The 51,642-nt window shown below is 48.0% G+C and overlaps 1 protein-coding gene across 1 annotated transcript; it reads left to right on the top strand.

The window, feature by feature from the left end:
* The first annotated feature begins 12,142 nt into the window (after positions 1-12,142).
* Positions 12,143-49,880, top strand: LOC140203765 (sphingolipid delta(4)-desaturase/C4-monooxygenase DES2-like). The gene is made up of 3 exons (XM_072269826.1): positions 12,143-12,318; positions 45,731-46,473; positions 49,653-49,880. The coding sequence occupies exons 1-3, from the start codon at positions 12,237-12,239 to the stop codon at positions 49,794-49,796; spliced, it is 969 nt and encodes a 322-aa protein (XP_072125927.1). The 5' UTR covers positions 12,143-12,236; the 3' UTR covers positions 49,797-49,880.
* Positions 49,881-51,642: the final 1,762 nt, after the last annotated feature.

The following is a 51,642-nucleotide window of genomic DNA, read 5'->3' as shown; positions in this document are numbered from 1 at the left end:
AGTGTGACAGTGTTACAGTGTGACAGTGTTACAGTGTGTCAGAACAGATGCATGAAGGCAAATTATTGTCAGTTTCCCTCTCCACGAACCCCATATGATCACATTGCTGACTGCCTCCCACAATGCCTCTGTACTTGTGTGCACTCGCTTGACCAATGTGCTGAATGCCATCGAAAGTAAAAACTCCTTTCAATGTCCCAGTCTGTGAAAGTTGCCAACAAAATATCCTCTTCTTCCTCTTTGGGATTTTGCTCTTGAACAACCTTAGCCACCATGGTTCACTTTTAAAATTAGCGGAAAACTGGAGTCTCTGTTACCCAGACCTGCTGGACTGGCCCGGATTCACCAGAAGCTGGAGACTGCTGTGTGAGACTCAGCTGACATACAAGAGGAGCACTTTCCTTTCAATAGCTGATTACTGAAATGTATTGGACTCTGGGGAGAGTGTAATTAGTTGGGTGTGACAGCGAGCGTGAGCTAATGCTTCAAGGAATAGCAACAATCAGAGGCAGGAGCTGCATATGTGGTGTCATTCCAGAATAGATAGTGGTTGAATGCGAAATATACCTCCCATTCTCCCAGCACATTTCACCTACACCTGATGGTCAGGTTTATGCAGTATATTGGTTTCAAGAAAATTTGCTGAAAATGCTGGGATGTTTCAGGTAATCAGGCTCCTGAACCAGTGTGGATAACTTCACTCACCCCAACTCCGAACTGATTCAACACATCAGGCTCCTGAACCAGTGTGGATAACTTCACTCACCTCAACTCTGAACTGATTCAACACATCAGACTCCTGAACCAGTGTGGATAACTTCACTCACCCCAACTCCGAACTGATTCAACACATCAGGCTCCTGAACCAGTGTGGATAACTTCACTCACCTCAACTCTGAACTGATTCAACACATCAGACTCCTGAACCAGTGTGGATAACTTCACTCACCCCAACTCTGAACTGATTCAACACATCAGACTCCCGGACCAGTGTGGATAACTTCACTCACCCCAACTCCGAACTGATTCAACACATCAGGCTCCTGAACCAGTGTGGATAACTTCACTCACCCCAACTCTGAACTGATTCCACACATCAGACTCCTGGACCAGTGTGGATAACTTCACTCACCCCAACTCCGAACTGATTCCACACATCAGACTCCCGGACCAGTGTGGATAACTTCACTCACCCCAACTCCGAACTGATTCAACACATCAGGCTCCTGAACCAGTGTGGATAACTTCACTCACCCCAACTCTGAACTGATTCCACACATCAGACTCCTGGACCAGTGTGGATAACTTCACTCACCCCAACTCTGAACTGATTCAACACATCAGACTCCTGAACCAGTGTGGATAACTTCACTCACCCCAACTCTGAACTGATTCCACAACCTACAGACTCACTTTCAAGTACTCGACAACTCATGTTCTCAGTATTATTTATTTACTTGTTAAGTTTTCATTTGGACTGTATGTGTTATTTTGGACACTGGTGTTTATAAGTCTTTGAGTGTAGCTTTTCATTGAATCTATTGTATCTCTCTAATCAACTGTGGATGCTTGCAAGAAAATGAATCTCAGGGTAGTATATGGTGACATATATGTGCTTGCATAATAAAGTTACTTGGAACTTTAACTTTGCACCATCCCGGAAATGTGAGTTCTGCTACAATAACAAGGTTGGGGGCCAGAAACCCCATCCCATAAAACCCCAGAAATATTGAAACACCAGCATAAGCTCCAAAGTCCGCCCTGGGAGAGGAAGGATCTTCGAAGATAGGCTACACCTGAGACGGTTTGAAAGACTGGCCCAGGATGGAGGACACTTTCGAGCTGCTGTCCGCGTCCCATGCCCAGTTCGGGTGATGGGCTTTGGTAAGTAAGTACAATAACAAGGAAGTGTTCTGCAACTTGATCCTGGCGTCCCCGTCTCACCGTGTTGCTCAGTGCAGCCAACTGGAACGTATTTCGATTTCCAGTTTCGTTTCCTCTGTGACATATCGGGTCCACAAGACCCTAAGTCCAAAGGACATAGGAGCAGAATGGGGCTATTTGGCCCATCGAGTCTGCTGTCCCATTCCATCATGATCTATTATTATCCCTCTCAACCCCATTCTCCTGCCATCTCCCATTAACCTTTGACAATAACAAAGATCAGAGAGGATGACGAGATGGCCTACAGGGACGAGGTCCAGCACCTGGCCATGTGGTGTGCCGACAACAACCTGGCCCTTAACACCCAGAAGACCAAGGAGATCATTGTGGACTTCAGGCATGCTAGGAGTCACACTCACATCCCTATCTACATCAACAGAGCTGTAGTGGAGCGTGTATCAAGCTTCAAATTCCTTGGTGTCCACATTTCTGAGGATCTCACCTGGTCCCTGAACTCCTCCATCCTGATCAAAAAGGCACAACAGCGCCTTTATTTCCTGAGGAGCATGAAGAAAGCTCGCCTCTGTCCCAGGATACTGATGGACTTTTACCGCTGTACCATTGAGAGCATACTCACCAACTGCATCTCAGTGTGGTGTGGCAATTGTCCCGTATCAGACCGCAAAGCACTCCAGCATGTGGTGAAAACTGCCCAGCGGATTATCGGCACCCAATTGCCCACCATTGAGAACATCTACCATAAACGCTGCCTGGGCAGGGTGAAAAGCATTATCAGGGATGCATCTCACCCTAACCATGGACTTTTAACTCTCCTCCCATCCGGTAGGTGCTACAGGAGCCTCCGCTCCCGCACCAGCAGGCACAGGAAGAGCTTCTTCCCTGAGGCTGTGACACTGCTGAACCTCACATCACAGCACTAAGCAGTATTGCACCCATATTGTACTGTCTCAGTACTTTTATATTTGTGTGCTGTAGCACTTACTTTTTATTTGCAGTTATTTTGTAAATATACTTCATACTTTATACTTTATTGTTGCCAAACAATTGATACTAGAACGTACAATCATCACAGCGATACTTGATTCTGCACTTCCCGCTCCCTGAATTACAAATCGATAGTAAATATCAAAAATGTAAATTATAAATCATAAATAGAAAATAGAAAAATGGGAAGTAAGGTAGTGCAAAAAACCCGAGAGGCAGGTCCAGATATTTGGAGGGTACGGCCCAGATCCGGGTCAGGATCTGTTCAGCAGTCTTATCACAGTTGGAAAGAAGCTGTTCCCAAATCTGGCCGTACGAGTCTTCAATCTCTTGAGTCTTCTCCCGGAGGGAAGAGGGACGAAAAGTCTGTTGGCCGGGTGGGATGTGTCCTTGATTATCTTGGCAGCACTGCTCCGACAGCGTGCGGTGTAAAGTGAGTCCACGGACAGAAGATTGGTTTGTGTGATGTGCTGCGCCGTGTTCACGATCTTCTGCAGCTTCTTCCGGTCTTGGACAGGACAACTTCCATACCAGGGTGTGATGCACCCTAGAAGAAGAAGAAATAACACTATTCTTTGCATTTCTGATCAGATGCTAATTGCATTTCATTGGCTTTGTATCTGTACTCAGCACAATGACAATAAAGTTGAATCTAATCTAATCTAATCAAGAACCTATCAACCTCTGCTTTAAATATACCCAATGACTTGGCCTCCGCAGCTGTCTGTGGCAATGAATTCCACAGATTCACCCTCTGGCTAAAGAAATTCCCCATTCACCTTTATGTTATCCAACATTCCCGCACCTTAATTTGATTCCATTGCCACTGAACTGTGCTGGGGGTGGGGTATTTACAGCGGTCAGGTAATGTGGGATGTGGGGGCAACCTGGGCCACCCAGGGGCAACCCATATGGTAGAAGCTCCAATGTTACCCTCTGCGCCACACCCTGTTCCCACAGCTACCGTCCAGCAGCAAGTACAGAACCCAAAAATGGGAGATTATGCAGATGCTGGAAGTCTTAAGCAACACACACACACACACACACACACACACACACAAAATGCTGGAGGAACTCAGCAGATCAGGCAGCATCAATGGAGGGGAATAAACAGTCAATGTTTTGGGTCTCAGAATAAGAAGGTGGGGGGTGGAACCAGGTGAGGGAGAAGGTAAGTGAGTCGAGGAGGAGGGATGAAGTAAGAAGCTGGGAGGTGATAGGTGGAAAAGTAAAAAGGGCTGAAGAAGGAGGAATCCGATAGGAGAGGAAAGTGGGCCATGGGAGAAAGGGAGGAAGGAGAGTAACCAGAGGGAGTTGATAGGCGGGTGAGGAGATGAGAAGGGGTGAGGGGGGAACCAGAATAGGGAATGGAGTAAGAGAGAAGGCTGGGGGGTCAGAAATTACCAGAACTTGGCGAACTCGATGTTGGTGCCATCAAGTTGTAGATAATGTGAACAAAATAAAAAGTGTTGCTCCTCCTCTCACTGGAGCTTGAGTCTGGCATCGTCGTGGCTGTAGAGGAGGCCATGGACAATGGGAGGAATTTCTTGGATGTAGAGAGGATGCAGAAAAGATTCACCAACAGGTTGCCTGGTTTAGAAAGTATTAGCTATAGGTTGGGCAGACTTGAATTAGTATTCTCTGGAGCTAATTCGGAAAATGTGTAGCTTGGGTGGTTGCTGTTTGGGTTGAGTAGTTCTCCAAACTTGGTAATTAACTTGGAAACACTTCATCACCATGTGAGGAGACATCATCAGCACACAATGATCATGTTTCCTCATATGGTGACGAAACATTTGCAAGTAATTTGCCGAGATCGGAGAACAACTCAACCTAATCATTCTCTGGAGCACTGGAGACTGAGGGAAAGACCTAACAGAAAGATATATATTTGCATATCAAAATTAACATTAATCATAATAAAATACATTTACAAGAATAAAACGCATGATACGTTTTCATTCTTATTGCCAGAAGGTGTGGATATGGGCCAAGTGCGGAAGGAAAGATAGACACTGAAGTGGGTCGACACTTCACTGACTTTAGTGAGAACTTTTGCAGAAGTTAAAGGACATGAACAACAATAAGGACTAGAACGACAGGAGCATTAACTAAAACTCCCAAACTGAAAGATAACGCCAACACTGTGGCTGGAAGCAATAAATGAACACTGCTCCTTTACGTTGTCTATTGAAACGGTGGTTTTCTTTCCCAGACAAGGACAAGGGGGGCAGGGAGGGTAAATGTTGCTGTGCTTTTGATCAGGTCTCAACAAGGCTAGAATGAAGAGAAGGGAGTTAAACACTGCTGTAATGAAACAGTAATTAGCTGGAACGTGCATAATCACGCATGCGATTTTATTTATTCACTTACGGGATGTAGGCGTCACCAGCTAAGCCAGCATTTATTGCCCATCACTAGTTGCCCTTGTGAAGGTGGTGATGAGCTGCCTTCTTGAACTGCTGCAGTCCCTGAGGTGTAGGTACACCCACCGTGCTGTTAGGGAGGGAGTTCCATGATTTTGACCCAGCAACAATGAAGGAACGGTGATATGTTTCCAACTCAGGATGGTGAGTGACTTGGAGGGGGATTTCCAAGTGGTGGGGTTCCCAGGTATCTGCTGTTCTCGTCCTTCTAGATGGTAGTGGTCGTGGGTCTGGAAGGTGCTGCCTTAGGAACGTTGGCATGTCATTGCAGTGCATCTTGTCGATAGTACACACTGATGCAACTGTTTGTCGATGGTGGAGGGAGATTGGATGCTTGTGGAAGGGGTACCAACCAAATGGTGGACAGGCTTTGGGGTGTCAGGAGGTGAGTTACATGCTGCAGGATTCCTAGCCTTTGACCTGCTCTGGTAGCTACGGTGTTTATATGGCTAGACCAGTTCGGTTTCCCGTCAATGGTAAACCCCAGGATGTTGATAGCAGGGGATTCAGTGATGTTGATGCCACTGAATGTTAAGGGACGATGGTTAGAGCCTCTCTTGTTGGAGATGGTCATTGCCTGGCACTTGTGTGGCTCGAATATTACTTGCCACTTGTCAGCCCAAGCCTGGATATTGTCCAGGTCCTGCTGCATTTGGGTATGAACTGCTTCACTATCTGAGGAGTCATGAATGGTGCAGAACATTGTGCAGTCATCTGCGAACATCCCCACTTCTGACCTTATGATGGAAGGAAGATCATTGATGAAGCAGCTGAAGATGGTTGCTCCTAGGACACTTCCCTGAGGAACTCTGCAGTGATGTCCTGAGGATGAGATGATGGACCTCCAACCACCACAACCATCTTCCTTTGTGTCGGGTATGATTCCAACCAGCAGAGGGTTTACCCCCTAATTCCCGTTGACTCCATTTTAGCGAGGGCACCTTGATGCCACACTCGGTCAAATTCTGCCTTGACGTCACTCTCACCTCACCCCTGGTACTTAGCTCTTTGGTCCATGTTGGATCAAGGAGGTGATGAGGTCAGGAGCTGAGAGGCCTTGACGGAACCCAAACTGGGCATCCGTAAGCAGGTTATTGCCGAGTAGGTGCTGCAAGATAGCACCGTTGGTGACCCCTCCATTACTTTGCTGATGATTGAGAGTTGGCTGATAGGGCGGTAATTGGCTGCGTTGGACTTGTCCTGTTTCTTGTGTACAGGACACAGTATCTGGGCAATTTTCCACAGTGCCGGGTAGATGCTGGTGTTGTAGCTGTACTGGAACTGCTTGGCTAGTGGTGTGGCAAGTTCTGGAGCACAGGTCTTCAGGAATGTTGTGGGAGTTTGCCTGGGCCCATACCCCTCGCAGTATCCAGTGTTTTCAGCCATTTCTAGATATCACATGGAGTGAATCGGATTGGCTGCATACTGATATCTGGGGTGCCGGGGACGTCTGGAGGAGGCCGAGCTGGATCATCTACTCCGCACTTCTGACTGGAGATTGTTGCAAATAAGCCTCATCTTTTGCACAGGTGTGCTGGGCTCCTCTGTCATTGAGGATGGGGATATTTGTGAAGCCTCCTCCTCCAGTGAGTTGTTTGTTTGTTCACCTCCATTCACAGCTGGATGTGGCAGGGCTACAGAGCTTGGATCCGATCCGTTGGTTGTGGGACCACTTCTATCTGTCTATTACTTCCTGCTTATGGTGTCTGGCATGAGAGTAGTCCTGTATTGTGGCTTAACCAGGGTGACGCCTCCTATTGAGTTATGGCTGGTGTTGTTCTCAGCATGCCCTCTTGCACCTTTCATTGAACCAGGGTTGATCCCCTGACCTGGTAGTAATGTTAGAGGGGAGAGACATGCCGGGCTATGAGGTTACAGATTGTAGTTGGGTGCCTCATCGATGCCCAGTCTTGGGCTGCTAGGTCTGTTCGAAGTCTATCCCACTTAGCACGGTGGTAGTGTCGCACAACGTGGCGGAGGGTTCCTTCAATGTGGAGACTGAATGTAGTCTCCACAAATACTGTGCGGTGGTCACTTCTGCCTATGCTGCCATGGACAGATGCCTCCGCGGCAGGCAGGTCGGTGAGAATGAGGTCGTGTGTTTTTCCCTCTTGTTGGTTCCCTCACCACCTGCTGTAGTCCCAGTCTCGTAGCCATGTCCAGTAGGTCCTGACCAGCTCAGTCTGTGGTGGTACATTGAAGTCCCCCACCCAGAGTAGATTGGCAAACCTGTCTGGCAGCCCACCTATGTGGACTGATAGACCCCACAGCAGAGTCTGTGGTTGTGACACTTGTATTCATAGTCAATGCATTAAATGCAGCCAATCTCTAGACGGATTGTAGGTTAAATTTAAAATGCAGCCCTGTTGAATAGTTTCCTGGAGCTGCAGACACCAGTTATTTGAAAACCAGACCATGCTGATTAACGCAGACACGAGGAAATCTGCAGATGCCGGAAATTCAAGCAACACACACAAAAGAATGCTGGTGGAATGCAGCAGGCCAGGCAGCATCTATAGGAAGATGTTTCGGGCGGGGTGGCCTGAACCATCGACTGTACCTCTTCCTATAGATGCTGCCTGGCCTGCTGCGTTCACCAGCATTTTTTGTGTGTGTTCCATGCTCATAATCCATTCATTTTGGATGTCTGGAGTGTGGGTGTGAAAGAGGATGTGTGTGAAAACTATATGTAACTCAGAGGAAGCATTGTAAATACATTGTAACTCTAGATTTGTCCTTTGATCTTTAGCATATCGAATGCCATGTAATATTGGGTCGGGAGGCCTCTTCCTGAGAGCGTCTCATTTTGTTCAATAAAACACTTCTGTATCCACTAGCTTCAGTGTCTCTCCGGTGACTTTGTTCACATTAAAACGCTACTACAATAATTTAGAGGCCTCCTCTCCTAACCCGGCCCCGCCCTGCCCAGTAGTACAGTGGCCGTTCTTCACTGAGCCTTTGTGGCGGCTGCACCAAGATTCGGTGCGTCTCTCAGCACGTCCTGCTGCAGCCTCGTGGAGCAAAAATTAAGCCTGAGGACTAAGGGTTAACAGAATCCTGGGATAACATGATAAGAGGCAGAATCTTACTTGTACTAACTGACAGTAGATCGAGCCATTAATGACGGACCGTGGACGGTGGAGAAGCGACGTGATTAACGGCTTGTCTTGCACCCTGATCGATGAGAGACGACTGTGCAGGTGCTAATCTTGTGTAAATCGCGAAAGCAGTCTCTCGAGACCTGCAGACCTGGTGTGATTAGATTTGCCGTTTAAGTTTGAACTGTACCCTTGCACTAGCGGAGTCGTTGCTACTTGGAAGAACGGGTCCCCATGATATTACGAAGTAAAGGCGGTGACTAATTTCCAGGTCTTTGCATACTTTGTGTTTGATCGGCACTGAATTCTCTAGCAGGCTGGAACGTGACAGTCGGCAGCATTCCTCCACCGACATCTCGAAGTGAGGGCAGACCAACAAGCAACACGCATCAAAGTTGCTAGTGAACACAGCAGGCCAGGCAGCATCTATAAGAAGAGGTACAGTCGAAGTTTCGGGCCGAGACCCTTCGTCAGGACTAACTGAAGGAAGAGCTAGTAAGAGATTTGAAAGTGGAAGGGGGAAGGGGGAGATCCAAAATGATAGGAGAAGACGGGAGGGGGAGGGATGGAGCCAAGAGCTCTCCCATCATTTTGGATCTCCCCCTCCCCCTTCCACTTTCAAATCTCTTACTAGCTCTTCCTTCAGTTAGTCCTGACAAAGGGTCTCGGCCTGAAACGTCAACTGCACCTCTTCCTAGAGATGCTGCCTGGCCTGCTGCGTTCACCAGCAACTTTGATGTGTGTTGCTTGAATTTCCAACATCTGCAGAATTCCTCGTGTTTGCGCAGACCAACAAGTGTTCAGGCAGGCCACTGAGATGATGCTCTCCCAACAGCAGTGGATGTCTGTGTGCGTGTGTGCGTGTGTGTGTGTGTCTGTGTAGGGTGTGTGAGTGTGTGTGTCTGTGTCTCTGTGTGTGTGTCTGTGTGTATGTGTGTGTGTGTGTGTGTGTGTGTGTGTGTGTGTGTATCTGTGTGTGTGTGTGTATGTGTTTGTGTGTCTCTGTGTGTGTGTCTGTGTGTATCTGTGTGTGTGTGTGTGTGTATCTGTGTGTCTGTGTCTCTGTGTGTGTGTCTGTGTGTATCTGTGTGTGTCTGTGTCTGTGTGTGTGTGTGTGTGTATCTGTGTGTGTGTGTGTGTGTGTGTGTGTGTGTGTGTGTGTGTGTGTATGTGTTTGTGTGTCTCTGTGTGTGTGTGTGTGTGTGTGTGTGTGTGTGTGTGTGTATCTGTGTGTCTGTGTCTCTGTGTGTGTTTCCTTGGGAACAGCCCGTAGCTCAGAGAGTCCTCTGTCACGGAGCAGCCCTGGATGAACCGTGACACAGGCCCTTGGGACTTTCTCCACTATCTCGTCAGAAACCCACGGCCCACCAAGAGGTGAACAAACTTCTCGTCCCCACTGCAATCATCGCAAAAGTTCAAAGGTTGAAAGTAAATTCATTATCAAAGTACGTTTATGTCCTATGTCACCTCGAGAGTCATCTTCTCACAGGCATTCACAGTTCGGGCGTACAGGAAGGATGTCACCGCGATGGCCCCTCTACCGCCAGCAGGTAAGGACTTGGCGTGTGTTGGTGAAATTGGACAGGCTGCGCAGTGAGCCAGCCTGCTGTGTCCATCAAGCCATTCTTCCTTAGGTTCTGCAGAACGTCCCACGGTGACCGCTCCTGATGGACTTGTGGTCCGAGGTGTTGGTCCGGGAGAACTTTTCCACAAGGAAAAGGCAGTGCAGCCGTGCCCAGCTGACTGGGACGGTGGGAGGCAACGGGGCCAGATACAGCCTCGGCACCTAGTGGTACCTGGTTCTCACGGGTAAGGGTTTGAGACAGCCACGCACCAAGGTGGTCATCAGGGCGAGAGCGACGCTGGGTTCGTTCTTGCCCCAGGGACTTGCGCATCCTGACCTCTCCATTCCGCTCCAACCGGGATCTCCACATAAGCCTGAAGGCTGCCCGGCTGATCCCCAAAGCTGGAGGAAGGGGACACGGGCCACGGGCCACACCTGCGCCAGGTACGACAGCCATAAGAGCATCTCACACCTGACGACCAGGATCTAACCAGTTGTCGAGAGGGAGCGTTCTCCCCCACAGTCCCAATTTCTGGTTTACCTTCCCAGTCCGCTCCAGACAACTCCTGACGCACGCCTCGGCCCCTCCGAACCAGATCCCCAGCACCTTCACGTGGTTGAACCTGACGGCGAAGAGGTCGTTCGGGCCATTCACTGAAGAGCGCGGCCTTGCTCATGGTCCGGTTAACCACGGCCCCTGCTGCCAACTCAAACTGGTCGCAGATGAGATGCCGATCAACCTAAGAACTGACTTCGGATCTGAGCAGAAGACGGTGATATCCCCATGTGCTGGGAGATGTTCACTTGGGTCTCTCCATTGAGAGGAATAGAGCGGAGATAGTAGGACAAAAATGTCAGGTATCGGAGGGCATAAGTTTGAAATAAGGGTGGCAAGATTAAAGGGATGCGCGCCGGGCAGGGGGTTCCCAACTTTCCTTATGCCACGGAGCACAGGGCAGGTGGACCCCCGGGTGGGAATATTGGGCTGGAGCTCAGCGGATCGGGCCAAACAGAAAGGTGGGTGGGGGAGGGGAAGGAGGATGGCTGGAAGGTGATGGGTGAAGTCAGGCGGGTGGGAGAGGCAGCAGGCTGAGGGTAGCAGACACCAACAGAATCAACAAACTCATTCGTAAGGCCAGTGATGTTGTGGGGATGGAACTGGACTCTCTCACGGTGGTGTCTGAAAAGAGGATGCTGTCCAAGTTGCATGCCATCTTGGACAATGTCTCCCACCCACTACATAATGTACTGGGTGGGCACAGGAGTACATTCAGTCAGAGACTCATTCCACCGAGATGCAACACAGAGCGTCATAGGAAGTCATTCCTGCCTGTGGCCATCAAACTTTACAACTCCTCCCTCGGAGGGTCAGACACCCTGAGCCGATAGGCTGGTCCTGGACCTACTTCATAATTTACTGGCATAATTTACATTTTACTATATAACTGTTATGGTTCTATTACTATTTATTATTTATGGTGCAACTGCAACGAAAACCAGTTTCCCCGGGGATCAATAAAGTATGACTATGACTATGACTATGACTATGAGGTCAAGAGCCGGAGGGGAAGGAGCCTGAGAGGAGAGGACAGTGAACCAGAGGAGAAGGGGAAGGAGGTGGGGCACGGGGGTGGGGGGAAGGTGTGAGGCAGGTGCGGAGAGGTAAAAGAGAGGGGGCCTCCTCCTTCCTTCCATTGTCCACTCTCCTCTCCTATCAGATTCCTTCCTCTCCCACCCTTGACCTTTCCCACCCACTTCACCCATCGCCTTCTAGCCATTCTCCTCCCCCCACCCCCTCACCTTTTTATTCTGGCATCTTCCCCACCCCACTTCTTTTCCACTGCTTTGGAAGGGTCCCGTCCCGCCCAATACTCTTTATTCCTCTCCATGGATGCTGCCTGGCACGGAGTTCCTCCAGCATTTTGTGTGTGTTGCTCTGGATTTCCAGCATCGGCAGACTTCTCGCGTACTTAGATTTGGTAGAAACGCACCCTCAAAAATTCGGCGACATTAACACTTGCAAACAGTTTCTCATCCGATTTTAATACGTTATTTCATTCAGGTTTTAAACAATTTCAAACCCGTGCAGACAGTAAGGTAGCGCCCTGTGAAACAGGGAGGAGTTTTAAGTCAGGGATGACGACTACAGTCAGGTAGCTCTATAAAATTACAGGAGGTGCCGTCCCTATCTCGCCATTAAGTGAAAGACGGCAACGGATATGAATTAAATTGCGCGACGCTCTGAGTTACACTGCTGAAATGGGTAATAAGGCGTTAAGTGCGGATTTTGAGTGGGTTTACACGGAGCAGCCGCACACGAATAGGAGGAAGGAAATTCTAGGTAACTTCCGCGGCGAAACTTTGTCAAACTTCACATTTCTCTTGCATAAATTCAACTTTGCTACGCTGTTTAACGTTCCTAGTGGTATATTATTTCCCAAGGTCTTTATCACGTGTTTGCAAATCTGAACTTTCCCCCCGCGCATATATAGTGCTGCTTGGGAACGTTTTGACTTTAAACATGTTCACTGGTTTGAAAATAAAACCGCGCATAGAACATACACAGGTTGTCCGGTCCTACGGAGGGTCAGAAAAGCGAGTCTGGAAAGGGCCAGCGGGTAACGTGCAATGTTACCCTGAGACGCTAGGGGGCGTGTGTTTAATCCGGAGATGCGGCGCTGGCGACTGGGTGTGTAAGCCCATGGTCAGCTGTCCAGTTAAAGGGGGGAGTGTAGGGAAATCTTCGCAAAAATGTCCCCACAATCAACGGACACACTGTCAAGGACTCTTGATATTTATTGTTTATTTATTATTATTGTTTATTCTGTTTGTATTTGCTGCCTTCTGCACGCTGGTTGGATGCCCAAGTTGGGTGAACTTTCGTTGATTCTGTTATGGTTGTTGTTCTATAACAGCATTCCCCTCCCTAGCAGATCTGCCTCCTCCATGGACTCTTTTAAATCCAGGCTCAAATCTTACTTTTATTCACTAGCGTTTGAATCCTCCTGATGTGGCTGATTTTTTGGCTTGTGCCTAGGCCCCTGTGTTGTTTATTTTTCGCCTATAAGCTGTTTGCCTTATTGGTTATGTCTGTGTTTCACGTATTTGTACGTATTTGTAATTTTAGCTGTTCTGCTCTGATCTGTACAGTACTTTGGTCAACGTGGGTTTTTTTTAAAACAAATGTGTGATATAAATAAATTTGACTTGACTTATTGATCATACTTCAAGAAACAGAATCTCAGGATTGTAAATGGTGACATATCCGTACTTTGATAATAAATTTACTTTGAACTTTGAACATTGAGAGACAATGGAGGCTTGTGTGAGAGGGAAGGTTTAGACTGATCTGGGAGTAGGGTAAAACCTCGGCCCGTCATCGACCTGTGCAATAATGTCCTGTCCTCTATGAAGCAATTCGCAGCAAGCGGATTGCAATGTAGAATATGCAGAGCACGTAAAGTTTCCCTTTATAAAGTCAGTTGTGTTTATTTCCGGGTGTGCCACAGAGACTGAGGGTGTGAAGTTCGGAAGAGTAATATCCCACGAAAAAGATACTTTATAAAATTTGCTTTATTTGACACATGTACATCGAATCATACAATAAAATGCACCATTTGCGTTAAATCGAATCGGCGAGGATTGTGTGGGGGGCAGCCCGCAAGTGTTGCCATGGTTTCGGTGCCAAGGTAGCATGGCCACAAGGCACTAACCCTAACCTCGCCCCTGGAATGTGGGAGGAAAGCGGAGCGCCCGGAGTAAACGGGGAGGATGAACAAGCTGCTTACTGGCAGCGGCGGGAATCGAACCCCGAATCGAGATCACCGGCACCGTAAAGTGACCGCGCTAATCGCCGCACTACCGTGTCACTCGGGGAGGTGAAACCGGTGTGTGCGTGTGAGAGTGTATGTGTGTGCGTGTGTCTGTGTCTGTGTGTGTCTTGTCTGTGTGTGTGTGTCTGTGTCTCTGTGTGTATGTGTGTCTGTGTGGGTGTGTGTGTGTCGGTGTCTCTGTGTCTGTGTGTGTGTGTGTGTCTTGTGTCTGTGTCTGTGTGGGTGTGTGTGTGTCTTGTCTCTGTGTGTTGGTGTCTCTGTGTCTGTGTGTCTGTGTCTTGTCTCTGCATCTGTGTGTCTGTGTCTCTGTGTGTGTGTCTGTGTCTTGTGTCTGTGTCTGTGTGTCTTGTGTGTGTGTGTGTGTGTGTGTGTGTGTGTGTGTGTGTGTGTGTGTGTGTGTGTGGTGAATGGGCAGAAAGTACCCCTTCCCTGTCAAACCTGGCTGGGAGGTGAAATGTTCCCCCCACCCTGGCCGAGGGAGTTGGTTTCTGCCCTGCAGCCCGGGCAGGCAGGAAGCTTGCTCCTGGCTCCTCCTATCCACACTTGACTTGAACGAACAGTTCAGTGCCACAGATCGCCAGTGTGGGCCATGTTCTCAGCTCTTGCCCGGATTCTGGGGAATCCCCCCAGGGGAAAGAACTGTGGCTGCATTCTCAACGTCAGGAACTCCAGGAAGAGGATTCTGCATAGATGTGTGATATGGAAATAGGCCTCAGCCTTCAGCCCAACTCAGCTATGCTGCTCAGGATATTTACTGAGATTCAGCACGGAGAGGGCCCTTCCGACCCTTCGAGGCACACTGCCCAGTAATCCCTCCATTTTAACCCTAACCTAATCACGGGACAGTTAACCTACCAACTGGAACGTCGCGGAACTGTGGGAGGAAACCAAAGCACCTGGGGGAGTCACAGGGAGAACGTACACAGTCCTTATAGACAGCGTGTCTGTCCAAGTTAGTTCCGTTTGTCTACAGTTGGCCCATATCCCTCTAAACCTTTCCGATCCACGCACCTCCCTAAATCTCTTTTAAATGTTGTAATTGTACCCACATCTGAAACCTCATATTGGGTGGCGGGGTGGAGACGCGTCTCTACCACAGGAGGTGTAAGGTGCTCCTTCCCTCCACTAGCCTGCAGGTCACCCTGGGGCAAGGTGTAACACCTGCTCAGCCCCCGATCAGGGTCACGTGAAGCCATGGGAGCAGGTGCTGGATGGTCGTGTGAGCAGCCGGTGCAGATCACAAGTCCTGGTTATGCGACCACTGACACCAGGCAGACAATCCCTGAAGAGTATCGATAATGGCTGGAGTCACCCGTCTTGTAAAGACACTGCCCAGAAGAAGACAATGGCAAACCACTTCTGTAGAAAAATTTGCCGAGCAATCAAAGATGATGATCACCCATGTCATATGACAGCACATTATTAATTATGTCATATGACAGCACATATTGATGATGTCATATGACACAACACATAATGATGATGACCACCTCCATATACCCACCCCACTCTGTGTGAACAACTTCTCTTTTAAATCTTTCCTCTTTCCCTCCTAGGGAAAAAGACTCTGACTGTCCATCTAATCTGTGCCCCTCATGGTTTTATAAACCCCTAGAAGGTCACCCCTCAGCCTTCTACAGTCCAGGGGAAAGAGTTCCCATCTCTCCAGTCTCTCCTTGTAACTCAATAGTCATAGTCATACTTTATTGATCCCGGGGGAAATTGGTTTTCATTACAGTTGCACCATAAATAATAAATAGTAATAGAACCATAAATAGTTAAATAGTAATATGTAAGTTATGCCAGTAAATTATGAAATAAGTCCAGGACCAGCCTATTGGCTCAGGGTGTCTGACCCTCCAAGGGAGGAGTTGTAAAGTTTGATGGCCACAGGCAGGAATGACTTCCTATGACGCTCTGTGTTGCATCTCGGTGGAATGAGTCTCTGGCTGAATGTACTCCTGTGCCCACCCAGTACATTATGTAGAGGATGGGAAACATTGACCGAGATGGCATGCAACTTAGACAGCATCCTCTTTTCAGACACCACCGTCAGAGAGTCCAGTTCCATCCCCACAACATCACTGGCCTTACAGATGAGTTTGTTGATTCTGTTGGTGTCTGCTACCTTCTGCTGCCCCAGAACACAACAGCAAACATGATCGCACTGGCCACCACAGACTCGTAGAACATCCTCAGCATTGTCCGGCAGATGTTAAAGGACCTGAGTCTCCTCAGGAAATAGAGACGGCTCTGACCCTTCTTGTAGACAGCCTCAGTGTTCTTTGACCAGTCCAGTTTATTGTCAATTCGTATCCCCAGGTATTTGTAATCCTCCACCATGTCCACACTGACCCCCTGGATGGAAACAGGGGTCACTGGTACCTTAGCTCTCCTCAGGTCTACCACCAGCTGCTTAGTCTTTTTCACATTAAGCTGCAGATAATTCTGCTCACACTATGTGACAAAGTTTCCTACCATAGCCCTGTACTCAGCCTCATCTCCCTTGCTGATGCATCCAACTATGGCAGAGTCATCCGAAAACTTCTGAAGATGACAAGACTCTGTGCAGTAGTTGAAGTCCGAGGTGTAAATGGTGAAGAGAAAGGGAGACAAGACAGTCCCCTGTGGAGCCCCAGTGCTGCTGATCACTCTGTCGGACACACAGCCTGGAGCCTGCAGCCTGGAAATATCCTTGTGAATCTTCCCTGCACCACTTCCAGCTTGCAATACTCTTCCTGCAGCTGGGAGAACAGAACAGTGCACAAACCTCGAAGTGTGTCCTCACCTTGTGGTAAACCATATATATATGTAGTAACTGGGTTACCTGTCTGGAGACGCCCCTCTGCTCTCTCCCACAGAGTCCTGAATAAAGGCGATTGGGCCTTGGCTCCTCCTCTCAGTCCAGGGGCAGACACTCAGCATGCTGGAGGTCACATTTTACTGCGAATAAAAGCCTTTCAGTATTCACTCTACTTCCAGTCTTTTGGAGTTATTGATGGTGCATCACACCTGAAACTTGCTGGAATTGGAATAGATTTCTGTGGCTCTCACTTTGACAAATCTTCATGGTTGCAATCAAAGGGACGATGTGATGTTTTTGCAGAGGCACAGAAGAGATTCACCAGATTGTCACTTGGACTTGAGAATGTTAGTTATGAGGGGAGATTGGACAAACTTGGATTAGTTTTCCCTGGATTATCAGAGGGTGAATTCAGACATGACAGAAGTATATAATATATACTCATTGAAACCAAATCAAATATTGAAAGGCCTAGAAAGAATGGATATGGAGAGGATGTTTCCAATGCAACACACGCAAAAGGGTGGAGGAACTCAGCAGGTCAGGCAGCATCTATGGAAATGCATAGGTATTTGACCTTTCGTCCAAGATCCTTCTTCAAGTCCTTTCTCAGGTCTCAGCCCAAAACTTCGACTGTCTATCCATTTCCACAGATGCAGCCTGACCTGCTGAGTTCCTCCAGCATTTTGTGTGTGTTGTTTCGTATTTCCAGTATCTGCAGATTTCCTCGTGTTTAGGACGTTTCCAGTAGTGGTTAAGTCTGACCGCTGTAACCACTCTCTCCAGTATTGGTTAAGGAGGGCATGGCCTCGGAATACAAAGACGCCCCTTTAGTCAGAGGTGAATCCGAGGAATTCATTGCCACAGACGGCTGAGGAGGTCAAGTCATCCGATATATTAAAGTGGAGGTTGATAGGTTCCTGATTAGTCAGTGGTTACGAGGAGATGGCAGGAGAGTGGGATTGAGAGGGATCAATCAGCCATGATGGAATGGCAGAGCAGATTCGATGGACCCAATGGCCTAATTCTGCTCCTGTGTCCTATGGCGATAAAACTATGAGGGGCTACATGGTACACAGCCAGAGACTTTTTCCCAGAACAGAAATATCAGATGCTAGAAGGCATAGGTTTGAGGTGGGAAAGAGAAAGACTGAAATGGGATTTGTATTCTTTCATGCAGAGAGTGTGGGTGACTGGGGAAGTGGTGAAAGCAGAAACAATAGCTATGCTTGAGAAGCATCGAGACTGACATATGAACCGGCAGGAAGCAAGGCCTTGGTGAGACCACACCTGGAGTATTGTGTGCAGTTTTGGTCCCCTAATCTGAGGAAAGACATCCTTGCCATAGAGGGAGTACAAAGAAGCTTCACCAGATTGATTCCTGGGATGGCAGGACTTTCGTATGATGAAAGACTGGATCAACTAGGCTTATACTCTCTGGAATTTAGAAGATTGAGGGGGGATCTTATTGAAACATGTAAAACCCTAAAGGGATTGGACAGGCTAGATGCAGGAAGATTGTTCCCGATGTTGGGGAAGTCCAGAACGAGGGGTCACAGTTTGAGGGTAGAGGGGAAGCCTTTTAGGACCGAGATTAGGAAAAACTTCTTCACACAGAGAGTGGTGAATCTGTGGAATTCTCTGCCACAGGAAACAGTTGAAGCCAGTTCATTGGCTATATTTAAGAGGGAGTTAGATATGATCCTTGTGGCTAAAGGGATCGGGGGTATGGAGAGAAGGCAGGTACAGGGTTCTGAGTTGGATGATCAGCCATGATCGTACTGAATGGCGGTGCAGACTCGAAGAGCCGAATGGTCTACTCCTGCACCTATTTTCTATGTTTCTATGAAACGGAGAGATACAGGCCATGTGCTGGCTGATGTCACTATGGACAACGCAGATGCTATGTGCTGAAGGACACTGCTGTGGTGCAGACACAAAATGCTGCACGGACACTTCATTAGTTTACTGGATGGCAATAATTGGTGTTTCGTTTGATAGTTAAGGATCAACTCCATGGGGAATTGAAGCTTTGAATCAGTTTCCAGTTGGTTAACGTTGTGACTGTACACCAAGTCACCGGAGGACGCACTCAGGACGCACATGGGCTGACAGCCACTGGAGTCACGAGAGAGAGAGAGAGAGAGAGACTCCCCAACCCAACATTACAGCACAGTTTACATGGTAAAGAACAAAGGTTATAGGGCAATTTCTATAGTTACAATGCTCTCCTAATGTTTCTTTTGAGTTGCATGTCATTTTCCAAATTCCTGGATCTTCCCACGAACACACCTACAATGAGTGCTAATTACTGTGGTCTCAGAGTGATGCAATGTGATGTTGATTGCATTCATGAACATGCAGTCATATCACTTCAATTGGGTGTTTCCTGGTTTGCAATTTATTCTAGATATATTCCTACAATGGGGTGTTAGCAACACTCACAACACGCTTGAGGAACTCAGCAGGTCAGGCAGCATCTGTGGAAAAGATCGGTTTTCGTTTCGGGACGGAACCCTTCGTCAGGACTGTAGGGGGAAGGGGCAGAGGCCCTATAAAGAAGGTGGGGGGAGGGTGGGAAGGAGAAGGCTGGTAGGTTCCAGGTGAAAAACCAGTAAGGGGAAAGATAAGGGGGTAGGGGAGAGGAAGCAGGGAGGTGATAGGCAGGAAAGGTGAAGAAGGAATAGGGGAAAACACAATGGGTAGTAGAAGGAGGCAGAACCATGAGGGAGGTGATAGGCAGCTGGGGGAGGGGGCAGAGTGACATAGGGATAGAGGAAGGGAGGGGGAGGGAATTACCAGAAGTTGGAGAATTCTATGTTCATACCAAAGGGCTGGAGACTACCTACACAGTATATGAGGTGTTGCTCCTCCAACCTGAGTTTAGCCTCATCATGGCAGTAGAGGAGGCCATGTATGGACATATCTGAATGGGAGTGGGAAGCAGAGTTGAAGTGGGTGGCTACTGGGAGATCTTGTCTGTTGTGGCGGACGGAGCGGAGGTGCTCGACAAAGCGGTCCCCCAATCTGTGTTGGGTTTCACCGATGTAGAGGAGGCTGCATCAGGAGAACCGGATGCAATAGATGACCCTAACAGACTCACAAGTGCCTCACTTGGAAGGACTGTTTGGGGCCCTGAATGGTGGCAAGAGATTGAAATAGATGTGTTAATTGCATTCATGCCTATGTAGGTATTTCAGGTCAATGAGGTGTTGATTGCATTAATGCACATGCAGACATCTCAGTCAGTTGGGTGTTTCCTGGTCTGCAAGGAACTTTAAAATGCAGCTTCAGTATAGAGTGGATGTGGAGAGGATGTTTCCTATGATGGGGGAGTCTAAAACCAGAGGACACACCTCAGAATAAAGGCGTGTCCTTTTCGAACAGGGATGTGGAGGAATTTCTTTAGCCAGAGAGTGGTGAATCTGTGGAATTCATTGCCACAGGCGGCAGTGGAGGACTAGTTGTTGGGTATATTTACGACAAAGGCTGATAGATTCTTGATCAGTCGGGGTTTGAAGGGATACGGGGAGAAGGCAGGAGTCTGGGGTTGACAGGGAAAATGGATCAGCCATGATGAAATGGCAGAGGAAAATCGATGGGCCAAAATGGCCTAATTCTGCTCCTATATTTTATGGTCTTAAGGCTTTGTGTCAATGACCAACATAGCCTGGGATTGCACTGGAAACAGCTGGCTAGTCTCGCCATGTTTCTGGTGCCAACATAGCGTGCCTACAACCCATTTACCTGATACACCGTAGGGCTTTGGACTGAGGAAGCCAGAACATCTGGAGGAAACCCACAGGGTCACGGGGCAAACACACAAACTCCCTGTAGACAGTGGTGGTAATTCAACCCCCATCACTGACGCTGTAAAACATGATGCTGGATGCCACGCCTCTCTGGAGGTAGCCTCGTGTTGAATCCAGGGCCACTTTAAGCTGCATCCTGGGGCCAGCACGTGAGTGTCATCACAAAGAGGGCAAGGCAGCATCTGTACTTTCCGACCTATGTTCGTGATGGTTTTATCCCCCCTTGTTCAATCCCTTCCGACCTATGTTCGTGACACTTCTCACGCTCTTAAACTTTTCGATGATTTTAAGTTCCCTGGCCCCCACCGCTTTATTTTCACCATGGATGTCCAGTCCTTATATACTTCCATCCCCCATCAGGAAGGTCTCAAAGCTCTACGCTTCTTTTTGGATTCCAGACCTAATCAGTTCCCCTCTACCACCACTCTGCTCCGTCTAGCGGAATTAGTCCTTACTCTTAATAATTTCTCCTTTGGCTCCTCCCACTTCCTCCAAACTAAAGGTGTAGCTATGGGCACCCGTATGGGTCCTAGCTATGCCTGCCTTTTTGTTGGCTTTGTGGAACAATCTATGTTCCATACCTATTCTGGTATCTGTCCCCCACTTTTCCTTCGCTACATCGACGACTGCATTGGCGCTGCTTCCTGCACGCATGCAGAACTCGTTGACTTTATTAACTTTGCCTCCAACTTTCACCCTGCCCTGAAGTTTACCTGGTCCATTTCCAACACCTCCCTCCCCTTTCTAGATCTTTCTGTCTCTGTCTCTGGAGACAGCTTATCCACTGATGTCTACTATAAGCCTACTGACTCTCACAGCTATCTGGACTATTCCTCACCCTGTCTCTTGCAAAAACGCCATCCCCTTCTCGCAATTCCTCCGTCTCCGCCGCATCTGCTCTCAGGATAGGGCTTTTCATTCTAGGACGAGGGAGATGTCTTCCTTTTTTAAAGAAAGGGGCTTCCCTTCCTTCACTATCAACTCTGCCCTTAAACGCATCTCCCCCATTTCACATACATCTGCTCTCACTCCATCCTCCCGCCACCCCACTAGGAATAGGGTTCCCCTGGTCCTCACCTACCACCCCACCAGTCTCCGGGTCCAACATATTATTCTCCGTAACTTCCGCCACCTTCAATGGGATCCCACCACTAAGCACATCTTTCCCTCCCCCCCCCCCCCGCATTCCGCAGGGATCGCTCCCTACGCAACTCCCTTGTCCATTTGTCGTCCCCCCCCTATCCCTCCCCACTGATCTCCCTCCTGGCACTTATCCTTGTAAGCGGAACAAGTGCTACACATGCCCTTACACTTCCTCCCTTACCACCATTCAGGGCCCCAAACAGTCCTTCCAGGTGAGGCAACACTTCACCTGTGAGTCGACTGGGGTGATATACTGCGTCCGGTGCTCCCGATGTGGCCTTTCATATATTGGCGAGACCCGACGCAGACTGGGAGACCGCTTTGCTGAACATCTATGCTCTGTCCGCCAGAGAAAGCAGGATCTCCCAGTGGCCACACATTTTAATTCCACATCCCATTCCCATTCTGACGTGTCTATCCACGGCCTCCTCTACTGTAAAGATGAAGCCACACTCAGGTTGGAGGAACAACACCTTATATTCCGTCTGGGTAGCCTCCAACCTGATGGCATGAACATCGACTTCTCTAACTTCCGCTAAGGCCCCACCTTCCCCTCGCACCCCATCTGTTACTTATTTTTATGCACACATTCTTTCTCTCACTCTCCTTTTTCTCCCTCTGTCCCTCTGAATATACCCCTTGCCCATCCTCTGGGTTCCCCCCCACCTTGTCTTCTTCCCGGACCTCCTGTCCCATGATCCTCTCGTATCCCCTTTTGCCAATCACCTGTCCAGCTCTTGGCTCCATCCCTCCCCCTCCTGTCTTCTCCTATCATTTTGGATCTCCCCCTCCCCCTCCCACTTTCAAATCCCTTACTCACTCTTCCTTCAGTTAGTCCTGACGAAGGGTCTCGGCCTGAAACATCGACTGCACCTCTTCCTAGAGATGCTGCCTGGCCTGCTGCGTTCACCAGCAACTTTGATGTGTGTTGCTTGAATTTCCAGCATCTGCAGAATTCCTGTTGTTTCTGTACTTTCTTAGAAGTTTGCATTTGTTTGGCACAAAACTTTGACAAATTTCTATAGATGCAGAGCGGAGAGTATCCTAACTGGTTGCATCACAGCCTGGCATGGAGCCGGCAATGCCCAGGAACGGAAAAGACTACAGAAAGTGGTGGACACAGCCCTGTCCATCACGGACAAAGTCCTCCCCACCACTGAGCACTTCTACACGGAGTGTTGTCACAGCAAAGCAGGATCCATCATCAGGGACCCCCACCGTCCAGGCCGTGCCCCTTCTCACTGCTGCCTCTGGGCAGGGGATACAAAAGGGAGAACGTGCAAACTCCACATAGAAAGAAGTATGAGGGAGGTTTAAAAATCCGAAGGGGTTTATGGAAGGAGTTCCCAGAACTTGGAGCACAAGGAGGAAGAGCCACTTTGAGGTGAGCAAGAGGACAAAAATGAAGCAAGTGCTCTGGTTTTTACTGTGATGGAGAACTGGCGGCTTGGTAGCATAACGCTTGACCGCATCAGCCATCGTAAGATCCGGGTTCGATTCCCACCGCTGTCTGTAAGGAGTTTGTACGTTCTCCCCATGACAGTGTGTGTTTCCTCCAGGTGCTCTGGTTTCCTCCCACAGTCCAAAGACGTGCGGGTTACGGTTAGTGAGCGGTGGGCGTGCTGTGTGTTGACAGCCGAAACATACTGATACTTGTGGCTGCCCCCCAGCACGTACGAACTGTGTTGGTTGTTGATACAAATGACACACTTCACTGCACAATCTGCGAGATGGAGGGAGTTTAGCAAGGCTGGATTAGAGCTAAGTAAATGGGGGCTTGTCACTATAAGGCAATACTATATGACTGAGGAAGTTCCAAAATTCCCTCCAGCAGATGCTTTAGCTAACCACGCTCTCCTGCACTAGCCAGAAGGCAGATTGTCTTGGGGAGGTGTGAAAACAGTGTTTTTAGGTTTTCGAGCTGGACATAGAGATTTACCTCCTGCTTTCCCAGTTCTGGGGTTTTGTTCTAACGAAGTCAAAACAATTGTCAAGGGGGTAGAGCTGATTGAGTATCATTCTGCTGTCCCCTGTGCTTCACAGACCAATGAATCCTAAGTATCATAGATCATTGCAGCACACACACACACAGTACATCTAGTCAATGCTGAACAGTTTCTCTGCGTAGTTCCACCTTGTCCACACCTGGACCAAAGCCTTTCATACCTCTGATGTCCCCCTATACTTTCCCCAAATTACCTTAAAATTTTCCCTCTCCTATGTGCTCTGTGATAAAGGCACGAGCTGTCCTCTCGATCTGTGCCTCTTATCGTCTTGTAGACCTCTGTCAGGTCATCTCTTATCCCCCTTTGCTCCAATGAGAAAAGCCCTAGCTCGCTCGACCTCCCCTCATAAGATGTTCTTTAAACCTTGTAAATCTCCCCTCTGCCTTTCTAAAGCTTCCACATTCTCCCTATAAGGAGGTGACCAGAACTGAACACGACACTCTAATCGGGGTTTCATAAAGTTGCAATGTTACCTCGCGGCTCCCGATCTCAATGCAGCGCTCCCCCCCCACCCCGAGGAATGAAGGTCAACACGCCCAATGACTTCTCAACCACCTTTCGCACAGCAACTTTGACCCGTAGAGGTGGAAGCCAGAATGTTCGAACTCCGCCTGAAGACAACGCCTGAAGTCAGAGTTGAACCCGGTTCTCTGGCATTGTGAGATGTGGACCTTCTGCAGCACGTGCTTCCCCAAACATCTTCCCGGTTGCTCTCCCCCAGGACGCCTTGTAGCCAGGGATCATTGCGATGTGGCCGGTGTTGCCTGTCTCCCGCCATCAACACAATTCAGTAGAACATTTCCTACAGTGTGAGGAGGCCGTTTGGCAAGTCACGTCCACACTAACCTTCAATGTTCAAAGTGAATTTATTATCAAAGTCCCACCACCCAGGACATGCTCTTGTCTCACTGCCACCATCAGGAAGAAGGTACAGGAGCCTCGAGACCCACACCACCAGGTTCAGGAACAGTTATTACCCCTCAACCATCAGACTCCTGAACCAGTGGAGATAACTTCACTCACCCCAACTCTGAACTGATTCAACACATCAGACTCCTGAACCAGTGTGGATAACTTCACTCACCCCAACTCTGATCTGATTCAACACATCAGGCTCCTGAACCAGAGTGACTAACTTCACTCACCCCAACTCTGAACTGTCCCACAACCTATGGACTCATTTTCAAGGTTTCTTCATCTGATGTTCTCAATATTTATTGCTATTTATTTATATTATTCTTTTTTTCTTTTTGTATTTGTGCAGATTGTTGTCTTTTGTGCATTAGTTGAACACCCAAATAGGTGCGGTCTTTCATTGATTCTGTTATGGTTTTTATACTGTAGGTTTATTGGGTATGCCCACAAGAAAATGAACCTCAGGGTTGTATATGGTGACATATATGTACTTTGGTAACAAATTTACTTTGAACTCTGAACTTTATACGATCTGTTTCCATACACTACCTTGGGGTTCATTTTTTGCAGGCATTCACAGTGGAACAAAGAAACACAACATGTGAAAAAAAAACTATACTGAACTGTGGCTGATAAACATCCAATGTGAAAAAGAGGACAAATGGTACAAATAATAAATTAAAATAAGTAATAAATAATTCTGAGAACATGAGTTGTCCAGTCCTTGAAAGTGAGTCCATAGATTGTTGGGAATCAGTTCAGAGTTGGGGTGAGTGACGTTATCCACACTGGTTCAGGAGTCTGATGTGTTGAATCAGTTCAGAGTCGGGGTGAGTGACGTTATCCACACTGGTTCAGGAGTCTGATGTGTGGAATCAGTTCAGAGTTGGGGTGAGTGAAGTTATCCACACTGGTTCAGGAGTCTGATGTGTGGAATCAGTTCAGAGTTGGGGTGAGTGAAGTTATCCACACTGGTTCAGGAGTCTGATGTGTGGAATCAGTTCAGAGTTGGGGTGAGTGAAGTTATCCACACTGGTTCAGGAGCCTGATGGTTGAGGGGTAATAACTGTTCCTGAACCTGGTGGTGTGGGACCTGATGGTCGAGGGGTAATAACTGTTCCTGAACCTGGTGGTGTGGGACCTGAGGCTCCTGTACCTCCTTCCCGATGACAGCTGCATGAAGGGAGCATAGCCTGGGTGGTGGGGGTCCTGATGAAAGATGCTGCTTTCTTATAGCAGTACTGCTTGTCAACTTGTTGTCAGTGTGCTGTTTTCATGTGGAATGACAAAAAAAGTGTGTTTTTAAAAAAAGGTTTCCTATCCCAAAACCCTCCCCACCTGCTCCTTACAAGCAGAGAAAGTATTTCCTCTCCAATGCCTGACCTGTGAATGCCCCCCTCTGCCACCACTCAACCCCCATTGCATTTCATATCTTGTCATCTTGCTGGATTAAAAAACTTTCTGTCCCAATTACAGTTTTAAAAACTTGGCAAAGGTGGCTTTCACCAGAAAGGGAAGTAAATTTGTGGCTGTTTTATAAAAGGATTCCTCACTGTGGGGAGGAACGAAGGCTGTGAGCTAATCTCTGTGGTATTTCATTACCGAGAAATCACAGCAAAAAGTCACCTGATTTGATCAGGTATTCAATGGGCGCGGTTACCAGGAAACTTGAATCTGGGGCTGAGAGAGGTTACGTAATAAAATCACATGGGAACCTCTCCCACCTCACCCCACTGAGCTTCTGATGGAACATTGCCCTGAAACGTTTCCTCTGTTTTTTCTTCACGCCCTGAAATGTTTCCTCTGTTTTTCCTTTACGTATTTGACTGACGGAGATAATTCTGAAGATGCGTAGCTCGGGTGGTTGACGGTTGGGTTGAGTTGTTCTCCGATCTTGGCAATTTACTTGCACGCGTTCCTCCCTACATCACAGTTTAATTTTCGTAATGTTGACCAGTCAGCCAATTGATGAATATGTAAAGGCCAAATGAACAGGGCACTGATGACGTCTCCTCATGTGGTGACAAGACGTTTGCAAATGGATTGCCGAGATCAGAGTATCTGGCTGAGTTTTCCACTATTTTCTGGTTTTACCTCATGGTCTTTCTCTTTAGAATTTGCTAACCTTCATTGGATGGGTTCCACGAGGTTCAAAGTTCAAAGTAAATTTATTATCAAAGCACATTATCATTTGAGTTAATTGATAGATTTCCTCCACGATCTAATTGTAAATTTTTGGTACTTTTTGTTTCTTGCTGGCGGTTTGATGTTTATCTTTAGAAGCTTTTTGTATGACGCATGGCTCCGGGGTTGAACACCTAATGGGGTTTTCCCCCCCTCACTTTTTCTTGCTTAGTAGGGTTTTTTTCCCCTTTTTCTTAATCACCAACATTTTTTCAATCTTATAATAATGATTTTTTTTCTTGAGACATTGTAAGTGTTGCTTACTTCGATGTACTCTTGTTAATTTTGGATAATAATAAAAGATTTGAAAAGAAAATAATTTATTGTCAAAGGACATATATGTTCCTGTATTATTAGGCCTCTGTTGGCCAGGGGCAACCATGGATGCTGTGTCTCAGGTGCCTACGTGATACTCAAGCCAGGGCAGTACGATATGGAGAGCAAGCTGTTGCCCATGTGGCAGGCTTCCCCCTCTCCACACAGCCGGTGAACCCGAAGGAACGGCAGAGACTGGCACCCAGTGGCATTGCAGGAGTTACCAATCAGCATTGAACTCTTTGTCTTGGGGACTCCAGCTCTGGATTTTTCCCTCGGAGTTTCTCCCGAAGCCTTCCCCGTGAGTGGGTACAGCCGCAAGGCAGTGGAGGTTCGAGATCAGAGTTTCTCTTCTCCTGAATGAGCTGCCAGCCACGGCTGATGAACCCCGTCTGCCAGAAGCGATTGGCTTTTAGGCACCTATGACACACCTTTGCCCCTTCTCCTCTCAGTAGAAACTGTTCCACTGGGCTTAGTAGCTAAGCCACACATGAAGGCCGGGAGCTGGACTTGGTTGTCAGAGGCTATTTGAGACGCATGCCATTGGGAGCATTTAATAGGCAGTGGGAGCATATCTCCCAACTACCACACCCGGCTATAACAATCTTAGGGAACATATATTATACTACCCTGAGATTCATTTTCTTGCAGGCATTCTCATTAGAACAAAGAATACAATAGAATCAATAAAAAACAATAGTCTATAAATGTCTCACATTCCCACTTCTGCCATTGGTCCCCCTATCGTCTGTTGTCATGGGGCCCATGACCTCACAGCCCATTGAGGAAACAAGCAGATCCTTTGCTTTCTAATTGGATGATCCATGTTTATTAATCCAACAGAATTTGTTTCTGTAATACCCTGGTTAAGATTTCGATGCTATAGGTATTTCATTTTAGCAGTTTTCTGCAAAAGGAGTGCGTGTTGCTGGTAGAATGTTTTGGTTTTGGCTAAAGATAAGAAGCCCTGCTGTCCAGCTTAGGAATGTGGTGTCGGCCAATCAGGGTGGCGCGATCTGGAGAAAGTTTTGGAGAGAGTGGGGCAGAGAGAGTTTTGTGACAGACAGCAGTCCTGTTTTGGGTCTTTTGGCAGGAACTGTGCAGCAGGGCAGAAGGAGACTGCCACTGGAAGGAGAGGCCCCATTGTAAGAAGTGCTTTGTGCAAATGAATGGCTCCTAGGTGGGGAAGAGAGAGAGAGATTTGAAAATGTGCATGTGTTTTCATGCAGAATAAGAGACACACCCCCTAATACCCAGTTTTGGAAGAGACAAGCTCTGGCGGTTATGCGCACATTGGATTGGTTTAACTTTTTCCTAAACAACTGTTTGATAAAGCTGAAATTGGTAAATATACTTCCGTTACAATTTTATGCTGGTGTACAAACTGTCATTTCTTGCCAGCCATTAATTGAGTATGGGCAGTATTTACACAGTGTTCGCTCAAATCAGTGTTTCTTTAATCGGAACTTCATGACGTTCCTGTTCAGTTGAACCCCAGATCATACCGGCCCTGGACGGACACTGCTTATGAAAGGTGGCCTCCCCACTGCTGAGTCATGTGGCTCTTCGCAGAGTTACCTACCGAGCCAAGTTTGCATACGAGCCTGGTGAGGGGTTTACATTTCCATTTCCTAATATTCTGATAACCAGTAAACACAAGAAGATCCAAAAGCTTGAAAAAACATGCTACCATTCTCAAGAACAGCTTCTATCCCGGTATTATCAGACTGTTGAAAGGACATTTTTATGTTAGATAGCGGACTCTTAATCTCCCAGTGTACCGTACCTCGTCGTGGCCCTTGTACTTTGTCTATCTGTGGTGCACTGGTTAGTGAAAGTAACTATTAGTTTAGGATGCTGGTGAACGTTGGCAGCTCGGGTTGAGGTGTTTGATGTTGGGGTGTTCACCCAGCTTGGCAATTAGCTTGCAGACGTTTCATCACCTGTCGAGGTGACACCCTCAGTGCCAAGTTGTTGCTGTTTCACTCTGAGAGTATTCACGTTTATACAGGCTGCTTGCCTCGGTCATGATTTAGTTGACCTTTGAATTCCATTGGCGCGTTTCTTTGGCTCTTATGGGTTCGTAGATGGTGTCTATTTCAATATGTTTGCTTAGAAGCGTGGTTCTCTTCTGATAACTCTGTAAACAAAAGCTTTTCAATAAGTCAGGATGTGAGACTAATACAGTAAACCAATATGTTTTTAAAGATCCCTTGTGATTTATGGATGCAATAAAGAGGAGGAGAGCAGGAGTAGGAGTTTGCCCCTCGACCCTCAAGTCAGTTTAGTCATCATCATTATGTGCCATGTCTTATGACATCATCAATACATGCCGTGTTGTTTGACGTGGGCGATCGTGGTCTTTCCATCACCATGGTTGTTCTTGGCCAATTTGTCTACAGAAGTGGTTTGCCATCGCCACCTTCTGGGCAGTGTCTTTACAAGACGGGTGACCCCAGTCAAGATCAATACTCTTCAGAGATTGTCTGCTTTTCGTCAGTGGTTGCATAACCAGGACTTGTGATCTGTAGAAATTCTCTGATGTCTCAGCAATAGCTGGGTGTATCAAGGGAGGACAGGAGGATGGTGAGGACGTGGATGTGGTGAGGACCTACAAGTACCTGGGGGTGAACCTAGATAACAGACTTGAGTGGAGCTCCAACACAGAGGCTGTGTATAAGAAGGGTCAGAGTCACCTCTACTTCCTGAGGAGACTGGGGTCCTTTGGAATCTGCAGGACTCTCTTTCACATGTTCTACCCGTCCGTTGTCGCCAGTACAACCTTCTATGTGGTGGTGCGCTGGGGCAATGGCATCAACACGTAGATGCCAAGACGCTCAATAAACTGATTAGAAAGACTGTTATAGGGGTCAAACTAGACACGCTGGAGGTTGTGTTAGAACAGAGGGCTCTACGGAAAATCCTGGCAACTCGGACAATGTTTCTTGCCCTCTGCATGTCACCTTGGCTGAACAGACTAAGTCCATTTTAGTAATAGACTAAGACAACTGCGCCGCTGCACTGAGCGCTGTATGAGGTCATTCTTACCCTCAGCCATTAGGCTCTATAATGAGCCAACCTATATCCTGGGAAGTGATGGCCCCCTCCCGTTAAACTGTTTGAAGTAACAGTTTTTATTCTTTCTTACTTCTCTTCCAATACTTGAATATCTGTGCACTTGTAATGCTACTGTGACAGTAATTTGCTTTGGGATCAACAAAGTATTTATTTATCTATCAATCTGTCTATATGCACCAGCTTCTCATACGACCATCCACCTGCTCCCATGCCTTCATGTGACCCTGATCAGGGGGCGAAGCAGGTGCTACTCCTTGCCCAAGGGTGAGCTGCGGACTGCTGGAGGAAGGAGCATCTTTGACAGAGACACATCTCCATCCTGACACCCTAGTTTAGTAAGACGCCTGTTGGACGTATGACCTAATCTTGTTCTCAATACTGTACTGCTGTGCTGTCATTTTCTGCAAAGGATTCCTTTGAGGACTGAAAAGACGTTAGAATGAGTCTGATTATATTAAATGACTCCAACTCTCCAGGCCCCTGGGGCAGAGAGTTCCAAAGATTCACCAAATTCCTCCTTGTAGTCTTAATTGGGTAGTCCACCTGTTGTGAAACCACAAAGAAGGCAAATGCAATCTTAGCCTTCATTTCAAGACAGCTAGAACATAAAAGCAGGGAAGCAACACTAAGGCACTGCTCAGACCGCACTTGGGGAGCTGAGAGTTGTTTTGGGCCCCGTATCTAAGGATATGTTGACATCGGGGAGGGCCCAGAGGAGAATGAAAGGAGGAACACTTGGGTCTAGACTCGCTGGAGTTTAGAAGAACAAGGCGCGGGAAACCTCCTGAACGTCGAAAGTCTTAGAAAGAGTGCACCTGGAGAGGTCGTCCTTTTAGAACAGAGATGAGGAGGAATTTCTTTAGCCAGAGGGCAGTGAGTTTGTGGAATTCCTTGCCGCAGACGGATGTGGAGGCCAAGTCATTTGGTATATTTAAAGTAGAGGCTGATAGGTTCTTGAGAGTGTCAAAGCTGACGGGCAGAAGACAGGAGAATGGGGTTGAGAGGGATAATAAACCAGCCATGATGGGGTGGCAGAGCAGAATTGATGGGCCGAATGGCCTAATTCTGCTCCTGTGTCTTATTCTCTTAAAAAAAACACAGGGATTGTTTAAGATATTCTTCCCTCTAGGGGAAACATCCTCTTAGCAGAATATTTTAGTTTCAGTGAGGTCACCTCTTGCTCTTCTAAATTCCAGTGACTTAGGCAGTCCAAAGTACACTGCTTTGTCTAATGGAGCAAGTGTACTGCTTTAAGAAGGTGACTCACCTATACACTCCTGAGCGATTAGGGATGGGCAAGAACAGACTCGTTTCTCAAGGAACTGGGGAGAACATTGAGAAAAGTTCAGCGCAGAATGGAGCAGTGAGCTGAACTGGCCCGACCCTCACCTCGGGCCCCGACACCCTGACTGTTTCCATCTGGCCTGGTGCCTGAACTGTCAGCCAAACATTGGGTTCAGTCTCCTTGATAGGCTCTGGGGCCTGGGGCCTGGGCTCATCCTTTCCAGTTCGACCTAGCACTTAAATCGTCGTCCAAACATTGGGTTCAGTCTCCTTGATAGGCTCTGGGGCCTGGGGCCTGGGCTCATCCTTTCCAGTTCGACCTAGCACTTAAATCGTCATCCAAACATTGGGTTCAGTCTCCTTGATAGGCTCTGGGGCCTGGGCTCGTCCTTTCCGGTTTGACCTAGCACTTAAATCATCGTCCAAGGGTTCAGTGACTCTGGCATGCTCTGGGACCTGGGCCCCACTGCCTTGATTCAGCCTGTACCCGACTTTCCAACTACAATCACCCACGTCATACAAAAGGCACATAATGATGATGATTCTGTAAGGGCCACAATGAGGAAGAATACGAGGACCTAAAGTTCATTTTCATTGTAAGGATAGTCCGTTCAAGAGTCTGATAACAACAGGATAGAAGCTGCCTTTTAGCCTGGTGGTACTTGTTCTTAACCGTGCAAACATGAGGAAATCTGCAGATGCTGGAATCTCAAGCAACACATATCAAAGTTGCTGGTGAACGCAACAGGCCAGGCAGCATCTCTAGGAAGAGGTACAGTCAACGTTTCAGGCCCAGACCCTTCGTCAGGACTAACTGAAGGAAGAGTGAGTAAGGGATTTGAAAGTTGGAGGGGGAGGGGGAGATCCAAAATGATAGGAGAAGACAGGAGGGGGAGGGATGGAGCCAAGAGCTGGACAGATGATTGGCAAAAGGGGATATGAGAGGATCATGGGACAGGAGGTCCAGGGAGAAAGAAAAGGGGGAGGGGGGAAAACCCGGAGGATGGGCAAGGGGTATAGTGAGAGGGACAGAGGGAGAAAAAGGAGAGGGTGAAAAAGAATGTGTGTATATAAATAAGTAACAGATGGGGTACGAGGGGGAGGTGGGGCCTTAGCGGAAGTTAGAGAAGTCGATGTTCATGCCATCAGGTTGGAGGCTACCCAGACGGAATATAAGGTGTTGTTCCTCCAACCTGAGTGTGGCTTCATCTTTACAGTAGAGGAGGCCGTGGATAGACATGTCAGAATGGGAATGGGATGTGGAATTAAAATATGTGGCCACTGGGAGATCCTGCTTTCTCTGGCGGACAGAGCGTAGGTGTTCAGTGAAACAATCTCCCAGTCTGTGTGACCCGACTTGTTCTTAACTGTTTGTTTTTGCAGTGGTTTTTAGACATTGCTAATTGAATTAATTTGCCCTACTTTTTTTTTAATAGGCAGAATGTGGCTCTTTGCTTTGCCAGGTAGATTTCAGTAAAAATTCTGGAACAGTCTGGCTTGATCTGGAGGTCAGATCTTATGTGCTAACTGTGAAGTGGAGTGGAGTGCGCGGTTGCGTGATCGCTTTACAGAGTTCGGTAGATCAGTGTTCATTTCCCACTGCTGTCTTGTAAGGAGTTTGTACGTTCTCCCCGTGACTGTGTGGGTTTCCTCCGGGTGCTCTGGTTTCCTCCCACAGTGCAAGGGCGTAGGTTTAAGTCATATTTGGGTGTAGTTGGACGCACGGCCTCGTTGGGCTCGAAGGGACTGTTACCATGCTGTCTCTCTAACTTGGTATCGGTCTATGGCGTAAAAAAAGTTTGGGAACCCATGCTCCGAATAAATAAACAAACGAAGGAGCAGAAAGACGCAGTTCCACTCCTACGCCTGCAGTCAGGGGTTCAATTCCCGCCACTGCCTGTACGCTCTTCCCGTGACTTACACGGGTTTCCTCCCACACTCCACAGACCTGTGGGTTAGGGTTAGTAAGTTGTGGGCACGCTGTGTTGACGGTGGCAGTGAGCTGACCCTCGTGGGCCGTGCCCAGCACATCTCCGACTGCGTTGATCATTACCACAAACTACACATTTCACTGTACGATTCTGTGTACCTTTGATAAATAAAAATAATCTTTAAACTTTAGTCTTGAGGGCCAATTCCTCTCATGGGTGAACTATATACATTGTCGGGTGGCAGGACAGGATCTTGGCGGCTGGGTTAATTCTGACAGATGATTCATTGCCCAATGAACAGCTCCGGTAATGATTTTTGTCGTACCTGCTTGACTAGTTTTATCTTCTGTTTGGGAAACAAGCTACAAATTGTTGCTTTTGCCTCCTGGTTTAAAATATCAGTGGGTAAACCTGTCTGACTGGTGTGTGTGTGTGTGTGTGTGTGTGTGTGTGTCTGTATCCCCCATCTTCCCTCTCCACTGGTCAGACACAATCTATGATGGCATAAAACATCGATTTCTCTAACTTCCAGCAATTCCTCCCTCCCCTGTCTCTCATTTCCCATCCTCTATTCTTGCTTCCCTCTTACCCCTTCTCTTCTTCTCATCTACCCATCGCCTCCCCCTTGTCCCATGGTCCACTGCCCTCTCCAATCAGACGACTCCTCCTACATTGCAGCCAGCTCTACATTGGTGAAACTCATAAACTGGGGGACTGCCTCGTCGAGGACCTCTGCTCCATTTGCCAAAAGCAGAATTTGCTGGTGGACAACCATTTTCATCACTATCCCCATTCCTGTTCCGACATGCCAGACCATGGCCTCCTCTTTTGCCACATTGAGGCCACTCTCAGGGCGGAGGAGCAACATCTCGGTGGTCAACGTCTCAGGCCAAGAGCCTTCATCGGGACTGGAAAGGAAGCGGGCAGAAGCCAGGGAAAGAAGAGAAGAGGGAGAGGAAGCAGTAGACGTTGGTAGCTGATAGGCGAGACCCGGTGAGGGGGACGGTGGGGAGGGGAGGTGAAGTGAGAAGCCAGAAGGTGAATGGCTGGAAGAGGCAAAGGAATGAGGAGGGATGAATCTGATAGGAGAGGAGAGCGGACCATGGGAGAAGATGAAGGAGGGGAGCCAGAGGGAGGAGAAGAGAATTGGAGGAGAACCCTTTATTTAAAAAAATTGTTGAATGTCTAAGGTGCAGCTGCAAAAATTGGTGATGGTCAGTGGTACATCTGGAAAAGCTTCTGCAGGGCTTGGGTGGTGGGGTGGAGATACGTCTCTACAAAGGAGGTGTAAGACGCTCCTTCCCTCTGCTAGGCTGCAGATCACCCTCGGGCTTAACCCACCCCCACCGATCAGGGTCAAGTGAACCCATGGGAGCAGGTGGTGGATAGTCCTATGAGCGGCCGGTGTAGATCACAAGTCCTGGTTATGTGATCACTGATGCCAGGCAGACAATCTCTGAAGAGTATTGATAATGTCTAGGGGTCTCCCGTCTTGTAGAGACACTGCCCAGAAGGCGGCAATGGCAAACCACTCCTGCCAAGAACAACCATGGTCATGGAAAGACTACGATCGCCCACGTCATGCGACATGACGCATAATGAATGAATGGACCGGCAGGGCTACTGAAACTCAGGCGGGTCTTTCAAATGCAATTACAAGTTTGCTCCACCATGTGCAATTGTGTAGAATGAAAATCGGCCATTCAGCCCATCTACTCCATGTTCAGTTTGAAACTCCTGTTTTTGTCATCTCTAAATCGGGGGTTCCCAACCTGGCCCTCGGTTAACCGTAAAGACGGTTGGGAACCCCCGATCCAAATCCATTAGAACAATGCACCCTAACCTTTAATACATCCGTCTAGGGGGAGGATGAGAGGTGACTCGATAGAGGTGTACCAGATGATAAGGGGCAAAGATCCAGTGGGCAGAAACGGCAAAGGCACCACAGTAGTGTGGCGGTTAGCATGGCACCATTACGGCTCAGGGTGATCTGGAAATTAATTCCAGCACCATCTGTAAGCAGTTTAAACATTCCCCCTGTGACCATGTGGGTTTCCTCTGGGTGCTCCAGTTTCCTCCCACAGTCCAAATACGTACCGATTAGTAGGTTAATTGGTCATTGTAAATTGCCCTGTGCCTAGGCTAGGGTCAAATCGGGGGATTGCTGGGATGTGCGGCACACTGGGCTGGAAGGGCCTATTCCATGTTGTATCTCGAAATAAAACTGAATGAGATAACAAATTCTGTAAAAACTGGTGAGGGTCAACAGGGACTTGATGAATTTCCTTAGCCTCTTGAGGAAGTAGAGGCTTTATGATCAGTGTCCTGGTGCTGGGGACGTCAGCCTGTGAAGGGACATCAGCACCGGCTTGCTTTTCCTCACAGGGGCTTTGTCGTGATTGGCAAAGGCTGAGTTTCTGATATCTCTCCAGAGCTTTAGGTGCCTGTTGTACAGAGATATCTGCTTCACGTACAGGGAGCAGCGATCACCCTCAGGAAGTTGGTAACTGATGTGATGTACTAACTTGGATCACTCCTGAATAACAATATATATTTATATTGCATCTCTAACACTACAATATCCTCTGGCATTTCACAATTACCACGTAAGTTCGGCGAGAGGAGAAGATGGCGGCGTGCCTGCCTGTGCGCAGCCCTCTGGTCAAAAATGATATCGTATCCGTTAAATAGGGGCCGTGGACAATTCTGATTTGATGGAGAATGGACGTGAAAGCACAGAGGAACATCTGGAGAAATTTCTGAAACGCCCGTTCGCTGCTGTCGTTTCTGTGTGGTGGGGAATCTTTCGGAGGGTAGGCCTCAAAATCCCCAGCCTTGCCTGCTTTTGGCGGCTGAGAAGGAGGTTGAATCATTCAGCAGAGATGGCGCTCAGTACCTCGGTGTTGGAGAGCTGATCAGAACTCGAAGTTTTCAGATGACTCAGAGCCGGATTGTGGTCGGCATGGCAGGGAGAGTTTTTCTTCCTTCTCCCATCTGCGTGAGATGTGGACATTTAGAGACTTTGAACCTTACTGTGCTCACGGACTTCTTCATCAAGTTATGGTATTGTTGCACTGTTGTAACTATATGTTATAATTACACACATCAAAGTTGCTGGTGAATGCAGCAGGCCCTCTTCCTAGAGATGCTGCCTGGCCTGCTGCGTTCACCAGCAACTTTGATGTGTGTTGCTTGAATTTCCAGCATCTGCAGAATTCCTGTTGTTTGCGTTTTTAAAATATGTTATAATTATGTAGTTTTGTCAGTTTTTTCAGTCCTGTGTTTTGTGATATCACACCAGAAGAAATAATGTATCATTCCTTAATGCATGCATTACCAAATGACAATAAAAGAGGACAGCATGTCCTCATAATCTAAATTAAAACTTTGAGGTTTAGCCGTGGAAGATGTTATCTAGACAAAGGTTTGCTAAACAGGTTTTAAGGAATACCTTTAGATGTTGAGGGAGTGGTTAGTGTGATGTTATTACAGCTCAGAGTTCAGAGTTCAAATATGGCGATACTTATCAGAAGTCTGTACGTCCTCCCCGTGGAATATATGGGTTTTCCCCAGGTTCTCGGTTTCCTCCCACAGTCCAAAAACGTACTGGGTAGGTAAATTAGTCATGATCGATTGTTCTGCGATTAGGTCAGGGTAAAATCAGGATTGTCGGGGGTTGCTGGAGCTGGAGTGGATAGGGGCTCGAAGGGCTGGGGGCCAGCTCCACAGTGTCCCCACATAAAACAAAACATTCAGTTCCTCAGGCGACCGGGGGCCGTGTCAGTGTTTGTACATCCTGTGCCAGTGTTGAAGGTGGTGGGAAATTTCAAAAAACTCTTGTGAGGCTCCCAAAATATGACTGGTGGTCCCCACCGACCAGGACCTTGTCCTGTATACCGAGAGTTGGGCTGAGGGGTGGGTGGGGATCAGATTTAATATCATCGGCAAGTATCATGAAATTTGTTTAGCGGCGGCAGTAATAATAAAAACTGTAATTTACAGTGAGTGTATAAAAAGTTAAAATAAATCGTGCAAAAAGAGAAAAAAAATAGTGAGGTAGTGTTGATGGGTTCAGTGTCCATTCAGAAATCGGATGGCGGAGGGGAAGAAGCTGTTCCTGAATCGTTGAGTGTGTACCTTCAGGCTCCTGTACCTCCTCCCTGATGGTAACAATGAGAAGAGGGCATGTCCTGGGTGATGGGGGTCCGTAATGATGGACGCCGCCTTTTTGAGACATCGCTCCTTGAAGATGTCCTGGGTACTGGGGAGGCTGGTGCCCGTGATGCAGCTGACTGAATTGGGCAGCACCAGGATTAAATTTAATATCACTGATGTTACGTCAGGAAATCTGCAGCAGTAGCACAGTTCAAGACATAAAAACTCAAGTTACCTTAAATAAATAATAGTGAAAAAGACAGATACTGAAACCGGGCAACACACACAAAATGCTGGAGGAACTCAGCAGATCAGGCAGCATCTACAGAGGGGAATGAACAGTCAGTGTTTCAGGCCAACACCATTGCAGGTATCTGGACCTAAACCATGTGTCCCGATGAATTGTTTAGGCCCAAAATGTCAACTGTTTATTCCGTTCCATGGACGCTGCCTGGCCTGCTGAGTTCCTCCAGCATTTTGTGTGTTCTCTGGATTTCCAGCATCTGCAGAATCTCGTGTTTATAATAACGTTCATGGATCTATTGCGAAACCTGATGGTGTAGGGCAAAAAGCTGGTTTTAGATCACTGGGTATGGGTCTTCAGGCTCCTGTCCCTCCCTCCCTGATAGCAGTAGTGTGAAGTGGGCATGCTCCAGATGGCAAGGGTCTTTAATGATGGGCGTCATCTTCTTGACTGGCAGAGGGTTGGAGGTACATCTCTACCAAAGGAGGTGTGAGGTGCTCCTTCTCTCCGTTAGCCTGCAGGTCACCCTTGGGCAAGGTGTAGCACCTGCTTAGCCTCCCGATCAGGGTCACGTGAGGCCATGGGAGCAGCCGGTGCAGACCACAAGTCCTGGTTACGTGACCACTGACACCAGGCAGACAACCTCTGAAGAGTATTGATAATGGCTGAGGGTCACCCATCTTGTAAAGACACGGCCCAGAAGGCGGCAAAGGCAAACCACTTCTGCAGGAAAGTTTTCCGAGAGCGATCATGGCCATGGAAAGACCGTGATCACCCACGTCATTGGACATGGCACATGATGATGATGATCTTAGGGCACTGCCTGTTGAAGGTGTCCACAGCTGGGGGGGGAGGATTGGGCCTGTGATGGAGCTGACTGAGTCTCCACTATCCTTCTGCAACCTCTGCCATTGGAGCGTCCATGCCAGGCAACCAGTCAGAATGCTCTCCACTATATTTGCAAGAGTCATAGGAAGGTACAACACAGAAACAGGCCCTTTGGCCCATCTAGTCCATGCCAAACTGCACCAGGACCATAGCCCTCCATACCCCTACCATCCATGTACCTATCCAAACTTTTTTTTAATGTTGAAATCGAGGTCTCGTGCACTAGTTGTGCTGGCAGCTCGTTCCACACTCTCATCGCCCTCTGAGTGAAGAAGCTCCCCCTTGTGTTCCTTTTAAACTACCTTTCACCCTTAACCCATGACCTCTGGTTGTAGTGTCACTGAAACTCTGTGGAAAAAGCCTGCTTCCATTTACCCCTCAGTTTTGTACGCCTCTATCAAATCTCCTTTGAATCTTCTACATTCTAACCTATTCAGTCTTTCCTTATAATTCAGGTCCAACAGTCCTGGCAACATCCTTGTAATTTTTCTCTGTACTCTTTCAAATTTATTTTCCTGTAGGTAGGTGACTAAAACTGCACACAATCCTTCAAATTAGGCCTCATCAATGTATGATACAACATCAATAGAACCTCCCATCTTCCACCCTCAATACTTTGAATTATGAAGGCAAATGTGTCAAAAGCTTTCTTTACAACCCAACCTACCTGTGACGCCATTTTTAATGAGCTGTGGACCTGTATTCCCAGATTGCTTTGTTCTACAACAGCACCACTGTTCACTGTGTAAGGCCTACCCTGGCTGGTCTTGGACGACATACCAAAAACAAAAGTGGGGATGGATGAAAAAAGGCCTTTCAGTCCATTATGTGTTTAATGCAAGCTCATTCTCTTGTCTGTTGCAGTGAAGGCATGGAGGATGGTTTGGAGACCTCAGCCTCCTGGTACACATGTGGGTTCATGCAATCTGCTGACTACAGTTTGATGGCTGAGCTTGGCTTGTGCTTGGCTCTCGAGGTGAGGTGATGGGAGGGGAAAAAGGCTTCCCGCTTATCTTCCATGCCAATGGGGAGACCTCTGGAAGGAAGAAAGATTGAAAAGAGGGTTAGAGCAATCAGTAAATTGTGTCTGCACTCTAGTTGGGTCCGTGAGAGATACGGCACTGAAACGGGATAGCGAGGCACCCTGAAGTTGTTTGGGATTCTAAGGGAAGGCAGAAACTTGGTACAGTGATCCGAATTATCACTAAACCTCACGAGCAGATGCCACTCACAGCTCTAGTGACCTGGGATTAGTCCTGACCTCTGGTGCTGTCATGTTCGCCCTACGATCTTGTGCCAAAAAGATGTAGGTTGCTGGGCTAATAATTACCGCCTGTGATAGGGGGTATTTTGGGGGGGCGGAATTAATGAGAATCTATCTGGGGAGAATAACTGGGATTAGTGAAAATAGGCTTTTGAAGGTTGGCACAGGTTGGTGGTCTGAAGGGCCTGTGTCTCCATTGCTCCTCCAGATGCCCACGGAAACCTGAGACACTGAGGACGCGATGGCTGTCCACAACAGTTGCCGGTGTTGACCTCGGTACCCAAGAGGTTGCCTCCGGTGGAGGAAATTGTTACTCTGGTCAGTACCGCCTGTTGGTGACACACTCCACGACTGGTCAGCTGTTCCGCATAAATGCTCTGTGACAAGACCGCTAATCCAGAAGGCTCGAGTGATTGGTGAATGAGAGACCAAATCCCATAACTAAACTGCTGCTTAAATCTCAGAATCCTATCTGGTTCATTTGGGCTGCAGGGAGAAACAGAAGGCCATTCAGCCCTTCAAATTGTGGCTGATCTGGCATTCCTCACAGCTACGTTTTCTGAAACCCTCGATTCTCTTACTGATTGGAGTTGATCCATCTCAAATATCGCCAAGGACTCAGTTACGCACCCTTCTGAGGGAAGATGTCCCCCAGAGGAAACGTTCTTCTCACTTGAGGCATAGAGAAGTACAGCACAGAAACAGGCCCTTCAACCCATCTAGCCCATGCCAAACTATTTAAGCTGCCTACTGCCATTGACCTGCACCCAGACCATAGCCCTCCCTTCCCCTCCCATCAATGTACCTATCCAAAGTTCTCTTAAACATTGAAATGGAGCTTTGCATGTTCCGCTGGCAGTTCATTCCACATTCTTACAACCACCTGTGTGAAGAAGTTTTCAGTTCATGTTCCCCTTAAACTTCTCACCTTTCACCCTTAACCCATGACCTCCAGTTGTCCCACCCAATCTCAGTGGGAAAGAGCCTGCTTGCATTTTCCCCATCTATGCCCCTCATAATTTTGTATACCTCTATCAAACCTCCCCTCAGTCGTCTATGTTCTAAAGAATACAGTCCTAACCTATCCAGTCTTTCCTTATAACTCAGGTCCCCCAGTTCTAGCAACATCCTTGTAAATTTTCTCTGCACTCTTTCAACCTCGTTTACATTTTTCACATAGGTAGGTGACCAAAACTGCAAACAATACTCCAATATAGGCCTCACCAACGCCTTATACAACTTCAACATAACATGTCAACTCCTGCACAAAGTACTTTGATTTATGCAGACCAATGTGCCAAAAGCTTTCTTTACGACCCTGTCTACCTGTGATGCCACTTTCAATGAATTATGGACCTGTATTCCCAGATCCCTATGCTCTACCACACTCCTCAGTGTCCTACCAGTCACTGTGTAAGGCCTACCCTGGTTGGTCCTACCAAAGAGCAACACCTCACTCCCATCTGCATTGAATTCCATCTGCCATTTTCCAGCCCATTTCCCCAGCTGCTGCAGATCCCTCTGCAAACTCATACCCTGTGGTTCCGGACTTTCCCATGAGAGGAACTATTTTCTGAGCATTAACTCTATCCTGAGTCTGAAGAGATTTTGTTGAGAAGATTGGCCATGTTCTTCCAAACTACAGTGAGTAGATCCTTGACCCACTTGCCCTTTCCTCTGTGACCAGCTCCTTCAAATCAGGATCATCACACTAGATCTTGTTTGAACCATCTCCATAGAACAGTTCAGCAAAGCTCAGGAACAGGCCCACAATGTTGTGTCAAGCTAATTAAACTGGTAAATAAAATGCTACTAAATCAATTCCTTCTACCTCTCCGATCTTTCCCTCTTCCCCTTGCATCACCTCGTCCGCCTCCACCTCCCTGTACGTTCATGTTCCTACCCAAGAGGAGACATCTCTATTGTATTCACCTCCTTTAGTGGGGACAGGGTGGAGATATGTCTCTACCAAAGGAGGTGTAAGGCACTCATTCCCTCCGCTAGCCTGCAGGTCACCCTTGGGCAAGGTGTAGCACCTGCTTAGCCCCCGATCAGGGTCATGTGAAGCCATGGGGGCAGGTGGTGGATGGTCATATGAGCAGCCGGTGCAGATCACAAGTCCTGGTTATGCGACCTCTGACGCCAGGCAGACAATCTCTGAAGAGTATTGATCGTGGCTGGGGTCACCCGTCTTGTAAAGACACTGCCCAGAAGAAGACAATGGCAAACCACTTCTGTAGAAAAACTTGCCAAGAACAATCATGGTGATGGAAAGGCTATGAACGGCCACATCAAATGACACAGCACACAATGGCGACAACGGTGATGGTGGTGGTGGTGGTGGTGCTGGAGGTCTCCAATAAAATATATTTACTTGGAAAAGCAGGGGGAGGTTTAAAGCCATGCTCAGTACTTTGAATATAGTTTCACTTGTGCAATTGGTTTTAAACACCTCTATAAGATCACCTTTCAGTCATCTACGCTCCAGTGAATACAATCGGAGCCTGCCCAACCTCTGTCCCTAAAACTCGAGTGACATCCTCAGGAATCTCTCCTGCAATGTAGAGTTCAAAGTAAATTTATTATCGACAGACCACACACTACTGTGAAATTCATTTTCTTGTAGGTATTTACAGGGGGAAACCAAAATGCAATACAATTTGTGAAGAGCTGTGCTGACAAACACCCATCGTACAGAGGAAGTCAAGCTGTTCACATACAAAAATACTGAGAACACGAGTTGTATAGAGTTCTTGAAAGTGAGCCTGTAAGTCGTTGAGTCAGTTCAGTGCCAAGGTGAGTGAAGTTCTCCACACTGGCTCGGGGTAATAACTGTTCCTGAACCTGGTGGTGTGGGACCCCAATGCTCCTGTACCTCCTGACCAATGGTGGCAGCAAGAAGAGAGCACGGCCTGGATGGTGGGGGTCCTTGATGACGGATGCTGCTTTCTTGTGGCAGTCTTCCGTGCAAGGGTACTCGATGGTGGGGAGGGCTTTGCCTGTGATGGACTGGGCTGCATTCACCACTCTCCGCACGCTTTTCCGATCCTGGGCTTTGGTGTTTCCAGGCCAGGCAGTCCCCGATGTTCCACGCCAGGCCGGAGGCCGCTGGTCCTGAGAATCAGCTCTGCTGGTGATGTGTTTGAAAGCGTAGCCGACACACAGGCAGGTGTCTGATGTACAGAGACCACCTTCTGCTCGTAAAGGAAGATGGCAAAGTGAGTTATTTCAGTTCAGTGTATTAAATTATTTCTTAGTTTTTTTTCTTTAAAACGAGTAAGCACTAGGGTTGGCATGGTAGCGTAACGCTTTAAAGTGATCAGCGATTGGGGTGCAATTCCCGCCGATGTCTGTAAGGAGTTTGGACGCTCTCTTCGTGACCGTGTGGGTTTCCTCTGGGTGCTCCGGTTTCATCCCACAGTCCAAAGACGTACGGGTCAGGTTTGCTAAACTGTGGGCAACCTATGTTGATGCCAGAAACATGGCGATACTTGTGGGTTTGACCCAGCATGTCTCCAGACTGTGTTGATTGTTGACGCATTACACTGTATGTTTCAGTGTACACGTGACAAATAAAGCTATTCTCTTGCAACACACACAAAATGCTGGAGGAACTCAGCAGGCCGGGCAGCTTCTATGGAAAACAGTACAGTTGACGTTTCGGGCCGAGACCCTTCAGCAGGACTATTTTCCCCACAGGAGCTGCCTGGCTGAGCTGGGAGAGGGAGAGGGAGAGGGAGAGGAGAGGAGAGGAGAGGAGAGACACAGTCTGTGTGTGTGTGTGTGTGTTGCTTGGATTTCCAGCACCTGCAGATCTTCTCTTGTTTGTGAAAGTTAATCTCTTACCTCATTTGGTAACACCGAGAAAAGACTATGAGGTATTCTGGGGTGGGGGTCTCATGGTCTGGCAGATAAAGGTCCATTTGCCAAAAAAAAGTGCTCACTCTGTCTCATGGGATACCTCTCGACCGCGGTGGGCTGCTCCCAGCGGGCCCTGTGGGTGAGGGATTGTGTGTGGGGGCTCTACTGGTACAAGATCCAGCCCAACTTCCCATAATGGAGGGGGCTTTGTTGGTATTCAAGACCACATTTGGAATATCAGACATCCCACCTCTCACGGAAGTTCCTGGAGTCTCCCACATATGAATAGTGGCTCCCTGATGCCCGCACATTATATACAATATCCCGGAAATCAATTTTTTTGAGAGTGAGAGAGCAAAAAAGCGAGAGCACGCAAACGAGAGAGAGCGCAAGAGAGAAAGCAAGCAAGAGAGAGTGCACAAGCGACCAGGAAAGAGAGAGAGTGCGCGAGCGAGAGCAACCACGAGAGAGAGAGTGCGCGAGCGAGAGCAACCACGAGAGAGAGAGTGCGCGAGCGAGAGCAACCACGAGAGAGAGAGTGCGTGAGCCAGAGCAACCACGAGAGAGAGAGTGCGCGAGCGAGAGCGCGCCATGGCAGGGTGTTCCAAAAAAAATAAAAAATAAAACGTACGTCACCCCAGACTACCCTAAGGTGTACCCCTGCCTAATAGGGGTCAAAAATAATGACAGTGTTTCTCGCTGCATTGTTTGCAACAGTGACTTTTCTATTGCCCATGGTGGGTTAAGACTGTAAAAGACATATTGAGGTGAGATTAACAGGTGTCATTCGTTCATTAGCATAGCTAACGTTATTTAAACTAGCTGGCCAGCTGCTCAGGAGCTACTCTATTGCAGACATCCCACCTCTCCCGCAAGTTCTGGGAGTCTTCCGCAAATTGGTGGTTCTACCCCGCTGAAATCAGTTTTTGAAGGGTGGGATGTCTGGAATATTGTGAGGGAAAGATGTGCTGGCACTGGAGAGGTCCGGAGGAGGTTCGTAAGAATTATCCTGGGAATGAAAGGCTTAACATATGGAGAGTGTTTGAAGCCTTTGGGCCTGTACTTGCTGGAGTTTGGAGGGATGAATATAGGCCCAGAAGCATCAAACACTCTCCATACCAGTACCTAACGAACACTAAAAGTTCTGGATCGAGTGGATATGGAGCAGATGTTGCCAATAGTGGGAGAGTCTAGGATCTGAGGGCACAGCCTCAGAATAAAGGGACACCCCTTTAGAACTGCGATGAGAAGGAACTTCTCCAGCCAGTAGACGATGAATCTGAGGAATGGGTTGGCACAGGCGGCTGCGGAGGGCAAGTCACTGGCAGAGATTGATAGGTTCTCAACTGGTGAGGGATTTAAGGTTTACTGGGAAAAGGCAGGAAAATGGGGGTGAGGGAAGAAAAGATCAGTCATCATCGAAATGCAGAGCAGAATCGATGGGCTCACTTGGAGTATTGTGAGCAATTTTGGGCCCCTTATCTTAAAAAAAAGGATGTGATGACATCGGAATCTATAGCAGGATCACGAGAATGATTCTGGAAATGAAGGGTTATCATATGAAGCATGCTTGTTGGCTCTGGGCCTGTACTCGCTGGAATTTAGAAGAATGGGGGGGGCGGAATTCTTATTGAAACATCTCGAATATTGAAAGACCTTGATAGAGTGGAAGTTTCCCATGGTGGGAGAGTCTAAGACCAGAGGACACAGCCTCAGAATAAAGGACATCCATTTAAAACGGAGATGAGGGGTTTTCTTTAGGCAGAGGGTAGAGAATCTGTGGAATTTGTTGTTACAGGAAGCTGTGGAGGCCAAGTCATTGGGAATATTTAAGGCAGAGGCTGATAGATTCTTGATTAGTCAGGGCATGGAGGGATATGGGGAGGAGGCAGGAGATTGGGGCTGAGAGGAAAAATGGATCAGCCATGATGAAATGGCAGAACAGACTCGATGGGCCGAATAGCCTAATAGCATGTGGAAATTTGAGAAGTCATGACTCTTGCTGAAACCTGATTGTCACTCTCTTGCTTCTTACAGCCAAGCACCCGGAGATTAAGTCACTGATGGGCCCAGATCCCCACCTGAAGTGGATAGTCACGGCGATGGTGATCTTTCAGATCGCCTCCTGTTACCTGGTGAAGGACCTGCCCTGGAAGTGGCTGCTGCTCTGGGCGTACGTGGTGGGTGGCAGCGTCAACCACTCCCTGACCCTGGCCATCCACGACATCTCCCACAACGTGGCCTTCGGCAACAAGGATGCCAAGTGGAACCGCTGGTTCGCCATCTTTGCCAACCTGCCCATCGGCATGCCCTACTCTGCCTCCTTCAAGAAGTACCACATAGACCACCACCGGTACCTGGGTGGAGACGGGCTCGACGTCGACGTGCCCACCGACTTCGAGGCTTGCTTCTTCCGCACCCCGGCCCGCAAGGTGCTCTGGCTGGTCGTACAGCCGCTGCTTTACATCCTGAGGCCCCTCTACGTCAACCCCAAGCCCATCACCCAGATGGAGGTAGTCAACGCCGTCATCCAGCTGAGCTACGACATGGCCATCTACCACGTCTGGGGCCTGAAGCCCGTGTTCTACATGCTGTCCAGCTCTATGCTGGGGATGGGCCTGCACCCCATCTCCGGGCACTTCATCGCCGAGCACTACATGTTCCTGAAGGGATACGAGACCTACTCCTACTACGGACCCCTCAACTGGATAACCTTCAACGTGGGTTACCACATGGAGCACCATGACTTCCCCAGTATTCCTGGCAGCAAACTGCCCCAGGTAACTGCCCACCTCACGGGATCCTTCCCCTCCACGCACCTCCGCTCCTTTTCGGAGATACCACTGACCCTTCCCACAGGCCCATCGAGCCTGCTCCACCATTCAATCCCTCCCAAGCTCACTGTCCTGCCTTCTTCTTTGATGCACTTACTAATAAAGACCCTATCAACCTTCGCTTTGAATATATCCAATGACTTGGCCTCCGCAGCCACTTGTGGCAATGAATTCCACAGATTCACCACCCTCTGGCTAAAGAAATTCCTCCTCATCTCTGTTCTGAAGGGGTGTACTTGTATTCTGATGCTGTGCCCTCTGGTCCTAGACTCCCCCCACTGTAGGAAATATCTTCTCCACGTGTACTCTATCTAGCATACGTCATGGTAACCCTTTTGGTCTAATAAACCCCTGATACCCAGTTACACGCATGAGAACAACTAACCTCCTATCCTGACGAAGGGCCTCGGCCTGAAACGTCGACTCTACCTCCTCCTAGAGATGCTGCCTGGCCTGCTGCGTTCACCAGCAACTTTGATGTGTGTTGCTTGAATTTCCAGCATCTGCAGAATTCCTGTTGTTTGTGTAACCTCCTATCCTGTATATCTTTGGGATGTGGGAGGAAGACCGAGCCCCAGAGGAAACCCACACGGTTACAGGGAGAACATACAAACTCCTTACAGACCGCGGCAGAAATGAACCTGGGTTGCAAGCGCCGTAATGGCGTTAACCTGAACACTACGATACTATACCTGTGGTAACTTCTACTTTGAAAAAGGCACACTCGACAACTTCATAACCAAAGAAACAACTTTATCTCGAAGGTCAAAACCATTATGCATATACTGAGGCTTTCACAACCCGTATGGCACGGCGGGAACACTGTATACAGAGACCACCGGAAGTAAAACCCCCCCCATTATCCTAATTAGTATTAGAGAAGATTTACTAAAATGTTGTCTGGGTTTCATCACCTAAGTTACAGAGAAAGGTTGAACAAGTTGGGTCTTTATTCTTTGGAACGTAGAAGGTTGAGGGGGGACTTGATAGAGGTATTTAAAATTATGAGGGGAATAGATAGAGTTGACATGGATAAGCTTTTTCCATTGAGAGTGGGGGAGATTCAAACAAGAGGACATGAGTTGAGAGTTAAAGGGCAAAAGTTTAGGGGTAACATGAGGGGGAATTTCTTTACCCAGAGAGTGGTAGCTGTGTGGAACGAGCTTCCAGCAGAAGTGGTTGAGGCAGGTTCGATGTTGTCGTTTAAAGTTAAACTGGATAGATATATGGACAGGAAAGGAATGGAGGGTTATGGGTTGAGTGCGGGTCGGTGGGACTAGGTGAGAGTAAGAGTTCGGCACGGACTAGAAGGGCCGAGATGGCCTGTTTCCGTGCTGTAAATTGTTATATGGTTATAAACTTACTTTTAACAATGCTCACATTACAACAATACCACTCCAAGGTCTTTGTCCTGGGGTGGTGGGAGAGGATCTATAAATGGGGACATTGTTTTCAGGACAAGTGGTCACTACTACCATGCAAATTAAGTTTCCTTCTGATGGCCATGAATCAGGAAATTCTCTGCCCTAGTTAGAGACCGGGGCTTGACCTTGGATGCTCTGTGGAGGCAAGTGAACAGGGTGCAGGAATCGAATCTGAAAAGTAAAGGAGAGGGGGCCAGTAAAGGTGGGGGGACAGGTGGATCCAGGTGAGGAGAGGTTGATCGACGGCTGGAGTCCCACAGGAGGGAGGCGTGGAGACAGTGATAGGCTGGGATCTGAAGGGTGGAAACATAGAAAATAGGTGCAGGAGTAGGCCATTCGGCCCTTCGAGCCTGCACCGCCATTCAGTATGATCATGGCTGATCATCCAACTCGGAACCCTGTACCTGCATACCCCCATACCCCCTGATCCCCGTAGCCACAAGGGCCATATCTAACTCCCTCTTAAATATAGCCACTGAACTGGCCTCAACTGTTTCCTGTGGCAGAGAATTCCACAGATTCACCACTCTCTCTGTGAAGAAGTTTTTCCTAATCTCAGTGCTAAAAGGCTTCCCCTCTATCCTCAAACTGTGACCCCTCGTTCTGGACTTCCTCAACATCGGGAACAATCTTCCTGCATCTAGCCTGTCCAATCCCTTTAGGATTTTATACGTTTCAATCAGATCCCCCCCTCAATCTTCTAAATTCCAACGAGTATAAGCCTAGTCGATCCAGTCTTTCCTCATACGAAAGTCCTGCCATCCCAGGAATCAATCTGGTGAACCTTCTTTGTACTCCCTCTATGGCAAGGATGTCCTTCCTCAGATTAGGGGACCAAAACTGCACAGGGCCGCAGATGGCAGAATCTGATAGGGCAGGAAGGTGAAAAGTAGAACCAAATTCAAGATTAAAGACAGCTTGTTGTCATTCTTCAGTACATGAGTGTAGAAAAGAACAAAATAATTACTAGCCTGGATCTGGTGCAGCATAAAAAGAACAGGATAAGCACAGTTGGGCACCACAGTTAGCACTATTACAGCTCGAGCCGCTGGGATGCGGAGTTCAGTCCGGGCTTCCTCAGTAAGAAAATTTGCATTTTCCTTCCCGTTTGCACACAGATTTCCTCCGGGTGCTCCGGTTTCCTCCCACAGGCCAGATCGGTACCGGTCACTAGGTGAATTGGTCATTTTGGAAACTGTCTTGCGACTCAGCGAGGGTTAAATCAGGTGTTGCTGGCTGGTGTGGCCCGTTGGGAGGGCCAGTTCTGCACTGCGTCTCAATAAGTTAATAAATAGGAAAGAGAATGAAAGACAAAAAGCCCAATAAATTGGAAAACAATCCTATAAAAGCCAATGAACAAGAAACTCAAAACAAACGGTCCATACACTGATGGTATGTACACATAGTGGGGGGGGGGAGACAGTGGGCAGATGGGAACAGCGGAAGAGAGGACTGGAGATCCCATGGGGAAGAGCAAATGCACTGGGAAGAAGGGGATGTGAGTGAGAGCCTGGGGTAGATCAGGAGGACAGAGGAGGGAGCAGGTCACTGGGATTCAAGAGTTCGATGTTCATGCCCTATAGACCACCCAAGGGGGAATTCAAGGCACCGTTCCTGTAGTTTGCATTGGGCCTCACCCCCGTAGAGGATGAAAAGCTGAGCGCTCTCTCATCTGTAACCTCAAATCCCATCCCGTTTCAGGTGAAGAAGATGGCCCCAGAGTTTTACGAAAACCTGCCCCAGCACAACTCTTGGCTGAGAGTCTTGTGGGACTTCATATTCTGCGACAACCTGGGGCCTTTCTCCCGGGTCAAGCGGAACTGCAAGCTGGTGAAGGATGAGTGAAGCCCGCTGGCTGCTGGTTAACGCACAGCCTTTCCCTGTAAATCCTCAATAAAACCGCTTTGGTAACCTGTGACTGATCACCACCTTCTGTAAGGCAGGGGCAGCCCCACCCCACAGCACATCACCACTCCTGTACTCTGTGTGCAACTGCTCTCGAACCCAGGGAGCTGCGAATGTCTACACTGAGTCTCTGCCAGGAATAGGGTACAGTACGGTGGGGACTGGTCTGTCGCGTGACGCCGGGGCACGGCACCGGTGGGGACGGGTCTGTCGCTGGGGCACTATTCCTCTGGGGATAATGGCAGAGATCTATACACTCAGCTCTTGCCCGGATAAGCTGGACAGCATCTATAAATGGCTCCATAGTCCCTTTAGCCTTCATTCCCCCAGCAAGGACACACTGAGGCAATGGTGAAGGCTTTTGCCTCCCACAGTCTCTCACTCGCACATTCACGTGCCTGTCTGAGACCCTCGATATTGTTTTTGTCTTCACTGCCACCCCAGTGTATTCCACGCTCCCAGAACCGTATGTGGAAAAAAGCTTGTTCTGCATTCCATGTCTGAGTGCACGCACACGTGTGTGTGAGTGTGAGTGTGAGTGTGAGTGTGAGTGTGTGTGTGTGTGTGTGTGTGTGTGTGTGTGTGTGTGTGAGAGAGAGAGGGGCAGAGAAAGACAGCTATAATATGTGATTTCGCCGAACCTATTGCAATGGAAAGAATTTGACTCATTCTCTTGACATTCAAATGGCATTGGGACCTCACGGTCAATATTTTAGATTACCAGTGAGACAAAACTCAATTGGACATAAAATTCTGTGCCTGCAAGGTGGCTAGAACAGAGTACAGCTCAGCTCAGAAATCAACTGTCCAACTAAATGAGTCCCTTCTGCCTACACAATGTTCATTTCCTGCAGATTCATGTGCCTATCCTGAACGCCTCTTGTGTATTTGCCTCCACACCGCCCCATCCACCACTCTGTGTAAAAAAAATTACTTGCCCCTCACATCTCCTTTGAACCTAGCCCCTCTCTCCCTTTTGTAACCGATATTTCAACCCTCTCTGCCTTCTGTCTACATGCCTCACAATCCTGTAAACCTCTATCGGATCTCCCCTCCGTCTCTACCACTCCAGAGAGAAAAAAACAAGTTTGCCCAACATCTTATTTTTGCACCTACCCTCTAAACCAGGCAATATCTTGGTAAACCTCTTCTGCACCCTCTCTAAAGCCCCCACATCCGTCCTGTAGTGGGACGACCAGAATTGAATGTAATATCCAGATGTGGCCAACACAACTTCTTGACTCTTGAATTCAGTCCCTTGACTAAGAACAGGAAGAACACCATTGCCTTCAGAATCAGATTTATTAATACTGACATATTTCATGAAATTTGTTGTTTTGCATCAGCAGTACAGTGCAGTACATACAAAATACTCTGTTACAATAAGAAATACAAAAAAGATAAATAAGTAGAGCAAAAAGATAGTAAAAGTGAAGTGGTGTTAAAGGTCTGTTCGGAAATCTGATGGCAGAGGGGAAGAAGCTGTTCCTGAAATGTTGAGTGCGTGTTTTCTGGCTCCCGTATCACCTCCTTGATGATGGTAATGAGAAGAGGGCATTTTCTAGGTGGTGAAGGTCCTTAATGCCTTCTTTATCAACCTGCAAGTCTCTCACCTCGTCTCCAAAGTTACAGAGAAAGGTTGAACAAGTTGGGTCTTTATTCTTTGGAGCGTAGAAGATTGAGGGGGGACTTGATAGAGGTATTTAAAATTATGAGGGGGATTGATAGAGTTGACATGGATAGGCTTTTTCCATTGAGAGTGGGGAAGATTCAAACAAGAGGACAT

This window comes from Mobula birostris, chromosome 10 (assembly GCF_030028105.1).
Source record: "Mobula birostris isolate sMobBir1 chromosome 10, sMobBir1.hap1, whole genome shotgun sequence".
Classification (NCBI taxonomy): Eukaryota; Metazoa; Chordata; class Chondrichthyes; order Myliobatiformes; family Myliobatidae; genus Mobula; species Mobula birostris.
The sequence above is the reverse complement of the archived record's forward strand: the minus strand, read 5'-3'. Positions and strand labels throughout refer to the sequence as shown.

Bases quoted from the DNA above. Each gene is read 5' to 3' on its own strand.
- LOC140203765 (XM_072269826.1), top strand. From the start codon at position 12,237: ATGGGTAATAAGGCGTTAAGTGCGGATTTTGAGTGGGTTTACACGGAG. The intron at 12,319-45,730 runs GTAACTTCCGCG...TGCTTCTTACAG, and splicing joins TAGGAGGAAGGAAATTCTAG to CCAAGCACCCGGAGATTAAG. The intron at 46,474-49,652 runs GTAACTGCCCAC...ATCCCGTTTCAG, and splicing joins CTGGCAGCAAACTGCCCCAG to GTGAAGAAGATGGCCCCAGA.